The sequence below is a fragment of the Gopherus flavomarginatus genome, chromosome 7 (genome assembly GCF_025201925.1).
Source record: "Gopherus flavomarginatus isolate rGopFla2 chromosome 7, rGopFla2.mat.asm, whole genome shotgun sequence".
Taxonomy (NCBI): Eukaryota; Metazoa; Chordata; order Testudines; family Testudinidae; genus Gopherus; species Gopherus flavomarginatus.
This window is the reverse complement of record NC_066623.1, coordinates 21,774,662-21,825,936: the sequence shown is the minus strand read 5'-3', so window position 1 is coordinate 21,825,936 and position 51,275 is coordinate 21,774,662. Positions and strand designations below refer to the sequence as shown.

The window sequence follows — 51,275 nt, the reverse complement described above, 5'->3', positions numbered from 1 at the left end:
GGCAGCATGTTGTACTGAGGATGATGGTATCAGGACTTTGTGAGCCAAATTCTTGGCTCTGGTTAGCACTGCTTATGGCTGATGGAAACCATAAATCACCGGGAGCTGGTGTTTGTTTTCCTCTGCTCTAGCAGCAGTAAAGTCTCCTAGGGACCATTCCATAATCTAAGAACTGCTGGAGCGCAAGATGTTCTTGTAAGACACAGGGGTAGAAGAAAGGGGCGGGGCAGAGCTGGCATAGAGCGGGCTACATGTATTTTATGCCACCTGGGGATTCCCCTACATCAGCTTCCATGAGCAAAGCCAAGCTGCTAGATTGGGGTCTAAGAATTGGTCCCCTATATATCCAGGAGCCCTATATAACCAAGAGAGGGCACATGATCAGTAATAGTGACTTATAGCATAGGGAAGGTGTTCATGTTATTTCCCTTCCATGATTAGCCACATGGAATTATGGGCCTGATTCGGAACTGAGTTATCCTGGGGTATAAAACAACCAAGTGAGTAATGGTGCTTAGGAATCATAGTGATCCTCACCTCAGAAGTACCCTGGATAGATAGCCAACCTCTGTGAAGACATGCTGTTATCATTCTTCCTCCCACCTTGTTGGGTATTTCACCCATCTCTTGTGCCTTGTCTGCAAGCTCTCGGAGCAGGGACTGTCTTTTGCTGTGGCTCTGGTACAATACCCAGCACAATGGAGCCCTCTGAGGGTGACCAGATGTCCGATTTTATAGGGACAGTCCTGATTTTTGGGTCTTTTTCTTATATAGGCTCCTATTACCCCCCACCCTCTGTCCTGATTTTCCACACTTGCTGTCTGGTTACCCTAGGCCCTCACCACTGTGAGCCTCTGGGCTCTACCAGAGTCCAAAGAATAAATGACACATTTTCTTAGAAACAACAGAACTGAATGTAAAAAGCAGAACCTCCGAGATGGGAAACTCCAGGTAGCATGTAGAACTAATCCTCACAACCACGTTATTATGGTGCAATGGGAAACGCTCTCACTTCCTTCTTCCTACTGCTTATCTGTGGTCTTCACTTTTGTCCCAGATTAGTCCGGGAACTCTTCTAGGCAGTGACTTGTGTCTTTCTGTTTGAATCACCAGGGACTCTCACAGTGTTAAATACAATCGACCACAATAATATGAATTAATTAATAAACAAATGCATGTTTTCCCACGGAGCAACAGAGATCTAAGCTGCAGTCTACACTGCTTTCAGTCAGTTCCTAAGCCACCAATGCTCTCAGCCACTCTACTGCATGGCTTTGTCTCCCGACTAATCAATTTGAACACAGCTGCAGCTACACCATTTGTTGCAACAATGTATCTTTTTGTGCGCTGTAAGCAGCTTCTGGCCAATAGAAACATAGCAGACTCACGTGGCCTAATTTTCAAAGGTGCTGAGCATTTCTAGCTCCGACTGAAAACAATGAGAGCCGCACGGGGGGAGGCTAGGTTCAGCATGTGGGAAAATTAGACACATGGAGCACAGCTTAGTCCATTGCATAACTTTGAATTGCTGGACTAATTGAGTAGCACTGTACAAAAGCAGCTTCAGCTGACTGCAGTTCATGCATATGAAAGGAGGTTAAGAAGCACGCATAAGGAAGAAGTGGATCAAGGGTTCTTGATGCTGAGCTACATGTCTGAGATAGGAATGAAAACAGGAGTCCATAAAGGCAGGGCCAGCTGGCTCCATTTCAAGGCGTGGCCAAGGCACAACTGCAGCTATGTAGCTGTAGCACCGTGGTGTAGATGCTCCTTACCTTGACAGAAGGGGTTTTTCCATCGGCACGTGTAATCCATGCCAGAAGATCCCATCCTGCCCAGCCAAACACATGCCCCAGCAAATGGGCTCCTCCCACCCTCCCTCCAGACAAGAAACAGGTTTTCCCCTTTGTTGACTAACGTCCCAGTGCCTTCCTGGCCTTCTAGGTGCACCCAGGAAACCAGACCCACTCCTTACCTCCTTAATGCCTGGTGCAATCAAGAAGCAGGTTCCTCCACCCCCGAGCCACCTGATATACCAGAACTTGTTTGCAGCTTGTGGTGCATCAGAAGTTGCAGGATGGATGTGAACTCTGGGCAGCCATGTTCTTTCTTCCCTTTGGCACTGTGTCACAGTGACTTAGAATGCTAGGCCATAAAGGAAATGACTGGGTCAGCCCATGTATAAAAGTACCTAGCCCTTCTGCGAGAGGAGCTCAGTGCCTTGCTAACCCTGACAGACTCTCCTCACCCCCATTTTATAGAGGAGGATGCTGAGGGCAGAGAGGGGAAGTGATTTGCCCAGGGTCACATCGCAATAGGGCAACCACCCTTGTGGGATGGAAATAAGAGAAAACTGCAAGAAAGATAAGGGACAACCCGTTTTTTTTGAAGGGACATTTTAAAGAAACTCCATTCCTCTTTCCACTGCACGTATTTTTCTCTCCTGTTCATTTCTACTGCCTGCAAGTATGTGATGCAATTATGAGCTTCAATTTAATGTTTAAAATGGTCAAGGGATGACCTTTAAAATAAGGGACGGGTGGTCACCCTGAGGGACAAATGAGTGAACTATGGGATGGGTGGTCACCCTACATAGCAAGTCAATGGCAGAATTAGGAACTGCAGTCAGATCGCCTGACCGTTGTGCTGTGCATAAAACCTCTAGATTATGAGAAACCCCCATTGTGCTGTCCCAGCATTAGAATCCTCTCCCCTACCCTCATGGCAGCTCTCAGACTGGGGCCTGAGTCTCTCCTCATTTCCTTCTAGTCCAAGCCATCTTGCCTGGGGTTGTCTCTGTTTCCTCACCCTTGTTGCCGCCTGCTCTAGGGCCTGATGACAGAGCAGAGCTTTTCCACTTGGAGCTGATGTTTAACCAGCATTAAAACGTCTAAACCTCAAGGGCACAGAGGGGAGTTGGAGGCAGGAGAGCAGGGCAGGTAGCCAGGCCGGAATAGCTTGTTTAGTCAAAACAACAGCTCAAGAACAAGACGGATAGGCTGTTGGTCTAGCCTGGACCGATGCTAATCTGGCTCAAAACAACGCCAACCTGTTTTCCCAGCCCCTTGTGGATTTACTCTCTGGAAACCAAGCTCCGAGGTAGCTTTGGTGCTTCCCTTCTGTGAGCCAGGAATCTGAAAGCACTGAGCTGTTTACAGCACAGCTCCTGGGTAACTCATTGACCTCAGCATTCAGCTGCACTGCTGGGAAACAGAGGTCCCCTGGATGATAAGCTGCTCTCGCAAGAAATTCTTTTCCTTGTGCGAGGGAGTGGCTGTGTTGTGCCTGCTTGCCTGGCTCGTAAACACACACAGCAGTGCTGCTATCCTCAGGCACAAGGGTGCCCACACAGTCCCTCTGGGGCACTTCCTGAAGGTTCTGACCTGCGGAGACACCTAAGGAGAATGCTGGGGAGCAGTGCGACCTTGTGCCAATGAAGAATCAGGTCAGTACAGCCGCTCGCTCTGTTGGGCAGTTGCGTTTGCCTTCTGTGGCAATCTGCCTGTCCCGCTGCTATGCCTCTTGCCTACCTGTGAGATTTCTCAGCTGAGTAAACATAGCTGGGAGGCAGGGTTTGCAGGCATTTCAATCAGCCCTGTGAATGGTACGCAGCCACATGCAGCCCGGCGGAGGTGCTGGGGAAATGGAGCTGAGATTTTCAGTCCCAACTGAGTTAGGTGCTCAGATACCTTGGTGATGGGCACGGCCTAAGGCCAGGTCCACACTACAGCGTTAAATCGATTTAAACAGCGTTAAATCGATTTAACACTGTACCCGTCCACACTACAAGGCACTTAAAATCGATTTTAAGGGGTCTTAAAATCGATTTCTGCACTCCAGCTAAACGAAAGGAGTAACCCTAAAATCAATATTACTATATCGATTTAGGGTTAGTGTGGACGGAAATCGAAGTTATTGGTCCCATTCTTTTACTGAGCTACCCAGAGTGCACCGCTCCGGAAATCGATGGTAGCCTGGGACCATGGACGCACACCACCGAAGTAATGTGCCCTAGTGTGGACGCGTAAAATCGATTTTATAAAACCTGTTTTATAAAATCGATTTTATTAATTTCGATTTTACTCTGTAGTGTGGACATGGCCTAAGAGCTGGAGCGAATAGAGTAGTTTGGCTTCCTAGGGGACTCAGAGTTCAGAGGTCTAATGAGCAGGGAAACACAGAACAGAGCTGGCAGCCTTTCAGGTTTTACTGAAGTGAATTTAGTGTTGGTGAAAGGTGCTATTGTGATAGCCTTGGAGAACGAAGCCTGCTGTGTTACTACCACAGTACAGGCAAAGCCTGGGCAATTGGCAATTTCAGGGCAAGGTCCCGACCCCATGGCTTAGTGTGCCCCACTGATGCTGACCTGGAGGATAGCCCTGAGGGAGGGCTTGGAAGTGAGCTCAGAACTTGGGTTCCTTGCAGAGACTACCAAGCAGGGGCCAGCTAGTGCCAGTTGTGCGTTCAGATAGGGACCCCTCTCCCAGGAGAAGTTGGGAATGGAGACCGCTCACGCCTTTCATAGGGCTGGCTGTTCACCTAAACCAGGTGAGGCTCCTCCTCAAACCAGTGGTGCCCAAAGCCAGGGACTGCATGTGAAACTGTTTACTTAGTCACTAGGACAAGGCTTTTTAACTGAGCTTGGGGCCAGATTTCTAAGTGCTCAGCACCCAGAGCTCAGTGCAGGGCTGGAGAGGTAGGAAATGGGGGAAGTGCTCTGCTGGGTGCCACGCTCTTTGGAAAATTTGTTCCCAGAACAGCAGCACCTGTCTGGTAGGGATGTATGTGAATTACCCCTCTCGCCTCAGTCCCTAACCCCCTGCTTTCGCAGGAACAGTTGAAATCCACAACTGAATCTGAATTTCACCACTGGCTCCTGGATCTTTATACTGGGAGGTCAAATAACCCCTAACTTTGGGGTTTTCAAAATCTGAAGCTAAACTTTGTGACCTGAGCCCATTTCCAGCGTCTGTTATGTTACAGCCAGGAACGTGCTCCTTTGGTCTGGAGGGATCAATGGGGCAATACTAGGGAATCCAGCATGGTTGCTTTCCAGCCCACTTTCTGTCTGCTCCCCTCAGCTGCACAGCTTTGCAAAGAGACCGGGAAAACGGGGCTCGTTTGTCCTGTACAAACAAAACCAGGAAGAGGAAGTTGCAGCATGTCTGGAGGGTTGCAAAGAAGGCGAGTCACAACAAGATGTTGGTGAGAGTGGGGCCTGGGGCAGGGAGGGCTAAACCGAAGCTCGGCAGAGTCCAGGCACTGGTAGAGGACAGGAGTAGAACTGGGCAGAGAAAGAGAATTGCATGTGGCAGGGGATTTTGATAGTTCAAAATTTGGGTTTTGTTCTGAATAGGAATGAAAACATTGAAATTCTCCCCCAAAGGGCCTGGAACCCTGGCTCCCCTCGGGGCCGCTGACCTTGGAAGCCCTGGGGTCCCTGGCTTTGAATAGATCTTGATAGTGGCCTGCCCTGGTGTGCTGGAGTCTCTGATGCTGGAGTCTCTGACTCTCAGGCAGATTGCCTGGCGGGCTGTCCCTGAAAGCCTGGAGTCCCCAGCAGCTCTCCAGATGGGCTGCCATGGAGCTGGGTGGGTGAGCTGGCAAGATGCTCGGGGGCCTATCCGAACTTTGTCAAAATCAAACTGTCTCCGCAAAGACGATTCAGTTTTGCTGAATCAGCAAATTCCAGTGGCTACAATGTTTCACAGGAATTGGTTGGACCAGCTCTAGTTAGGAGTACTCTGCGCTGGGGGATAACTAGGCTAAATGCACTGGTACCCAAGGCGGCAGTACCAACTTGGCCAAGGAGCAATTCCCTGTAGGATACAGACACTGCCAGGCATGCTTAAATGGAGCAGGCTGAGTTACACTGCCTCCTTCTGTCCCAGTCATTAGTATTATTTATATTATTGTCGTCCCTAGGAGGCGCAGTCATGGCCCGGGCGGACTACATCATTCTAGGTGCTGTCCATCACGATGTCATGCTGCTGCTTTTTGGGGAGAAATACAAGCCACTGGCTGGCCTGGCTTAGTAGTGTTCTAAGTTGAGGAAACACTTTCTAAATCAGCACTTGTCCTATTAATTCTCTCTTCGGCCCATTGTTCCCTTGGGCCGTGCCCTGCTCCGACACAGCAGGAAGGGTGTGATATACACAGTTACTTTGGGTAGGCACAGCACTGCTAATTTAGACTAGTCATGTCCTCAGCCAATGATGCTCCAGATGAAAACAAAAGCAAGTTATCCTGGGTAGGTTTATGACCATTCAGTTCCTGGTTTAACCCCGCTATCCCTAACAAGAGCACTGTCCATGCCATCTTTCCATCCTGTGGGCACTTTTGGAGGTTGTCCGATAGGCTGAGGCTAAATTGCACCCTTGCTATAGAGATTCTGCTGGCATCTGCCACCCTGAATGTGCCTACCTATTGGGGGGAACGCCATGGAGCTTGCAGTGACACTGGCACTCTGAGTCTGGGGGTGGGAAAGAATCTTTCAGGCCAATGTGTTGCTCTTCAGTGACCTGAGCCATGAGTTTAAAACCTCTCCCTGAGCAATTAGGTTGTGTTTGCTTTTATAGTGCATCTCAAAGATAGGCCTGTGACAAGAGTTAAGGACTGGGCAATAAGAGTTTAATGCCTGGCTCTGCCATGAACTCTGTGTGATCTTGAGAGAGTCATTTCCCTCTTTGGGCCTCAGTTTCCCCATCTGTGGAATGGGGAGAATAATACTTTCCTAATCCACACGGTGGTTGTGAGGCTTAACTCATCAAAGGTTGCAAAGTGATCCCCAGATGGAGGATGCTAGAGAAGCCACAGCAATATTATTACTGCAGGTGAAAGGTGCTTGTGAAAGAATTTGATGCAGGGTTGGCTTTTGCAGGCAGAGATGGAGGGGGATTCGGTGTCAATGCAGAGAGGGTATGTGTCTAAGATGAGGCAGGACAGCAGAAGAGGGGGGTCCAGATTGCTTCCAGGAGAACTCCAACCAAAGCCTACATGTGGATTTCCTCCATGAAGGAATCCTGAAGCCTGGAATGCCAGGAATGTACTGCGTGGCATTCAAGATATGATCTGAAAAGACAGAGAGAGAAACGAACCCACTGGAATCACAGAGCTGACACTGGGCAGCCGCAGCCGCACCGGCCTGGGAGACGGGCCCAGCCCCAGCCCCCGCCTCGCAGATGCCCAGCAGCCATCAAAAGATGCATTGTGCATTGAGAGTCCGAGCCTCAGTGCCAGTGGGACGGAGCGCCATTGCAGGGCTGGGTAGCACCGGACTCACCCCAAGGCCGTGAGAAGGGACGACCTGCCGGCCTCGGGCCTGGGTGGGATGGTGGACACATGGGCTGCTGCTTTGGTGCCCCTTTGCAAAGGGATCTTTCATTATGGTGCACAGGTAAGCTGTCTGTAAGGATATCAGCCCCCTGCATTCTCCTAGCTTCTGTACAATGCTGAGCTGTGAGTCCTTTAGCCTTATATCTCCCAGCTGTGCTAGACTTGCCTGGAAATTCAGGTCTGGCTCTGTCAGACTGCTCCTCCACGCACAGATATAGCTGCTCTTCTCTCTCTTTCCCTCCCTTTCCCTTACCACTGGCTTGCCGCTGCCCTCTGCCTTTGACATGCAGTGAGGGCATTCTGCAAAAACCAGCTGTGTCATCAGGGAGGGGAAGGAATGAGTCATTCAGTTTGCTTGTGCGGAACTTTCTTCCAGGTTTCCCTGGGAAACCTGCAGCAACCCTCTACCTCCACTTCTGCCTCCTGACCGACAGCAATAGTAGGGCTTGCAGGCAGCATCACCTGATGGTGTTTGCCTTTTTAGGTCTGAATGCACATGGCCGGCCCCTTTGTCTTGGTGCTGTCAGGCCTGGTGACCTTATCTGGCAGAGCTAACATTCTAGAGAATGTACTGTAGAGAGGAGTACTGAGGTGGCATGAAGACTGACTGGATGATCTAATAGGGATGGTTTCCCCCTGGGCTGTAACTTCTCTGATTCACTGGGTTCTCTCTCTCTGGGAAAGAGAGGGGGACCCGATCCTGATGTCAGCTACTCTGGCGTAAATCTGGAGTGAGTCCGCAGCAGCAGAATCCCTGTGAACTTGCACTGCAGTAGCTGAGTTACAAACCTGGCCCATTGTTCTCCTGCACCTATTGCTGGAGAAGGCGTTCAGCCTGGGGTTGGGATTCGCTCAGGAGACCTGCTATTAGACGTTACAAAACATCATCTCAGCGAAGGGGGAGTGAATGAGTCACTGTCGGGAATTGCCACGAAACCAGACAACCAGTTTCAATTCATGTACCAAAGCACTCCTAGTTCCCTTTCCGAGGCAGCAGGAACAAAAATGAACACTGGTGAGGCAAGCCTGTCCCCCAGTCATCCATGCTCCGCTGCTGAGCCTCTCTGAGACAAATGTCCCCAGCGATGTCCCGCCAGGGCTGTTTGGCAAACCCGCGGCAGCAGCAGTGTGAGTAGGGTCAACACTCTGGAAGCCCTGCCCTTCATTTTTGTTGATGTACCTACCATTCCAGCTGGGTCCCATGGCCAAGAATACCCTACTCTGTGTCTGATCTGCTCTGTCTGCACCATGTGTTCTTCAGGTGAAGAGCCGGATTCCTGTTCTCCCACCTCAGCCGTTCTTCTGCCAACTTGGTCCAGTCTGCAGAACTACACAGCTGAGCCTCAAGAAAAATGTTTCCTGGAGGAGACCATGGCATCAGGTACCTGAACACTGGAAAAGGGGAACATCCCACTGGTTCACAGTGAGATGGACACTGCAATATTGGTACAAATCAGCCTCCTGCAGGGCTACTGGCCACACTGGGTTGGAGATAAGGCTGTCCTTGTTATAGCAGCAATAAGAGCATTAAGCGTGGAGAAAGGAAAGAAAAAGTGACATGGGGGAGGGACTTGTGAAATGAACCCTAGTCAAGCCTTAGTCTTTGAGACAGTGTGGTCTAGCAGATAGGGCATTATGTAGGAGTCAGGAGACTGAATCTATTTCAGGATCTGCCACTGACTCATTTCCTGGCATTGGGCAAGTCACTTCACCCGTGCCTCAGTTTCCGCATCTGGGGAATGGGGATATTGCTACTTACACTCCTTTGTAAAGTGCTTTGTGTTCCTCAGATGTAAAGTGAAATATAAACATTTAGATAGGGGCTTCTGCGTGTAAGCAAAGCTCACTAAATGAGCAGCCAGGGGCTGCCGTTTCTACTGCTAACTATAAATACAGTTTATAATTCCATGTGCAAATGGCAGTTTATTTTACAAACTGGCAAAGCTGACTAAATAAAAAGAAGATTAGAGAACAGTTCCGGTCAGAAAAGTGACTTACAAAAGCAGCTGCATTGTTACAGTCTCTCATCTCTTGGTGCACAGACATCTTACAAGTCATATCGGTTTACTGACAAAAATTGGGTTTTAATCCCGTTATCCCTGCAGACCCAATGCAGCTGTGGAAGAACAAGCTGGATTTTAATGCACTTCAGGCATCATGACTGTAATTGCCTGCTAAAGTTCCAGTTCCAGAATCTTTATGGCGATGGTTGATGATGTGTGAAGCAGAAAGAATGAGGCTTGATTTTCAGATGCCGGCCTGAGCCAGCAGTTAGGAAAATCTCATTTTGACTGGCAAGATGATGAAAAAGGAATTATGCAAATTACTGAGCCTCCTGCATTGAAGAAAAGTAATAACTACAGGATCCCCCAAGATGTGGCTTTTACAGAGTCATGTTACTGCCCAGATCAGCATGCTAAGGGTCTGACTTGAAAGCAAGAAGGGAAAAGCACCACAGCTCAGTGCTACTCCTGTACTGCGGCAAAACCAGACAGTCATTAAGGGGTGTTCCATGGTGAGGGTTGTTAAGAACACAATAATCCCACTAATCTTTCTCTCTCTTTCATTTGTGAGTCAGGGTGATAGAAGAGACAGTGTGTAACCCACTAAATTTGTTTTAAGAGCGTTTTATAAGGCAGAATTTACCGTATCTCCTCTGTGAAAACTGGCAACCGCCCTTCTGTCTCCGTGATGTCTTGTTAGGTAACCCCAGGCAGCTGGATCCAGGCGATCAGCCTGCACAGGTAGCAGAGAGCCCTCTGGAGACTGAGTCCGTGTCATTGGCTGTAGGGGAAGGATTTCCAACTGGTAAGACATTGTCTTGTCTAGGGTCAGTGTTTCTAATGATAGTATGTTGCATAGACTGACTCACTGACTCACCCCCAAATGGATCTTCCCAGCCCACCAGTTTCTCCTCTTTAATATTAGCATCCAGAGAAACTACTTGGGGTGAGCACTGGTCTGACCTGTGTTATTTAAGCAATGTAGCAAATTGAGGTCCAAAGCATGGGTGGGGGATGGGAGAGCAAAGTCTGTGCCAGGCAGCTTTACTGCCAGGTGTCATAGTAGGACACAGCTAGGCTGGTCAGATGTCTTTATGTCCCATACCTTAATACCTTCCTCTTTCTTTACAGTGCGTAATCACCCTTATAGGCTGTAGGTAATCCCCATTAGGGTTAAGGGAAGTTCATAAAAGTGACAGAGCAGCAGATGGAGCAATGCCAGTGCAGGCAGACAATGTGCAAGGTTCTCCCACACAGCTTGGCCAGCAAGCCCAGTGTAGGGTCCGCAGCTCTGTAACTGCACCTCTTGCTATTCCACACAGCTAAGCCAATGCATCTCAGTCCTGAGCTGCAGTGCCCTGATGTTTCAGTCCTGGAACCCGTCCTCTGCAGCAGGGGCGGCTCTATGTATTTTGCCGCCCCAAGCACGGCAGTCAGGTGGCTTTCAGCAGCATGCCTGCGGGAAGTCTGCCGGTAACATGGATTCGGCAGCATGCCTGCCGGTCCTGCGCCTTCAGCGTACCCGCCGCCGAATTGTCTAACTGCCACCCTCACGGCAACCAGCAGGCCGCCCTCCGTGGCTTGCTGCACCAGGCACTCACTTGCTGTGCTGGTGCCTGGAGCCACCCCTGCTCTGCAGAGTCAGCCAGTCAGACTGTGTAACACACAGTCATGTGTTGGTTTTGCATGTGGATGACAGTCCATGAGGATGGGCCTTCCAGACTCATCTGGCTTGTCATCTAACCCAACCCCACTAGGCTAATGTTCAGTCTAAGGATGAGGTCAGTGCCCAACATGGCCAGGTGGGGTGCTGGTGCTTGGGTTATTGTCTTTTATTTTTTTATATGTAACAGTTGCTCTTCTTTAATCAACCGTGTTTCATTTTAGAGGTTGTGCTCGCGTTCTCTGTTGAGAGTCGTGCTTCTCGGTGTGTCAACTCCCAGCTGCAGGAGGCAGCAAGGAAGAAGCTGTGGGCCCTGGAAAATGATGACAAGGATGTCTCTGATCTTTTCAAGGTGAGAGTCCAGGTGTGTGCATGCAAGAGCAAGAGACGGTGGAAGGGGAACTGCTCACATGTGCCTTGACTGGCTGGGAAACACATGGTGATAGGAGAGTGGTGGGTGCTAGAGGCAGCCAAAGAGTTGTGAGGTTTCCAAAGGTGTCTGAGGGAATTGGAGGCCAAAACCCCACTGAACGTTAAGCCTATGCAGACAGATGGATGATAGCCACTTTAGAGATAGCGCAATTCCCTTTCATTTTGTGTCAGCCGAGGTTCACAGAAGATGTCAGGATGTTGTAAGACTAAATTTAAGAAGATGTTATGTATTAATGTTCCTTGGCCTGATCTAGCCTTCTGCCTCAGTTCTTCAAGTCCCATAGTAGTACCACCATGCTCTTTGCCAATATCTCTTTAGTGGTATTAGCTGCTCAGAGGCTGGAAGTGAGGAAGAAGAAGTGAGTACAACCGCTGGTGGCAAGGGAAAGTTTCTTTACCTCTAGAGGCAGATCTACAGCTCTCAGAATCAGATGGTGCCTTGGATCAAGTCGCAGGAGGGAAGGATTTCTTACACCCTTAAATCCAGCTGAGCAGTAGTTTGGGAGGTACCTCTGTCTTGATTAAACACTGCCCCTCCACCTCCATTGAACACTACTGATATCTGCATTTCAGAAGCAGAAGTGCACTGGTATGTGCAATAAGGTTAGGAAAGGCTTTTGTGGGAAGAGAGTTAATTCCCTCCCACTCATTCTGCTGCATCAAAGAGCATCAGCGATGATAAGGAGGGAAAAACTGAAGAGATTCAGTCCTTCCTTTTGGAAGGACCCAACTGGCACAGCCTCCAGCAGGCAGCAAAGCCCTGCCTGTAACCCTGGCCATGAAGTCAGAGTCCCAGAGCTCCAGGTTGGAGCACATCAGAATCCTGATTCTGTACCACAGTTCTAGGCCCTTCTGTTATTAGTAAACATGAAATGTACCATGGTCACCCCTTTTGTCTTTCCCTCATAGCATGGCTGCTAGGGCAGAAGTTCCAGCTGAACCCCAGGGCCTTCTCACATTCTTGCCCTATCTTCTCTCTGTAGGAGCTGTCAGCCAGGCTGGTCTGTATCCAGGCCCAGAAGGATCAGTTCCTCCTCACATTCAAGACCATAGAAGAAATCTGGAAGTTTTCTACATATTTGGCTTTAGGTAGAGCACTCATCACACCAAGCAGGGAGAGGGGGTAGTCAGAAAGTGTGGAGGTTGTATCAGATCCTCAACTGCCCCATGCCACAGAAAGCCTGTGAGTAGGCATTAAGCCATGCCAGGGATGCCATTGGCTAACAGGGTGGAAAGCTTAATGAACAAGGATGGTGCAGGAGAAATATATAGCCTGGTACGCAGCTACAGATTTATGAAGCCACTGTCCAGCTAAGTGCAAGAAACACTGAGTCCGTATCTGCTAACCCCTTCATTGCATACAATGGAACTGGGAATCACTGATAAGGATGGACTATATCGTCACCAAAGAGGCTGTTGCCACACTGATTGCAAACAGCTGCTCTAATGGATGGCAGAAACAGGACTTTGTCCTTTTACAGATGAGGAGTATATGGAAAAGGAGTGTGTTTAGACTGTTTTCTTTTTTCGGTTTATAAGGCTACGTGGCATGCTGTTTGGAGCATCTTCTCTTCGACCATGGGTACTGGCTGAACTGTTCTTTGGTGGAAGACACTGAGATCAGAATTACTGTAGATGAAGATCACTTGGCCACCATGTACCTAGGTCTGCTACTCCAGGAAGGTGAGAAGCAACTGCCCATCTGGGGACATGCATCCCAGCAGGATTGTGGTTTAGAGGGTGCAGAGCCATTCTGGGTTCCAGATATATAAGGAACACTGCTAATTGCTTCTGTGCTTCTGTTTGCAGGTCACTTCTTTTCCAGAGCAGTACTCAATGTTCTTCAACCCATGGAGGAGGGAGAGGAAAGCTTAAAGCTCATTGAGAACGAGCTAGTCCATGTGAAGGACATTGGGAAAGAATCGAAATGGGAAGGGATGTCCTTATCGACAGGTCAACGAGGCCTGGTGGCTGTGGCAGCCATACAGCCATTGTCCCACCCATTTTATCAGTAAGTACACTGGCTGTGATGTTCTGCCCAAAGGGCTGTGCTGCCCACCCAACGTTTGTTCCTGATCATGGCACATTCAAGGTCCCTATTGCCAGGGCAGCATCAAATCCAGGGTACGGGAGCACTCATCGCTGAGTGTGATGGGGCAGCCCTTTGTGCCTGAACAGTAGTGGTCTAGAATTTCAGCACATTTGTAAGATCAAGGGTTTAATTCTGGTCTCACTCTGCTTTTATACTGATGTTGGTTCTTTGACTTCAGTGGACTTACTCTTGATTTAAGCTGGTGTAACTGGGAGGAAAAGCACAGCCCAAGGTTTACGTAAAGTTGGCTGAAGTTGAAGGCTGCCCCAGTGGCTGGCTGTTGAGGAATTACTGTTAATATTATGGTCCCTCATGACAGATACCTGGCTAAGCCGTCGTGACATGGGCATCACTCTCAGCAACCATTGTAGTTGCTCAATGAAACTCCACTCCACAGCCTGTGAAATTCATCATGCTTTTAAGTGGGTGGCATTTTATGTTCTACACAAGGTCACTCAGATGCCTGTACCTGCGCTTCTTACATACTACCCCCTAGCAATATGGCATGCCCAGGGTTAGTGGATTGGCAGCACTGGACATGTGCCATGTGAGCTTCTGCTACCTAAGGGTCCCAGATCACTTTTGGTACCCATCTGACCTTCTCCTTGACAATATGGCTGGTGGCCTATGAACACTAACATTTATCAAGTGAACTATTCTCAGAGAGAATTGATGTGTTTACCCAGGATTTCCTCTGTTTAGGTGGTTTCTGAAGAACAATCCAATGAGCTGCGGCATCTCCAAGGAGATCAGCGGGTCAACCTCTCAGCCAATTGGTGTGTACACCTTTTTAATAATGCAATCTTCCCAACATGAGGCCACCATGGCCCTTACAACGCTGGGTTCAGCTATAGAAGGGTCTCTCCCACAGATGCACAAGGCACATCTCTCTTGCTCCAGGAGTGACACTTGAGTTACAAGAAGCAACGGAGGAGAGAAAAGCAGCATCTTCAGGTTCTCCAGTATTCTGCATGGGGCATTGAGACAGTATGTGCTTTGAAAGGCAGACAAAGAGCTGCCAACAGCCTGCAGCATCCTCTTATATTCTTTCCTCCCTTTTCCACCTTTCTTTTATTCTCTTTTCTCTCTAGTGTCTCTGTTTCTTTTGGTCCTGTAGGGCCTGAATTTTAAACAATTAGACACACAGATGTGCACACGACATAGCACACCAAACTTGTCCCTGCAATACCATACAGCAACTGAGTTAGCGCGTTTGCACACAGTCAGTTCTGGGCATTTGCCACCTCTTGGGTATGGTAACTGCATATACAAATTAGACACATAACTGGGTGCAAGTACATGCCTACCTGCAAGTCAGACCATGAAACATTCACAGACAACTCTGGCAAACTCTGTTCTATGCAGCGTCAGTTCTGCTGTGAGCAGTGTGATGCAAAGCACCATGCATTTAATTTCCCCCACCAATCTTCATTATTGGGGTTATTTGCAAGGATTTTGGTCTTTGTCCCTCAGGTGTCTGATCTGCTTTTATTGCTTAATCCTCCCTCTTCCTGATATTACAAGCATCTTCGCAGAAACCACAAAGAGGAGCAAATCAATCAGGAACAACAGGATCCTGTTTTCATCCACTGCATAAGCATGATCTCTTATTGGCCACCCCACTTCCAATGAGGGAAGGTCCAAATATGCTTGGCAATTTGGCCAACCCACTGAAATCAAATTGTTTCCCTTTGTTTCTCAGGCAAGGGGCATTGCACAGCCACAGAGGATCACAGAGGGAGAGGATGGGACGAACTGAGTTTCTCCAAGGGAGACAGCATAGACATTGTTGGTTTTCTTATACCAGGACTGCAGTGGTTTGTGGGGAAATCCACAAGCAGTGGGACCATTGGCTTTGTCCAGAGCAAACACATAGCAGCAGACACTTGTGAACCTCTGTAAGTATGTTGCTACATTCCAGACAAACTCCTGGGGAAGGAGGGAGGGCAAGGCTGACTTAGAGCCATTCCAGGTATGTGCAGAAATCCCGGTTTTCTTGCAGGGGCCACATCTAGATTCCATCCCAGGTGTGCTCAGAAACCAGGTTCTCTCTCCAAACAATAAATGGACTGAAGCAGTCTCTACTTAGAACAGACTTAGCTCAGACCTACTCACAGTCCTGGGTTTCACGGGACTGTCCTGCTTTGAGCCCCCTCAAGCCCCTGGTCCCAGTTGAAGGGAACATTTCCCCATTCAGGACCACCCTGGGTGAGGGGGGAAGGGACCTGGTAACCCTATTTGAGAGGACCCCAAACTGAGTGGTGTTGCAGCCTTGTGCATGGGGTCACAGCACTGCCCAGCTGCCCTTCCACCTCCAGAGGGGCAGACAGACCAAACCTGAGTGGTACTGCATCCCACATTAGCCACCTGAAATGTGGCAAGGTATGTCAGCTGTTGCTTTTCCCTTGTCTCAGGTAGTTCTCAGACTAGCACTTTGTGCCTGCTAAGAACAGGTACTATTCTAGGCTCCGGTTTGTTTTATAGGTTTGTGCTGCTCCTCCTCCCCATCTCAGTGTCACACAACAATTGGCTCCTTTCCCCCCTTTTATATCAGTTGTAAATGTTTATTGGCCACATAGCTTTGTCAAAGAGGCTGCAGGTTCCTCTTATGGCAATACACAATGAGCCCGAAGGAGGCAGAAGAGAGCGCTCAAGAGAGTTCTTTTCTCCGGCCTTCTTCCTGTGCCCACCTGCAGGAGAATGTAGCCACTTTGTCACAGCTCCATGCTGAGTGACATTAAACACCCGCTCCAACACCATCAAAAGGAAAAGGCAAGAGCCACCAGACGAGGCAGGCAGCAACCCCCTTACTCGGTACAGCCCTTGGCAGTGGGCTCTGTGGGACGTAGGCTCCAACTAGAGATACTGCTACAGGGGCTGCAGGCTCACAGAATTAGCATTTGGGTCTGTTTTTCACAGGCTTTCCAATGCCTCAGGCAGCCATTTCTGGGGCTGGGATAATGCAAGATCTTGTCTCCTTGTGGCTTTCTTTGCCTAGTTGGTGGAAGCCCTGTGAGGAAACCAGACTGCATGTTTTTTTCTACTCCAGAAGTGGCTCCCAGAGGCAAATAATAAAAGCCCTATTAAAAACATACATAAAAGTGCTAAATGGAGTGCCTCATACCATGGGTGTAGATTCGGGAGAGGGCAGGGGGTGGTGTTGCCCCCCCCAAACTGCAAGCATCGGGCAGAGAATTTGTCCTCCACATGCGGCCCCATTGGCCTGACTGGGTATGATGCCTGTGCCTCATACCCCTAATTGCCCCGTACATGAGACAGGAAGATTGCACAAACAAAGCCTTGGGCTTCTGCAGCTGTGTTTAGTCGTGCAGCCAAGGGGTGCCACTGTTGTTCTGTCTGAGATCCCAGGTACCTTCGCTGGTGGCTAGCCCCTCCCGCCACGCCTCCACCAACATTTCTAGCAAGCTAGCTCAGTCAAAGTGAGTGCATGGACCTCTACCTGAGCTGGAAATTACACCTCCAGTGTAGGCATACGCTCCAGGCTTGCTGATTGCTTATATTCTGCAAAGGTTCTTGTCTCACTTTGGGCAGATTTTTCTTCCTCTGTAAAGGGCCATGCTCCTGTTAAAAACCAGATCCTTCCCTTTGCTCCTGCTCTCGCTCTTAGCTGGTGAAAGCATTCTTACAGTGGAGCTTCCTTTTCTCTATAAGGCTTTGTACACCCCACCCTGGGTATGTGTTGGGAGTGGGGAGGAGTCTGCCTATGCACCCCAGCACAGCATTCCTGGATGTGGGCAGGGCAGAGGGAGCCTATCTCCTTCCGTGATCCCAGTCCTGCTGCATAGCCAGACTGGCATTCCCTACCTCCACTCCACCTGGGACGTGGTGCAATAAGGTGTGGTTATTCAGAGCCTGGCCTCCTCTCCTGGATGCTGCTGAGGACCAAGGCTCCCTGCCACCAGTTTGTGGTGGAGCACTGCTGGAGGTGGGCTTAGCAGCCCTGCCTCAGCTCCAGGACACAGCTCCACTGGCAGGATTTGCCTAGGGATGGGATGCAGGGTGTGGGAGACAAGTAAGGCCGAGAGCCCCATTGTGTTCCCATGGCAGCGTTCTGATGGGGGAGGGGAGCTGGGCTCCTGAATCCAGCCATGACAGAGCTCTGACGGTGGTGGAGGGGTTGGGAGCCCTATCTCTGCCCCGTGATAGAGGCTGTGGCGGGAGGTGGGGGGATAAAGAGCGAGTGGCATGGGAAACCTGCACTGGCTGATTCCCACTGGTTTGTGCCCCAAACACAGGGGAAAATGTTCAGTGTTTCTAAGTGAAGAAGAGAAATCCTTCCTTCTCCTCCTCCCGGGCAATGGCAGCGAGCAGCACTACGCCAGCCTCCTTGAGGACCTGGCCCGCACAGACATCACCTCTGTGTACAGGTTTGGTGAGTGCCCCCAGATGCCTCCTTGGTGCTGCAGCCCTGTCTCTTCTTACATGGGGGCCAATCTGGTAGTCTCTAGCAAGCTCCCTGTCTTATACCCACATTCAGACCTTCAAGGGGAAAATGAGGTGCTAAGTGCATGCAGGAGGGTCTGTGTCTTGGTCAAATCCTAGGGGTTATAGGGAGGTCTCCATCCAGACCTACCAGCTTCAGGACCTCTGAGAGCTGGGCCTTGCTAACACAACCTGTAACTTGGGAGAATGCTTCCCTCATCTGATTCTAGGACTGGTTCAGGTAGGGTCATCCTAGCCCTAAACTGAAACTCCCCAGTAGAGGCTGCTACACTTAACTGGTCCCGGCCTTGGGTAACTTGCGTGTAGGTGCTAATGCTGCACCGTAGCCCGCAGTAAATGACCTTCTCATGGTTTGAGGCAGCTCCTTCGGGAGATGGGCCCAGCCTGCCAGGATTGGATGAATTAGTGAAGCCCTTTCAAAAGGACTAAATGTTGAGAGGCAAAAAGATTCAAAGGATTTTCTTGTCAAGTGAGAAACACAATGTATGTGAGCAGAGATGCCGCCACTTCTGCTCTCTAGCCCAGCATTTCTGGGCTTGTGGTGGGATTCTGAGATGGTTAAATGGCTAAAGTGAACAGAAGTGACATCTTGCTAGGGCAGGGGGCTGGGAGGCAGGATTTCCAGGTTCTATTCCCAGTGCTTGGTGGGTGATCTTTTGGAAAGATACCTAACCTTGCAGCCTCAGTCCCCCCACCTGACAAACGGAGATAAGAATATTTAGCTACCTCTACCATGGTTTGGGAAATTTAATCCATTAATGTCTGTAAAGCACTTCAGATGGGAGGCAAGAGAGCTGCAGCATTATAAACTCTTGCCTTCTAGCTTTGTGCTTTAAAGGACACTTTTCTGCACGCACAAGGCAATTACCCTTAAATGCACCACCTGCCATGTCCAGAGTATGCGAAAAGGAGTGTGAAAGTCAAAGCATGTGTGTCCCCTAATAGCAAGCCTCTAGGAGTAAGGGTGTTACACACATAATGAGAGTGAAGACAGGTTTGATCCCCAGAAAATACATTAGCCCCTGCCCCCTCCACTAGCAATTTGCTCCCTGGAGTGCCTCATTGTCAGTGAGAGATGGCATTGATAAAATCTTGAGCCACAAAAGATGAGACCCTCTTGTTTCCTGCGTGTTGCCAATACCCAATCAAAAAAACTCTGCTACCATCCAGCATTTGGGAACTGTTCTCCATGTTCTTGCTTTGATTCCAGCCCTTCAGGATGTGGGGCAGGGAATTCAAATTCTAGCTGAATGTGGAGTATGAATATAGAAGTAAATCCACTCCCTCGAGTCAGAACACCATAGTTTAGCTAAGATTCAGCATCCTGGAGAGAGGGCAGCGGAACCCTTTCAGGACAGGTTTTGCAGTTACAGCACTTGCCTCTGGCTGCTAGCACTGACCATGTTTTATTTCTGTTGGCCATGTAGCTGGTTTCGAACCCACAGCCACATTCTCAGGAGGGCCATCTGGTGAGTAAATGTGAATGGGGAGATGTACTCTGTTCCGCTGGATTTAGAGGAGGAATCTCCATGTGTGGAAACATTTCTCGTGGTCTATATGTCCCTTTCAGAGGCTGCTCTCCAGGGGTGTAAGGATGTCCAGCTGTTCAAGACGTTTGGGGAAGCTGTTGCAGATGGCCTGTCCACACCTAGCAACTCAGAGCAGTCTAGCCCAGAAGGCGAAGCATCCCCCACTTCCCTGGAAGAATTTCTTCTGCGGGAGCCATATGACCTCGATGACCCCAAGTTCTTTATTGACCTGAACGCTAGGCACATGGAGGACTCTGAAGTCTTTGACCCCATAATGACCTTCCTTAACCAAGGATGCTATGTGGCCCCTTTCCAAAGCCTCTATGACCTCTCCTTCTCCTTCCTCCGCTCCACTTTTTATGGCTTCTCCGATGAGGAGAAACTGGTCTTGTACCTTGAGACCTCCAGAAACTGTGCCAAGAGGACTCACCTAGGCTGGGCTCACATCAGGCTCTGTTTCCTTCTGGGCAGAATGTGCATCAAGAGGGTAAAGTTCTCCCAAGCCCGAGTCTATTTTGAAGAAGCCATGAGTGTCATGGACAAGGGATTTGATGACCTGCCCCTACTGGCTGCACTGCATGTGAACCTTGCTGCCATCTACCTGAAGCAGAAGATGAGGCACAAGTTCTCCTCCATGCTGGGGAAAGCAGTGGCCCTGCTGACCTGCTTGCCTGGACACTGTTTCAGCTCCGAGAACGAGTTGGAGGTTGTGAAGTATGTCCTGAGGGAAGCCATCATTGTGGGCAATGCCCCCTTGGAGGCCCGGGCCTGCTTTCTTGTTGTCAAGCTTTTCCTGCAGCTGGGCAAATATGACGAGGTCCTGCCCTTTGTGGAGCGTCTTCAGTTCCTCTCTACCTGCTTCTCCAGCCAGGACTCCAGTGCCACATGCTTGGACACCACCCCTATCCTGAGCTACCTCTATGACAAGAAGTACTTGCCGCACATCACGTTGGCTTCCACCAGGCTGTTTGTTCCCAGTGGTATAAAGGGGGCATCGACACCCATATGGAGAGCTGGCTTAGTCCTCCAAAATACCTCCAAGCTCTTGGGAAGCCAGCTGGGCAGGAGCAGCATCCCAGCAATTGCTTGCCTATATCTCAGGCATGCATTGACCTTCTCCCATGAGAGTGGAGCTGTGTCCATGCAGAAGACCTTGTGTTCTGTCTTGTCCAAAATGTACCTCCAGCATGGCATGTTAGATGGAGCACTTTATTACTCGGCCAGAGCTGTAGCCCTTGGCAGGCTGATGAGTGAGGAAGAGGCCTTTGAATCTTCCCTCTCCTTGGGGTGGATGTATGTTCTGGCCAGCCAGCCGGCTAAGGCTAGGGAGATCATGTTGCGGCTCCTGCCTTCTTTGCGTGAGACAGACAGTGTTACTCAGGACGGGGCAGTTCACAACCTCTTGGCCGTTGCCCTCAAAGAAGAAGGACAGGTGAAGAAGGCAGCAGAGAATTACCTATGGGCCTTAAACAAAGCCAAGGAGACTGGGAACAGGCGGAACCAGGCTATTGCCCTGGCCAACCTTGGACATCTGACTCTTTCGTGCAGGGCGACTCAGCTGGCAGAGAGCTACTTCCTTCAGTCTGTTCAACTGTACTTTGAACTTCAGGGTGGGGAAGATGCAGAGATAGAGCTGGTGCAGGTCCTGCTGTGGCTGGCACAGGCCATGGTGAGCAGGCACAGGATAGAAGACAGCAAACTCTGTTATGAGGTGGCACTGGTGTTTGCCCTGAAGTCACACAATGTGAAGAGTGAGTATATTAATTAGGGGTTTTGTTGGGGGAGGAGGGTATACAGAGAAAGTACATGCCTGCCTTTCTGCTGCAGCTTCTTAGATCTCTAATGTACCCCATTTAATCGTACCCCCTCCCCATACCATACAGGTCAGCTTCATATCACTGAGTCCCTCTGCCATTTCTACAGCAAAGTATCCCCAAATCTTGGGGCCTGCATTACCTACCATGAGCACTGGGTATTCCTGGCACAGCAGCTCCGGGACAGAGAAATAGAAGGGAAAGTCCTGCAGACCCTCAGCCAGCTCTACCAGACTCTAGGCATGCCCAAGTAAGTCAGTCCCATGGCCATAACCATTGCAGAGGTTGCTGATTGGGAGTCTCTGCTTAAGACCAACAGCTTCCTCTCAGATGTACAGGGCAGGGTCTCCAGTGGACCATGAACAATGAGCAATTATATGGTGTCACAGCACTTTGTGCCTCACACTCTATCAGCAAAAGTCATGGAAAAGGCAACATTTGCCAGCTTTTACTACACCATCTCTGCTGATATCTCATATTGTAAGTAAAGGAGGAAATGGTTTAATTACAGATACAACCATATGGTAACTTGGCAAATGTTGAAATTTTAATGGTGACCGCTATGTGATAGGATTTAAAACAGGTAGTGGTTCCTGATATTTGAAGCACATGGAAATGCACACAGTGCCTTATCTTTTGCATACTGCCTGAGATTGTAAGAGCTGGCAGCCTTGCACTGACCTGGCACACAGGCTACAGAGTGAAAATTTTAATAAGCATCTCCTCAAGAGGCTGTGATAGGAGCATCTTATGCAATAAAGAAAGCCTAGTACAAACAGGTGAGTTATAACCAACTGAACTGGCTCTGGGTCAGATCCACCCTTTCTGTAACTCTGCTGACTCCAGTGGACTCATGCTAGGAAGGAATTTGGCTCAATGTCAACCAAAAAGGGTTCCCTAACCAGGGCTTGAGTTGTGCTGGACACTCCGGAACACTGTTCTGGCACTGTTTTTTTTTTCTTTTGGTGCTCCAGTACTTCCATTACTGAGTACAAGAAGTACTGGAAGTGTGTTCCAGCACTCCTTTTTTTAGGACTTAGTTGCTGTCCCTAACCACAGTAGGAATTCAGCCTCTGACACGCTAAATACCGTTCAGCAAAAATCTGATGGGCCTTGAATCGTGCCATAGAGATCAATAGGCTCAGAGCTCTATCAGATCAACTGAGGGTGCAAATTCTAGGGGGAAACACCTCCTTGGGGAAATACCTGGCTTCCAGTGCCCCTCGATGCACAGACAGATTAATAGATTCCCAGGCCAGAAGAGCCCATTGTGATCAGCTAGTCTTGCCTCCTGTGTAACACAGGCCAGAGAACTCCCCACAAATCGTTCCTGATGAACAACAGCATATTTCTTAGGAGAAACATCTAATGTTGAATTAAAAAATTGCCATTGATGGAGAACCCACCACAACCCTTGGTAAGTTGTTCCAATGGTTAATGATCTTAGCTATTAAAAATTTACACTTTATTTCCAGTAAGAATCTGTCAAGATTGTGCTGAAACTTGGCCTGCTAGATCAAAGAGCCCATTATCAAATACTTGTTCCTTGGCTGACTCTGTAGAGGTTCTGTTTCTTGAGGCATATATTTGAAGGCTGTCAAGGACCATTAGATCAGGGCCCATCTGACCTCCTGTGTGTCACAGGCCAGAGAATTTCACCATTACCCCTAGATTGAGCCGAATAACTTGGTGTTGATTAAAACAGAGTTTCCAGAAAGACACCCAGTCTTCATTAGAAGACATCAAGTGATGGAGAATCCACCACTTCCCTTGGTAGTTTGTTCCAATGGTGAATCCTCCTTCCTGTTCAAAATTAGCACCTTATTTCTAATCTGAATTTGTCTGATTTCAGCTTCCAGATATTGGTTCTTGTTGTTTAATCCACTAGATTAAAGAGCCCTTTAATACCCACTGTTTTCTCCCCAGGAAAGTATTATACTCTGTAGTCAAATCACCTCTGAATCTCTTGAACAGTTGAGGCCAGAGGGGATAGAGAGGCGTGTAGAGTTTGCCAGACAACTGTAGTATTTCGTTTTTTAAAGGCAAACGTGTTGAGTATCACTGAGTTAGCACCAATCTCTGTGGAACATTTTATTGGCCAGGCATGTGGTCATGCATTAATCTGGATATTAACTTGCCCATGCGAGATCACAGTGAGCTCAGGGGGAAGGAATGTAGGAAGCATACACCTGTCCTGTGAACTGTTCCCTCCCTGAACTAAAAGGACAGCTGGAATCTGAGAGCCCCAAGGACAGCAAAGAGGCAGAGCCGCCATACTGTGCTAGTACGCCTGCATGCCACAGCCCCCTGCTGGATGAAAAATGACATGCTCAAGTGCTTGTCAGTTTGCCCGCTAGTGGCCTGGAAAGAGGACCTGGGCTCTGTTGCTAGTGGAAGTTCCCCATTAGCTGGAGTGAATGGGAGAGAGATGTGTTTGGGGAACCAAATGTTGCTGACTGCAGGGCTGATGTGCGTAAGTGCTCATGGCTCGTGTAGCTGGATTATGCCACTGCATGCAGCAGCGATTTGCTCTGCACAGGAGTAACCTTTGAGATTAGTGCAAGGGGGCCGAAAGGAAGGTGGTCCACATGGGGCTGTGACAAAGGGGGAAGGAATGCAGGATGTTTTGCCAAGCTGCGGTTTTACAGTTATCCATAATGACTGATCACTTGTTAACCCTACAGGTCCCTGAGACGGTCTCTGGACTGCACCAAACAGAGCTTAAGGATCTTCATCGACCTAGGGGAGACAGCCAAAGCAGCTCAGGCCTGGCTGCAGGCTGGGAGGCTCTATTATCTCCTGCAAGAGGATGAGCTGGTGGAAATGTACTTCCAGGTAGGGTTTGGGTGGCTGGAAGAGTTTGCCATGGCAGCTCTTTGCTATTACAGAATAGGCATGCCTACCGATCATCCAGCCACCCATTTGCTAGGAGTGTCTTTGACAAGATGATCACAACCATGCAGAGGGTCCCCTCACTGTAGGGTGACCAGATGTCCCTATTGTATAGGGACAGTCCCTATATTGGGGGCATTTTCTTCTATAGGAACCTATTACCCCCCACCCCCTGTCTCGATTTTTCACACTTTCTGTCTGGTCACCCTACCTCACTGTTAACCAGCAAACCACCAACTGAAGGAGAAGTGACCACACCGGTGTGTATGGAGTAGCAGTTGTTACATGCACAGCCTCTCCCACCAACCACTGGGGTTTGGTGACCTCCTGAGTGAAAGGCATTGGATTTAGCATGTGAGAATAGAAACTGGGATTTTCAGAGGGATTGTCGGGTTAGGTGCCCAAATCCCATTGAAAGCCATATAGACTAAAGAGCAAAATCCGAAGGGAAGTTGGTGGAAGCCCCATTGTTTAGGATTAAGAACAGGCAGGACAAAGCGTTAGACCACGCAGAACAAGGAATAACTCTATCATGCGAACGGGGTGGACTGGACAGCATGATCTAGTAGGTTCTGTCCATCTCTAATTTCTGTGATTCTAGCATTTGAATAGTAAAGGGGAAAAACAGCCCATAATCTCTGGTGGAAACATTGATTGTGGGAAGCAATCTCCTTTAAAGAGGATGCTTCTTCCATCAGCCCCAGACTAAGGAGAGCAGAAAGTTGCTAATGGTGTGATCTGCTGCTAGGATGTGCAGTAAAGCAACAGCCTGGATGCACAGCATCAGAAACCCTTTAAACTGGTGGGACTGGCTACCACAGGGCTTAGTGCTAGTAACAGAGGAGAGAGACGTTCACCTTTATGTCACCAGCATGAATCTAAACCTAGACAGTAGTGGCTGGAAGTTGTCAGTATCAGATGGCTGCTCATTGACCTATGTGTAACGAGTGGGTGGCCTCAGCCTCAGCCTATTTCCTGGTGGTCAAGTGTTCACAGCAGGCAGATCAATGGCGCCATCATCAATGATAATAATTAATGCCCTGGCTGGTGGTTTCAGCAGGGAGGCCATGGGTTTAATGAGCAGTGGAGAGTGACCTCTCATTAAGGAAGGGGAAGTATAGGCTGAGTGTTAGGCAGCAATTCCCAGCTGTGCAGCTCTCCCAGTCTGAGGGAAGATTATCTATAATACTAAACATACAATAGGGAACAATCCTGCACTGGCTGGGAGATGGCCTAAACGGGGCCTTGTAGCCAAATTCATGAAGCAAGTGGGTGGTGCCCCACTGATGTCAATGTAGCTACACATGCTCTTTCCCCTCACTAGATTTTGATTCCTTCAGGACCCTTCAAGGTGGTTCCACCAAGTCCTGGCTGAAGCCCAGTGGCAGGGCAGCATCTGGGGAAAGCTTGCCTAGTCACTGGCTGCACTGCTCCACTTCCTATGAATAATATTCAAATGTCTTTGGTTTCCAGAGATGTCAGGCTGGCACATCACCACTGCATGGCAATTTATGTTCCGGTCCTAATGTCAAAACTGCACGCATGTAATTTACATATGCAATTGCCACAGCTAGCTGTGCATGTATAGCAGTAACTGTGCATCCAAATGCAAACAACCAGTTGGTCTCCTAATTGCATGCATAGCTGCTGCAACTGAGAATGCAAATTATGCATATTCTCAGCTCTGAAGACTTGGGCCTACGCTTCTTATTGTTATAGTGAAAAAATCACGCAGAGAGTGTGAATGTGGTGCTCTCACAGGCTTTCTCTTTCAGGCTCTCACCCTGAGTCCTTCTCCTTCCAGGCAGCCATACAGACTGCACTGAAACCAGGGGAGTTGTTCTTGGCCATGGACCTGTATGAAGAGGCTGGGGATATCTTTTTCAATGGCAACCGAAACAGGCACCAAGCAATGGAATATTACAGGGTACCTACCCCACAGAGCATTGGCATCAGTGTGACCCTACTGTGCAAATGGCCACAGCGAGATCTCCAGCAAAGCGGCATGTTTTGTGAAGTCATTCAGAAAGGGCAACAGAGAAGCTGAAAGGGGAAAATGTTGGTGGGGAGGAGGGATGTGTCCGAGCATGAGAGAGCAAAGACGAACATTGCACCCTGCTGGGCATGGCTAGAGGCACAGTTCACCAGGTAACCTGGCTCTGAAGCCCAGACACCTCTGGCAATAGTTGCTGCCTCAGTAAGAGCTCAGCTGCGAGATGGGACAGGGTTTCCTGGGAAGCCTGAGCCGCTGCTTTCCTGGAAGCTCACAGGATATACTGAGCAACCGTGGCTGTCTTTACACAGAATTACAATGTACCCAGGAGAACTGAGTTCTGAGGCTTGCAGGACAGCGGCTGGTGGAAAGTGCGTAGGCTGTAGGGATGCTTCATGGCAGGGCAAACAGCCAAGGACAGAACGTGCCAAGTATGTTGGGCTGAGGGCACAAACCATTTATGGTTATTACACAGCTCCTGCCACTATAGCGTCTGCAAGGGCTTTCCCCTGAGAGGTAAGCAAGTGTTATTAACTCATGTTCGTAAGGGCTGAGGCAGAGAGACGTAGCAACTTGTCCAGGTCACACCAGGTCTCTGTGGCAGAGCAGGGAAATGAACCGGGCTTTCTGTAGTCCCAGGCTCATGCCCTGACCCCCGCACCATCCTTCCTGTCTAGCTGGCACCTTGGGGCTACTCTGTGCAGGGCAGGGTTTGAACTGGAACTGTCCAAGATGGCTGTAGGCTATTCTCTCCTCTCTCCCCAGGGAGGTGCTGTACCTTTGGCTAGGAAATTGAAGGCCACCAGGACAGAGCTGCGCCTGTTGAATAAGCTGGCAGAGCTGCACATTGGGCTGCAGGGCTACGAGAGGGCCCTAGAATTTGCCACGCTGGCAGCCAGGCTCAGTAGCAGCGTAGGTGAGTGGTTCAGTCCCCAGGCGTCAGAAGAAGTTGCCTGTCTGCATGTCTTTTCCAGATTGAGTGGGTTGGGGGGAAGAGAGAAAAGTTTATCTGAATGTATTGGCCAGGAAGGTAAGCTCCTGGTTTAATGAAGACTCTGGATGGTCTTCTCCTGTCTCGGGGTGAAGTTGTCTTTAAGCACATGGAATGCCTGGCTTTCCCACACTATTGTGGGGGAGACAGTTGTTTTGCCAGAGCCTGGGATATTCAGGGTGGTTGTAATGTGGTGATGCCTCACTGCCCTGGTTCTTCTTTCCCCAATGGGACTCCTCATCACCCTGCCTGGAAGTAGCTTATCTGGGCAAGAATTGCTTCTGTCAATGTCAATATACAGCTCTTAGCTGCAGCCTGTGTTGAAAAAGCCCATGCAGTCCTGGCATACCCAGAGAAGTATATAGTGAATTATATACACAGAGGCATTAATCCTCTGTTAACCTGTGCCGATGGTGACAATGATCCTGTTGATGGCCATGTCCCCACTGGACCATCTTCATGTCCATTCTCACCCATCCCCTCATTCACAGATATCCACCCTTCCTCTGACTGGGAAGCACAGAATTCCTCAGGGTCTGTGGGCTCCATGCTCAGTTGTCCGGGAATGGGCGTGATTTATAGCTGGCTGCAGTATCATTATATCTTTTTCCAGGAGATCAGTTGCAAGAGCTGGTTGCATTTCACCGCCTGGCTACGGTATACTATTTCCTGCAGATGTATGAGATGGCAGAGGACTGCTACCTGAAGACACTTGCCCTGTGCTCTCCAGTGCTGCAATGTGCAGAAGAGGCCATGTATTATTCCAAGGTTTACTGCCGCCTTGGCAACCTGACCCTGCACAAACTGAAGGTAAGAAGTGTCTTTCCAGGGTGTGTGCAGTGCTGAATATAGTGGTCTTGCTGGACTATCTGCTAGAGTATCCCTATGTCTATCCTGGAATTCAGCTGCTAGAACAGGGGGGTCCCACGTCAATGCAGTCAGAGATCCAGGGACTGGGCCCTGGTCCAGTTCCAGCACTAGGCACTTCAGTTCAAACCAGTCCCTCATGTTTTCCATTGTCCTTTGTGGTTAGGATGAACATGATGCTGCTGCCTACTTCCTGTTGGCCTTGGCTGCTGCCACTGAGCTGGGAGACCAGAAGCTCCAAGGCGCCATTCATGCCAAGCTGGCTCTCATATATAATGCTCCCCTGTGGCACAAGGGCCCAGACTGGTGTGCTACATATCGGGCTAAGTGGCTGAGTGAAGGAGGACATGTCATCTAAGAAGCCACCTCATGGGACCCACATGCTCCAAAACAGGAAACAGCCAAACCAAGTTATCTTCTTACCTCATTGCTGAAGGGTGGCCATGTGCCTTCAGAGCAACAGCAAACAGCACACATATAGTCCTGTGTCCCGGCCTGTTCCCGAACCAGGTTATCCTCATACGTCAAACATTCAGACGGAAAGACCAGCTGTTTGGGACGAGACACCTTCTGCTGAGCTCACTCGCAGGCTTTGCTCTTGGGTCACCTGGAAACCAGACGAAATCATCATCCCAGCCTGGTCAGTTAGCATTAACAGCAAAGCAGGAGACACCCCCACCTCCGTACCATTTATACCCGCTTCCAGACCAGACTCACTGCATGTGCTTTACTACGTGAGTAGAGCATATGCAATATGCGTGGGTATAAGTGGCAACACAGTTATCAGCCTGAGCTAGGATGGAACCAAAGTCCATTGTTTGGGAATGCACATGATGGAGGTTATGGAAGTGGCCACTAGATGGCACTCCAAGAACACGGCTGATCTGAGAGGCGGCGTGCTGAAACTGATCCCAATGGTGGGAAATGTTGTGTATGGTCATCAGTCTGGTGCTCATTCATCTCAGAGAATACTCCCTTCCCACCTGTAGCCCTACAGAGTTGGGCTGAGCAAATGGCCTTTGTGGCCATCGGTGGGAACTTTGGCTCTAATCCAGGGGTATTTTCACTTGTCCAATAGCGGTTGTATTATTTATTTCTGTATTTTCTGTTCAGTATTTCTCCTGTGAGGGGACAGATGAGTTGCATAGATGTCACAAGCACACAGGGTTAATTATAAGGCATCCCTCCTACAAAGCACCACCAACTCCTTCTAGTGAGAGGAAGGCAAGATGTATGTTCCAACAGCTAGTCCAGCCCCTGTCTGGGGACAGTAAATAGGTGGCATTTTCCCATGCAGGAGGGAGGAACTGTCCTCCCGAAAGCCACAGGCAAAGGGTAGGACAGGATTCTGGCTTTGCAGCAAGAATGAGAAGAGGGAGGAGCCCATACGTCGGCCTTCTGCCTGCACAGGTAAGGAGATTGCTACGTTGCAGCCTTGCTGTCACTTTGTGCAAAGCTGCAACATGCATCCCCAGTCATACCCCAGCAGGTGCACAGCGATGATGAGCCAGGGCCATCCCCTCAGCCACATTGCCCTTGCCTCCTAGGGGCTGTGCTGCACTGATGTGTCAGATGGAAACCCAGACTAGCTCCCAAGAGACTGCACTAGGTCGGTCTTAATATTGGTGTCTACTGGGAAGAGGGGGTGGAAGAGGCTCTTCTCTCTGCCCAGCTCTTTCTCCCTGTCCTCAGCCCCTCTGCACAGGGACAGGCAGATTTTGGCCTGGATGTTGCTGAAAAGTAACTAGCGTCGCATTGCACAAGGAGCAGCAGCAGCAGTAACTGTTGCCTGTAGTAGCAGTTATCCCCTCTGTATGTTGTTAGGTCAGGAGGACAGGGCTCACTGTGATGCTTTGAGGTGCACTGGGTGCTGGAGATGTAGAAAGACACTTTAGAGAGTGGCAACGGAACAAGCAGGTAGGCAAGTGCCAAGTACGCACAGTGCTACTGAAAACCTAGCACCTGGCAATACAGTAACTCCCTGCTTAACGTTGTGTTATGTTCCTGAAAAATGTGACTTTAAGCAAAACGAAGTTAAGCGAATCCAAGTTCCCCATAAGAATGAATGTAAATGGGGCCGGGGGGGGGGGGGGTTAGGTTCCAGGGAATTTTTTTTCATCAGACAAAAGACCCCCCCACACACACACTATAAGTTTTAAACAAACAATTTAATACTATACACCGCAATGATGATTGTTGAAGTGGTGAAGTCAGAGGGTAGAAGAGAGTGGGATATTTCCCAGGGAATGCCTTACTGCTAAATGATGAACTAGCACTCAGCTGAACCTTCAAGGGTTAACACATTATTATTAATGTAGCCTCACACTCGACAAGGCAGCACAAATGGAGAGAGGTGAGACAGCATGGCGGACCTAGACAGAGACACACACCGTGTGTGTGAGAGAGATGTGCATTGCCCCTTTAAGTATGCTGACCCCTCTCTAAGTACATTGCCTTTTTAAGTAGATCAGCAAGTTGAGACAGCAGCTGCGGTCAGCAAGCTCCCTCTGTCCTGAGCCCTGTTGTATCCTCGCTGCCCCGCTCTGTTGAGATGGGGTAAGCGGGGTGCAGGAGCAGGGAGGAGGAGGACACCCTGACATTAGCCCCCCTTTTTCCCGCCCTCCCCTACCCCGCACAGCAAGCAGGAGGCTCCTGGGAGCAGCTCCAAGGCAGAGGGCAGAAGCAGCACATGGCAGTGTGGGGAGGGACAACTGAATTGCTGGCAACTGATAGCCTGCTGAGCGACTGCCACACAGGGAACCTAGGGCAGTGGGGAGCTGATAGTGGGTCTGCAGGTCCACCCTGGTTCCAAGCCCCCACCAGCTAGCTCCAACGGGTTGCTCTTTCTGCAAGCAGTGGACAAAGCAGACAGCTGCCAAACAATGTTATAAGGGAGCATTGCACAACTTTAAACAAACGTTCTCTAATTGATCAGCAGCCTAACGACAAAACAATGTTAACCGGGCCGACTTTAAGTGAGGAGTTACTGTAGATGATTTGGCTGTCTTCTTACCATGTCTCACCGCTAGAGGGCAATAAATCATAGTTCTTCCATCTTGACACTTCTGAGTCCTGATTGAAAACAAACAAGGAAGGTTTTCATTTTTAATTGATATGGGTTTAGGAACTGCTGTGTGTGTGGTCGGGGAGGGAGCAGGGTTAAGATGCTGAGGCCCAGTGCTTCAGGAATACCTGTGGAGGGCTCCATGTTTGGACAACTAGAGGCTTATGCGTCCAGCCTGTCTTCATCAAGGGACACGGTCGAGAGCATTTTCATACCTAACAAATGACATTTATTGCCCTAATGCCTTTTGCAAACACTGACTTCATTCCTCACTGAGTTGTATGGAGCATCTGTCAACATGGCAAATGGATTGTTTGCTGCTTGTTTACCTGAGTGTGACCAGTGAAAAATGCCACCAGCCTGTCAACCCTGCCCTGGGGATAGCTTGGGGATGGTAAATCCTAATCTCATCCAAAGTACTGCAGGCTCTTAGGGTATGGCTACATCTGGAATTTCAAAGCGCTGCCCCGGCAGCGCTGCGGGAGCGCTGCCGCGGCAGCGCTTTGAAGTGTGAGTGTAGTCAGAGCAGCAGCGCTGGGAGAGAGCTCTCCCAGCGCTGCATGTAAACCACATCCCTTACGGGTGTAGCGTGCAGCGCTGGGAGCCGCGCTCCCAGCGCTGCTGCCCTGATTACACTGACGCTTTACAGCGCTGTATCTTGCAGCGCCCAGGGGGGTGTTTTTTCACACCCCAGTTGCAGCGCTGTAAAGTGTGAGTGTAGCCAAGGCCTTAGAAGAGCCATTAGCAGACTGCTGCCCTCTCGCTACTTTTTACTCTCTCGTCTCAAATTTCAGTGGAGTTTGCCCAGCCTGAGCCAGCAACCTCCTGAGATATTTGAGGTTGAGTTCCAGCCTCTTTTGCTGTCCGAAATATAGGGATGAAAGAAGTTTCTTTTTCATTCATGAGCTCAGACCAGCTGAGTGGGGCATGGACCCTGCCTTAGTTTTTGGCTCTGAGGGTCACAGAGTATGGATACGGTAAGGGTAACGGAATGCTGTGCCCTGGGATGGGAGGCCAAGCACTAGTATTGCTTCAGTCTGGCAATGCCTAAAAGTGACTATAGGTGCACTACAAAGATTCACGAGACTAGTGAGGGAGGAAAATGTTTTTTTATTCAGGTGTCTGTTCATGGTAAGGAAATTCTAGCAGTCGACATCACTTGGACGACAGAGGATGTTCCAGAGCTTTCCCATGATGTTACACAGAAAATATAGGACTTGAGGATCTGTGCAATGGTATCTGGATTTTAGCTTTGGTTCCTCATTGAGTTCTTCATAGATCTTCTAGCTGAAAGTGGAGGGAAATGCAGGGCTTCCTGGGTCAGGGCTCAAGATGATCGAGTCTTCCAGCCTTGGGGCTGGCTGGAGGTTAGAGCATCTTGAAAAACGCAATGAAGGAGTCTGATTCTCATTCACACTGACATCCCTTCACACCACTCTGGTTGGGTAAGCGTAGTGGAGCTTGCAAGCACTTTAAGCCTCATTGGTATTTCCAGAGAGTTGTAAAGGGGGCCTTCTCTTCCAGGACACACTCTGTCATGCCTCTCAGCTGGCTAAAGGACACAGAGTGCAACAAAGATCCAAAATGAGGGACATAGAAAAATCACTTATGCAGGAACGTCAAATGCTGTCAGATTCCTTTCATTAGAGACAATAACTCTTCCTACAGCCTCAGCAACAGGGTTTTGCATTTCTGATTTTAACCGCTTTCAACAATGGAAATGAGAGCGCCTCAGGTGTGGGTGCAATGGTGGGGCTAAGACGAGTGATGTCCCTCAAAAGAAGGGACCCGAGAGAGCTCTGCCCATGGTTTAATCCTGGCTAGATTTCATCTGGCGTTCAAAATGGCTACTTTCAGATCGGGTGTCATCTAGTCTGAGGCACTTTCACTTATCAGCTCGTGCTTGTCTTTATTTGCATCTTTTATTATTACTGATTAATATTTGTATGATAGTAGTGTCCAGACGCTACTGTTAGGCCCTGTATTGCTAAGTGCTGCCACAAACACAGGCAGATATCATTCCAGCTCCAGAGATTACAGTCTCACTATCTTAGTTTGCATTTATTCTTATAGAAATTAAATAAACCTCATAATTGGTGCAAAGTAAATTCCCCTTTAAAAAAAAATTCCTTTCCGTGTTAATTATCTAAGGTCTTATTTCTAACATAGGTGAGAAAATTGGCCAGGTCGGCAGCTGGTGTGAATCAATGTAGCTCCACTGAAGTCAATGGAGACATGCCAATTTGTGCTACCTGACAATCTGGTCCATGATTTGCAACCTGACATGGCCCCTTTAAATCACAGTGAATGATTCTGTGCTGCCTGGGAAAAACAAATAACAGAAAGAATCTCTTCTTGGGAATGTCCCATGTAGCACCAGTTCCCTTATCCACTACCCTGTCAAATCTGGGCTGCTTTCCTAGCGGGATGTGAGGTCATGATAGCCAGAGATAATTCAACAGAATAATAATGCTTGGAAATAAAATATCAGAGTGGTAGCCGTGTTAGTCTGTATCCACAAAAACAATGAGTCCGGTGGCACCTTAAAGACTAACAGATTTATTAGGGCCTAAGTTTCCATGGGTAAGAAGTGGGGTTTTTTACCCACGAAAGCTTAGGCCTAAATAAATCTGTTAAGTCTTTAAGGTGCCACCAGACTCCTCATTGTTTTTGTGGAAATAAAATGAAACTTGGAGAGTTCAGTCACTCCCTAGATACAACATGGATGCCTGCTACCATGCCAGAGGCTATGCCTGTGCCCTAGGGATTGTGAAGACATGGTGTTCCTCCAGCCATTAACACTGTAGCATGGGAAAAGAGCAAGCAAATAGATGCTTTGTGACTTCACAGCATTGGAAGGTGGAGGTGGCCCATGTTCCAGCTCAGAGGAGACTCTGTTCCATCCCCGGAAGAGGCAGACACTGCGAAGAAAGGACAGGAAATCCCACCTGAATAGGACAAGTGAGATGCCCGATGCCACACGCGAGTTGGCGGATGAGTGAGGAACAGAATCCAAATCTATTGTCCTCCCAGGAGTCCTCAAAGTTCCCCCTCCTAATGGGAGGTTCTGGTGGGGCGACGACTCACTGGCATGGCACCTCTTGCTCTTTTTCAGCTTCTGGAGCGCCCTCTGCCAGCTGATGCCTCACCTGCTGTTGGCCCCTGTGTCCCTCCCGGACCCCGGGGTCCTTGTATATCAGGGTTCTGCCCACAGCAGTAACCTCTCTGTCTCTGGGTTTCCCCTCCCAGGGGAGCCTCCAACCCCCTACCCCCTACCCCCATCTTGCCTCAGTGGCTACTGCCAGTCATCATCTAGCCCCCACTCACTGCGGCAGACAGCAGTCTATAAACCACTCATCATTGGCAAGGGGGGGTTGGACGAGCTGCCTCTGCCTATTCCTGGGCTGTCCCTCTGCAGCCCTAATACCTTTGTGGGCCCTTAACTCAGCCTGCAGCCTGGGGCTTAGCTAGGTTGGAGCTCCCCAGCTCCCTCTGCCCTTCCCCAGCACTGCTCCACGTCAGGTACCCTGCTCAGCTCCCAGGCAGCCAGGTCCTTCTCTCTTAGAGAGCTAGAGTGTCAGCCCTTCTGGCCCACCACCCTCTTATAAGGGCCAGCTGGGCCCTGATTGCACTAGCTACAGCTGTGGCTGCTTTCCCAATCAGCTCAGTTTTTCTCCGCCGCAGCCCTCTCTACAGGGGCGGCTCCAGGCACCAGCACAGCAAGCGCGTGCCTGGGGCTGAAAGCCATAGTGGGTGGCCTGCCGGTTGCTGAGAGGGCAGCAGTCAGGCAGCCTTCAGCAGCACGCCTGTGGGAGGTCCCAGGGCTGCCCAGAGGATTCAGGGGGCCTAGGGCAAAGCAAATTCAGGGACCCCTTCCATAAAAAAAAGTTGCAATACTATAGATTAGTATATTCTTATGGGGGCCCCTGCAGGGCCCAGGGTCTGGGGCAAATTGCCCCACTTGCCCCCCTGGGCAGCCCTGGGAGGTCCACCGGTCCCACAGCTTCGCAATTTGGAAGCAGGGATGCCAAAGGCGCGGCACTGGTGGACCTCCCTCAGGCATGCTGCCGAATCTGCACGACCAGCAGACCACCCGCAGACACGCCACCGAAAGCTGCCTGCCTGCTGTGCTTGGGGCAGCAAAAAACGTAGAGCCGCCCCTGCCTCTGTAGGGCTGCTTTAACCCCCTCAGGGCAGGAGTGGGGTGACCATCCCACTACAGAGATGCTTGGGAATACTTGTCCTTTGGAATGTGCACTGGGTCTGTTCCCATGCTGTGGCATCTGTGTGTTTGTTACCCTTACTGTCCGTGGGGGAACAGGGCGAGGGAGGGGGACCAAGGAATGGAGAAGCAAGACGTGCTGCAAACCAAGACTCAGGTGCATTGGCAGAGCTGGTGTCTGTGTGCACAGGCCTGGAATAGCAGAAGCAGCGGCAGGTCAGGATTGTGGTGCATAGGCAGAGCTGTGATGAGGCAGCCCCATCCCATAGGACATGGACAAAAGGCTGGACCATAGGGAAAATCCTATCTTGGCAAGGCGGACAGACTGAGAGGGCTAACAGGTCTTTCTCCAACATTAGTCTCTATGATTTAAAGCATCTATCCACCCTGCACCTGGTGTTAGCCACCACTATCCACCCGCCTTTCTCATGAACCCTGAATTCACCCCAAAGGGTTAAAGAAGCAGAGGAAAAGAAAGTTTGGATCAAGTCTCTTCTCACAATAGTTAGCCATCAAATTATGCTGCTCCAATCTGGGACCCTCACCCTGGGCAGCACATGGCTCTGTCTGATTCTATACACTGGACCAAGCTGGGACTTGGTCACTGCTCATGGCGATTGTTTAATTCACCTTTCGGCAAAGGAGGCTAAAAATGGCACAAGAGGGGAAATGGTGTGTATGGGAATGTGCTTGCCTGTGAGAACTTAAAACAACAGTCCTAGTCACTGTGCCTGCTAAAGAGTGTGGTAGAAATCTCCCTGCTATGGGAATTACTAGAGATGAACATGGGTTCTAGCACATGCATTTCCAGCAGTTGGGTCTGAGTCTGCTCTCACTCACGCAGAGTTTGCACCAGTCTAACTCCACTGGCTTTAGCAGTCACTCCTGATTTACACCAGCGGTGAGAGCACAAGCTGGCCCTCCGTGTTCATATTCTGTTAATGCCTCAGGGGCCCTGTTATGGGCCTGAAAGAAAGGGAGATCGGATTTCAGTTCTTGGACAGTGGAAATACCATGAGAAGGACAGCTTTTGTGTTTCAGAGCCCCATAAATGGCTTCCCAAGGCACACAAAAAAAACAAACCAAGCCAAGAAAACCCTCTGAAAAATGTATCTCGAGATAAAGACAGAAATGTCAAGCATGCTGGTTGCATTTGGTTTAACATGGCTACCCGTTTCCTGAGGAAGATGGATGCCCAACAATAATAACAATTATAAGATTTTGTACAATACTAAGATGTCAAACAACAGCCCTCTGAACCTCAGAGGAAAATACCTTAGTTACCCAGCAAGTTGAGTTAGCCTCCCAAAAGGTGTCAAGTGGTGTGAAAGTCTGTATCATCATACATATAAATGTAAGGGAGTATAACAGAATGTTAAACATATAAGTAGATTATGGCTGTCATGTTTAATTTTGCTATCTCAAATAAATGTGACGGAAGGGATGTTGTGACGGTAGCTTCCAAGTAGGAGATAGTATGCTTCTCTATAGGATAATGTCTGGGAATGTAGAGAACTCTACTTTCAGAAAGTGCGTGATAAGAAAGGATATGTGGAAGATACGGTTGCCACCTGCCTAGGTGGTCCCAGGATTCTCCCTTTTTTGAATAGCTGTCCTGGGAGATCCGTGAAGGTACACAGTACCTCAGTACACAGTGCCAGTTTTCCATTCTTATGGATCGTCCTGGATGTCCCAGCTTTTTGTACCTCAAAATTGGCAACCCTAGTAGAGGAAGGCCTAAAACCTGAATATTGCACAGCCTTAGCTCTTTTGTCTTATCCTTTAATATTGAACAGAAGTATCAAGTTGGTACAAACTAACTGTTGTGTTTTTATTAAGAAAATGAAAATATAACTCTGAAATGTTGCAATATAACTTGTGCTGCCTGGTGCCACAAGGTCTGTGCACTAAATGAAAAAGGAAGGAAAGAAAGAGAGAGAGCAAGTATTGAGTTCTGTTCTATCTTCTGTCTTTGACTCATGGCATGACTAGGGACACTCAGTTTGCTCATCTGTAAAATGGAGCTTATCCCACTTTGGGAAGGTGCCTGGAGATCCCCAAATGAGACATGCTGTAGAATAGCAAAGCTTTAGTGTCAAATCACTAATTTCCAAAGGAATGCCCTGGCCCGCTAACATCCTGCACCAACATTTCTTAATTGTTTTATAACTAGATTGTTACACAAGTTACTTCCATAATGCAAATATCCAGGATTGTCCAACAACCCCCCGCCCACCCACAATAAAACCAGACAAAAACCCCTTTCATGTAATAAGAGATCATAAGACTCAGGGTGTATCATCACAGCAAACAAATGTGTTCTGCATTTGGGTTTGTTAACGGCTTAAAATAGCAATGAAGACAGGGCAACTCGGCTTTAACTCAGGTTATCAGCTCAACTTTAAGCCTATAAGGGAGTGGGAATAAACTCAAGCTGAGTTAACTGGAGTTAAAAGCCGACTTGCCGTGTCTTCCCTGCTGTTTTAGCCCAAATTAGATAACCTGAGTTAAGAACCTTTTATTTGCGGCATAGATGTATCCCAAGGGTAAGATATTCAGAGCTGCTCAATGGCCCTAACTGTATGCCCATTGAGGTTAATGGGGAGCTTTAGAAAATCCCACTCTCAGTGTAAGGGATCTTTTTTTCCTCGTATAATCGTGCTGACATTTGGAGCTACGCTGTGGCTGGAAGCTTCAGCCTGCACTGCTTAGGGGTACAGAAGGGTTGTGCTGCTGTGAAAGCCCGTTTGAGGAGTTCTAGCTGCTCCAACCAGAATTTGGTTTGGGTAGAGTGAGCTAGATAGGGAAATACACACTGCCCAGGATACTCACCATGCAAATATGCTCTTATTCGGTCCCATGACCATAGAGTCAGAGCACCTGCCTTGTGTTTAATTCTAGAAATAACTACAGCTGGTTGTAAAATGAAAACAATATGCCAGGGGTTAGGTAGGAAGGCACTTAGTGCTCTTGTTATGTAGAATTTGTTCTTCCTCTTTCGAAGGCTCTCTGGTGATCAGGGGCCAGTTTCTTTGTTTTCGTTCTGATTTCTGGATTGTGTCACGACAGCCCTCATAGTGCTTGAGCATTGAGCCTTTTCTTTTTATCCGGTTTAACATAATTAAGCAGCGTGACAGGAATCATTGGCACTTGGGCTGTTTCCTATGCTAGTGGCAGTTGCTCACATGAAGTGAGATGGCTGCTGCCAGATTTCTTATGCACGTTTCCCTCTCAGTGATGGCAGGAGCCATCCGGACCTCATGGTGTCGTGCATGAGCTGGGAAAGCTACCAGGCAGGCAGATTGTTCAGGACTTCATCAGTGTCCTGCATCTCAGTCTAAGCCCACCATGGCACCATGATCCATCCCTTCCTCCCTGGAGCCAAGGCAGAATGAGGAAGAATTAACAGGGTAGCAGGATGGAAGGCATGCCTACAATTAAAAAGCAGCCTACAAATTAAAATACTTCCCATCCAGTCATCATTTGATACCACAGTGTCACTGCCACCCGTCTGCAGGTTTCCATCCCAACAGCATAAACGATCTGCCAATCGTCTCTATTTGGAGGGGACTGTATTTGAAGCCAAATATTTACCCTGTTCCCTACTCTGTCCTTTTCTAGTCCAAATAGATTTCAGAAAGAGAGTGTCTATTTGTCATTGTTTCCCTGTCTGGCTTTCAAATGCTAGCAGGGCTGTCTATGCCCCAGGGCTCCCTTGTGGGTGTGACACACCAAGGGCTCTATGAAAGGTAACCTAGAAACTACACACTCCTTACTTTGGTCTTCCAGACATAAATAGCACACCCGAAACCTAATCTTTTAGCCTGGGAGATGTGGTTAGTTGCCGGTGGCCATTTGTGGACGGTAAATGGGCAACCCATTATATTATGATACAGATTGTTGTGTACTGTAGCTTTGTAGTTCAAATTTTAAAAGGTGCCTACAGCATGGGTAATGTGCTTGCTATCAATCCGGTCTCAAATTTGGGAATACTTGGCGGTACAGTGTAACCAAACTGCAGTCTTCTGTTCCAGAATCTCAGCTCCCATTTTAAAAATGTTTTTATCCCTTTGTTGTGAAGCTGTGAAGAAACCCTTTGAAACATAGCATGAGGGTAAATGGAACAAAAGCTAAGAGAAGTGTGACTTGCCCCATTCATCTCAGTGAGGTGTTAACTCAGAAGCTTTGCAAGGATAATTTAAATGTCAGCATTGTTACCTATTTCATTAATGATGAAAGCATAGAAGAAAAGAGAAGGACAATTGTATCATGAAGAGCTGCACCATCTATTCTGTGTGGCATCTAATTCTGGCAGCTAAGTGGGCAGAGCTCCCGAGAGCACCACTACTTTTTTGCAGTTTGACCCATACTTTACATCTCACTCAACTAATGAAATCAAATAAATGTTTTAAGCATCATGTCTCAGTGGCAGCTGGCTATCTTATCCTTTATCTTATCTTTGCTTCAGCTTCCCAATCAGCTCTTACATGTTATCGAGCTGTTGGCCCCCTTCTCTGCTCTGCCAGCACTGCCAGCTTTCATTGCCCATTAGTGCAAAGGCGTTTGAGGGGATGATGAATTTTCTCCCACATCATCCTTTGCATTAGGGAGGGTCTCTGTCTAAAATTCCATAAAGCCACTACTTTTTCTTCCTTCAAGTCCCTTTTTAAAACTCAAATCAGGTACACTGGTAGAGCTGTTCACTATCCCCAGCTCTGTCGTTTCCATGTTCCCCATCCTTCATCCCACTGAACTGCTTTTGTCCACGTGTTGTATCATTGTATGCTTGGATTGTAAACTTTTCGAGGCAGGGGCTGTCTTTTTAATTTCATATGTGCACAGCTCCTAACACACTGAGGTCCCAGTCCCTTCCTGTAGGAGTGCTACCACAGTTCAAATCAATAATAACTCTTCAGTCACTCTGCCCATACTGCATACCAGATCTCTACCATTCAAAAGCTTGGTACTGCATTCTTAATGTGTTGAGTCGTCCAGCCATTTCTCCCCCACTCTTTTAATGCACACTAACAGGTTGTAGTCAAGAGGCCCACTGCATTGTATACAATGCACTGTGTGTGAAGGGTCGGTTTAGTTTAAGCAAGTTATGTTATGTTCAGTGCCTCTTGGCTCTAGCTGGGGCTCCTACCATTCATCTCTTATAGGCTGCCGACCATGCATGTTTATGATCTCAATTATAGTTGAAACAAAACCCGTGCTGCTGGGAAAATAATTTAATTTTAATTTAAATTGCCCACTTTATATACTTCATGCACCTCTGTGTGGCTGAACAGCTGGGGTTTACCAGTCTCCTCATTACCTTCCCATGGCAACTCAGGGAGATGCTGATCGAAGGCTATCATGCCCCCCTTAGATAACGCTCACTGGGATTCTTCCCAAGAGCCAGTCTGCCCTTCAGATCTACCCAAAAGTTCAGCCAACCAAGAAAGAAACCAAAGCATAATGTTAATGAAAATGGAGAACTAAAGGTACACTCACGGGCTGTCTCCAGCTGTGAAACACGTGGGGCTGTGTATGAGAGTATGGCTACACTTACATTTGTACAGCACTGGGAGTTACAGCTGTCTTCATACAACTGTGTAGGGAAAGTGGTGCAGTGTGGCCACACTGACAGCTACCAGTGCTGCAGTGTGGCCACATTTGCAGCATTTGCAGCGCTGTTGGGAGTGGTGCATTGTGGGCAGCTATCCCATAGAGCACCTCATCCCATTTTGGCGCTGTGGGTTGTGGGAAGGGGACAGAAGGGTGCGGGTCATTCCGCTTCCTGTCCCAACGCCCCGTGGTGCATTGCTACACACCCCAGCAGTTTGACGCCATTGTGAGTCTGCAGCACGATTTCTGTTAGAAATGGAGCCCAAGCTGCTGAGGACTTTGCTGATGAATGTCGCCAGCACATCACGTTTGGCAGTTGAGCTATTTCTTCAATTTCAAAGTGACAATGAGGAGTCTGACGATGATATCGATTTGCCTGATACGTGTGAGAATAAATTGCTTGTGGCAGTAACGGACATGCTCAGCACCGTGGAATGCCGCCTTTGGGCTCGGGAAACAAGCACTGAGTGGTGGGATCACATCGTCCTGCAAGTCTGGGATGAGCAGTGGCTGCAGAACTTTCGGATGAGAAAAGCCACTTTCATGGGACTGTGTGCTGAGCTTGCCCCAACCCTGCGGCGCAAGGACACGAGATTGAGAGCTGCCCTGTCAGTGGAGAAGCGGGTGGCTATTGCAATCTGGAAGATGGCAACGCCAGACAGCTACCAATCGTCGCGAACCAGTTTGGAGTGGGAAACTTGTGTTGATGCAAGTTTGCAGGGCCATTAATCGCATCCTGCTAAGAAGAACTGTGACTCTGGGGAACGTGCAGGACATTCTGGATGGCTTTGCACAAATGGGTTTCCCTAACTGTGGAGAGGCGATAGATGGGACGCATATTCCTATTCTGGCACCACCCCACCTGGCATCCGAGTACATTAATCGGAAGGAGTATTTCTCTGTGGTTATCCAAGCGCTTGTGGATCACCGTGGGCGTTTCATTGACATTTACACAGGATGGCCTGGAAAGGTGCATGATGCACTCATCTTTCGGAACAGTGCCCTGTTCAGGAAGCTGTGGGCCGGGACTTTTTTCCCAGACCGCAAGATCATAGTAGGGGACATCGAAATGCCCATTGTGATCCTTGGAGACCCTGCTTACCCGTTAATGCCATGGCTCATGAAACCGTATACAGGGAAGCTTGACAGGAGCAAGGACCGGTTCAACTACAGGCTGAGCTGGTGCAGAATGACTTGGAGTGTGCTTTTGGCCATTTAAAAGGGCACTGGTGATCTCTGTACGGGAAGCTAGATCTGGGGGAAAGCAGCATCCCTGCGGTTATATCCGTGTGCTGTACCCTCCATAATATTTGTGAAGGGAAGGGTGAAACATTCAGCGAGAAATGGACCTCCGAGGTTCAACGCCTGGAGGCTGAATTTGCACAGCCAGAGAGCAGGGCTACTAGAGAGGCCCAGCACAGGGCTACAAGGATTAGGGATGCCTTAAGGGAGCAATCTGAGGCTGAAAGCCAACAGTAATGTTTGGTACCTTGCACGGGAATGAAGTGCAGTGGTTACAATGATTTACGGTGCCTGTTTTTCCCTTGGGGTACATATGTTTCACTTTCTGCAATAATAAAAACTGTTTTAAAAGCCAAGAAATCATTTATTCATAATACAGAATATAAAAAGGCAGGTGGTAGGGTGCCGAACTGTACAGTCAGAGGTTTGAATATGTCCTGCCTGGATTGCTGTGCAATGCCTGCTGCACTTCAGGATTAATATGCTGCATGGTGATGGGGGTTGAGTGCATAGGGTAAGGGTTGTAGTTCTCAGGGCTGGTAGGTGAACATACAGGTGTTGGGGGCAGCTGGTGGTGGTAAGAACCAGGATGCTGGAGAAGGGGGTTTTGAGCAAACAATGGGGCACAAGGGAGAGAGCTTTGGAATGGGGGGGTGGTTATCACGGTAGTGATCTGCCTGCATGACTACGAGTGACTGCATACAGTCCGTTTGGCGCGCCAGGAGGCTTATCAGCTGCTTTGTGCTTTTCTTGGTAGCCAATTCCTTTCTCCTGCTTTGTGTTTCCCTCCACTGATGCATTTTCTCTCTCCAGTCCTGCAGCCTCTTATTCTCTCTGGCATACTGATTCATAACTGTTTTCACCAAATCTTCTTTGCTTTTCCTTGATTTCCTCCTCAAGTTCTGTAGTCTTTCAGCAGGCGGTGATAGGGCCGGAGGATTCAAGGACACTTAAAAAAAACAGAAATAGAAACATTTATTACAGAGGCTGCATTGTTTATAATCACAGTGAAGGAGTTTGTAGACTATTTGTAGCATCATTTACACATAGCAAACATAGCACAGAGAGGCCACAGCAGCGAAGACATGGTGAGTAGTGGGGAATGAGTGATTAATGAATCCATGTTTCTGCTGCGACTCACCTGGGAAGGGGAGCTGCTTGAGTCAGGGCTCACTGGGGTTTCTGTGCACTGGGGAAAGCAGAGAGCAGCTGGAGGGAACTGCACTGAACACTATCCCTACATTTTCCACAGGATTTTATCCTGCCAGATATCTCACTGCTGCGGGTTACCTGGGAAGAGCGAGAGGGTCTTCTACAGCAATGTGGATTCTGCCCTGGTCCCTATGCAGCTTGCCTGTGTGCAGCAATGGTCCCCTCACAGCGCAGTGGCAAGGACGCATTAGCCTGACTGGGACAAGGACCACAGTAAAAGCAACAAAGAGTCCTGTGGCACCTTATAGACTAACAGACGTTTTGGAGCATGAGCTTTCGTGGGTGAATACCCACTTCGTCGGATGCATGCATCTGACGAAGTGGGTATTCACCCACGAAAGCTCATGCTCCAAAACGTCTGTTAGTCTATAAGGTGCCACAGGACTTTTTGCTGCTTTTACAGACCCAGGCTAACACGGCTACCCCTCTGATACAAGGACCACAGTGGCTTTCCCTATAAACTTGCGCAAGTGCATTGCCCACGCTCTGGCTGAAACTTTTGAAGAGATTACAGAGGCCGATTACCGCAATGTGATAGACCAAATCAATGGGCTATTCCACATCTAGGCATGCATGCATGCAGCCATAACCCCCCCCTCCTCTCCCAAAACATTTCCATCCTTAAAATAAAAGCTGCTTACCGGGAACCCGCTCCTCTGCTTCTTCTTCACCAACAAGTTCCAGCTGCTGCAACTGGCTAGCCTCCTCCTGGCTTGAGAAGAGCTCCTAGCTACATGCCTCCTGGGACTCTGGGGTGTCTCCCAACACCTCAGTAGCCTCTATACCCTCTATACCTCGGTTTCCTCCATACCCTCCACCTCCTCTCCCTGCTTTGAACTGTCCATCGTGGTCCTCGGATTGGCAGTGGGGTCACACCCAAGTATCGCTCCAGCTCCTTGTAAAAATGGCAAGTCGTGGGGGCAGCACCTGATCTGCGGTTTCCCTCATGGGCTTTGCAATAGGCACCCTGCAGCTCCTTTACTCTAACCCTGCACTGCACCACATCCCGTTCATGACCCCTTTCCAGCATGGACGTTGATATCTGGTCATAGGTATCATAATTTCTACAGCTGGAGCGCAGCTGTGATTGCACAGCTTCCTCACCCCAAACACTGATGAGGTCCTGCAGCTCGCAAGTGTTCCATGCTGGGGCTCATTTGGGGCATGGAGGCACGGTCACTGATTGATTGCACTCCACACCTGGCTGAGCAAACAGGAAGGGGATTTTTAAAATTCCTGGGGCATTTAAAGGGCAGGTCACCTGAGCCCAGGGCAGTGGAGTGCGAAATGCTGAGCAGAGTGGCTGAAAAGGTATGCTGGGATACCTCCTAATACCCTGGAGGCCAATAAATGCGTGTTTGCTGGCCACACTTGATGAGCAGCACTGCATCACCAGCGCTGGAATCATTACACCCCAAGCAGACCAGGTGTACAGCCAGCGCTGCAGCCAGGGAGTTGCAGCACTGGCTGTGCTTTGCAAGTGTGGACACAAAGTGAGTTGCAGCGCAGTAACCCCATCACCAGCGCTGCAACTCTCAAGTGTAGCCAAGCCCTGAGTCTCTTTGGGCAGAGTATAATGCTACAGTAGACCTCAGTTACGAACACCTTTGGAATGGAGGTTGTTCATAACTCTGAAATGTTCAGCACTCTGAACAAAACATTGCGGGTGTTCTTTCAAATGTTTACACTGAACATTGACTTAATACTTAATTGAAACTTTACTCTGCAGAAGAAAAATGCTGCTTTTTAACTAGCTTAATTTAAATGAAACAATCACAGAAATAGTTTCCTTGCCCTTGTCAAGTCTTTTTTTTTTAACTTCTACCTTCACTTATTTTAGTAGTTTACATTTAACACAGCACTGTACTGTATTTGCTTTTTCTTTTCTCTTCTTTTTTTGGCCCTGCTGTTGCCTGACTGCGTACTTCCAGTTCCAAATGAGATGTGTGGTTGACCAGTCAGTTCATAACTCTGAGGTTCTACTATACAATTCAAAGGTGTCAGTTGTACTAGAAAAACCCTTGTTCACTGGGCTCAGGAGTCATAGATTCAAGCATGCACTATCTCAGTTTATTTCCATCCTACAAGCCAGCGGTCGGCAATCTTTCAGGAGTGCTGTGCCGAGTCTTCACTTATTCACTTTAACTTAAGGTTTCGCATGCCGGTAATACATTTTAACATTTTTTAGAAGGTCTCTCTCTCTCTAAGTCTATATTATATAACTAAACTATTGTTGTACGTAAAGTAAACAAGGTTTTCAAAATGTTTAAGAAGCCTTAATTTAAAATTAAATTAAAATGCTTCTGGCCCACTCAGCCTGCTGCCAGCCTGGAGTTCTGTTCACCTAGTTCAGCAGTGGGCTGAGCATGGCTTGTGGGGCCCCAGCTGTCAAGGGGCCAGCAGCTGGGACCCCAGACCGGCAGTGGGCTGAGTGGGGCTGGCGGCCGGAACCCCAGACTGGAGATGCAGGTGGGAATTTTTCTGGGGGGGGTGGAGGTGCAGAAGCTCCCATTTGGTGCTCAGGGTGGGGGTGGGGATGTGGGGGGTGCTCCTCTCCAGAGCAGTGAGCACGCTGCAGCTCCACTCTCCCTCCCCCTCGGAAGGGCGATCAGCTAATCGGCGCAGGTGCAGGAAGGCAGCACGCTGGGAGAAGAAGTAGGAGAGAGGGGAGCTTGGCTGCCAGCGGGACCAAGCTTCTGCTTCCTGCCCCCGCAGGAGAGAGTGGTTGGCAGGGGGGCTGAGTGGGGCCGGGACCCTGGCAGGCAGCAGGTAGCGTGCCATTAAAAATCGGCACATGTGCCGCAGGTTGCCGACCTCTGCTTTAAGCCCTTCTGTGGCCTCAGAATCCCTTGTGTTCCAAGAGGCCCCAGAATTTTTACATAGTCATACCTCTTCTTAAAGAGCTGGAATTGATTTGATTTTGGGATGGTGGTTTCGAGTGGTAGAGGGCGGAGTCTACAGTTATCTCCCAGGAATGTGGCTGCATGGGTGAGAAGAGCCTCAAACTGTACAGTGTGTATATCACCTTGTTCCACGAACCAGATTCCAGGCTGTGTGATGCTCTATGTTAGAGATTAACAGGTCCAGCACCCAGACTCAACCAGACACTTCCTTCATCCAGGTTTCCATGCTCCTGACCACTGTGCTGAATGGACTGAGAGCAGTTCATTAGAAAGATTTTCTAGTTCAAAACTACATAGTATTTACACCAAGATGAATACATATCTATCTATGAGCCAGAGATTCCTGGGGATCCCACCCAAGCACCGAAGCTGCAGGGCAGTGGCTAGTAGCTGTGCAGTGTTAGAGGTATCATCCTTCATTTGATCTGTAAACCTCAGCTCAGCCTAGCTCCAAGGAGCTATGAGGGTGGAAAGCAAAGACCTCAAGGTACATTTCAAGAGGCGCTTAATAATAGCGTCATTGTCCTGGCCTACATTCCTTGCTTGGTGGCCTGTTCCAACACTTCATGAGGTCAATGGAAGAGCACTAGACAGGATCCTGGCAGGGTCTCAGATATCTCAGGTTGTTAGTGAGCTAGTAGTAAGAACAAAATGTCTCCCTGTATTTGTCCATAGAGCCCAACTTCTTTATGAAAGAGATGGTCCCAACCCTAGCCCTAGCTCTGCACATCATGGCCTCTCATTTCTATAATGGGCTAAATCAAAACCTCCCATCTGAACACTCCCACATGTATGTGAAATCTGGATTCGGTTCTAGATGCACGTGGGCCCTGTCTCTGTTTCCTAGATACTGAGTGTCTGGAGTGTGGAAGGCTGCAGTGAAACCAACTTTCTGCAAGGATTCCAGAGGGCCAGAGAGTGTCTTAAAGACTGATCCTTGTTTCCTGAGTCACGGAGTGGTGCAGTGACTTGCCCATGGTAAATGGTCAAGTGGGAAGTAGAATGCAGCCCTCCTGATGTCCAGCCCTGTGCCCTCTCCAGTAGAGCACACTGGGTCATTGTGCTGATGACTGTGTGCAGGGCAGTGAGCTGAAGGAATGCACAAGGATGTTTGCTTGTGTATACCTTGCGTTGCAGGCAGTTTGATGTTGGAGTGAATGCAAGTTTTTCTTATGATAACAGGAGATAGGCTTGCACATAGGTCTTCTGGTGATGTGGTGTATTGAGAGGCTATTCTGGTATGTATTGGTCACTCACTGGCCTGTTCCAGCTGATTAAGTCTCAACAGAGTGCATAGTTTACTGTCTGTGGTTTTTATCTTGTGTTCACAATGCAGCTTTGTTGAACCATATGCTGACCCACTGCTATGTTATATGAACAAGGATTTATCTTTTCACCACACCTAGCTTGCTTCCAAAGGAGACAATATGATCTTGACAGGATCTTTGGGCTGTCTAGGAGGATTTTAGCTTGTCAGTCATCGTTTTTACATGTCTCTCTCTTCCTTTTTGTCTGTTACTCCTTCCACCACTGCTGGTGGTAGTAATGCTGGTACCATTATTAATGGTACCAAGGTATGTGCTCATCTTGACATCAAGTGTGGAACCAGACTGCTATTAGTGCCTTCGGTAAGAGTGTTTCTCCATTCAAGAATGGCTTGCCATATATTTTCTTTGCTTTTTGCAGCTCTCTTTAACGGAGACTTAGCAATTTTGACTGCCAATCAGCTTTGCCATTTGACTGGCTGTGGTATGATGATGATGTGGTGTGACTGGATTCCCATTCCCAAGTAAATTGCACAAAATCACTGCAGATAAACTGGGATCACTTTTCTGAAACTACATCGTATGGGATACCATGCCTACTGAAATGCTTCCTAGCTTTGTCTATGATGGTTCCTGTGGTAGTATCTGACAGCTCATCTAGCTCCTAGAAACCTGAATAATTATGTACAATGAGGTAGTTTGGGTAGTGAAAAGGTCCGTTCTCTCTGTACTCCAAGGTCTGTTGAGGATGCTGTGGCTTTCCAGATTTTCTATTCCAGAATGGCTATTACATGTTCTTGAGAAAGTTTCTGTTCTCAGTGATCACAGCTTGTATATATGATGCTATCTTGGATGCTCATCTCATCTCATTAGTTCTAGTATTCTTTTTTTTTTTCAGTTTATGATTTATTTTGTACATCTGTTTTATGAATTCAGCCCACCAGAACAATACCGCTTGTGAAAGTGACCCAGAAGCAAGTTCACACATTTGTGCAGCCAGTATGTTAAATTAAATTTCATTGTTCATAACTGTTCAGTAGAAGATAAAGTAACATCACAGCCTCTCCTGAAGTCCACAATGAACATTTCAAATTTGAGAGACAGGTAGACTTCTCCCCTGGTCCTGACAGAATGACCAATATGAGCACTTGTAAATCTTTGATTGCATAGCTTGTCCTCAGACTCTTTCCAACATCTATTTTGAAACTGGCACAGAGTTGACCTGGTTGATGCATTCTATGTTTTTCATGTGTTTCAATCAGCTTGAGGATCTCGCATTCTTCTTCAGTTGCCATATTTTCCTGCTGCAATGCTGCTTTTAGTAAGAAGTACATCTCAGTCCCTTTCCTGTAATGTGCATCTCAGTTCTTTGTTGACATCCAGCGTTGAAAATGGATAATAAAATTATTTTTAAAAACCCACTCGCCTTTCTCCTCTCTGCCGCTAGAGCCTGGGTCATTCTGAGGGGCACTGCTATCGCCTTTATGACAATGAGGTATGAGTCATCTAGATGGGGGGTGTCTGTTTGCCATTGTCTCCATTCCCCATAGGCCCGTATGGTCAGACAGACAAAGAGAAAGGTGCCATTTCTGAGGTTCCAGTTCCTGACAGCAGCCCCCCAGTGCATGCGTGAGAATCTCAGGAAAGATTAGCAGCTCGTTAGTATTTCCTGACACACAGGCTAGCATCTGTCATATTGGGCGGCCACACAGACTCGGCTCTGGCTCTCGCAAGCATCCTGAAACGCTCCCTCTGCCAAACCGCAGCTGCCGTTTCTGTGTGATTGGGGGAAACAAGCCCTTTCCTTCCCCGCCTTCGACAGGGGTGAGGGGCCTTGGGTGGTATGAAAATAAATGTGAACCATGGTCAGAACAAAAGCGAGTCCCAGAGCCAGATACTATTGTAAACAGTGTCTTTCCTTCCCCTCCCCCAGGCCCTGAACATTCCTGGTGGTTCCCCTCCTGCCCCTGACAGCAAGGCTGCTGTCTCAGGGTTTGGCTTAGCATGATGACTTGGTTGTTTTTGGCACACTTTTCAGAGAAACACGTGCCCTGTAATTATGCAAGCACCTCTAAGGAAGTGGAGGAGGGTAGGCTGGGGAGGAGGGTGGGGGAAGGAGTATCAGAGGGATGGTAGAAGAACTAGCTACTGGTTTTACTTCTAATGTTCTAGTAGTTCAGAGTAAGGGTGGTGGTGCTTGATTTCATTCACGTGCTACCATTCCAAATCAGCAAGGAAAGGGAATTTACCCCAGCTCCCTCTCTTCCTTGGAAAGTCAGCACGTGTGTCCGTATCAATGGGATGATGACCCTCCCAGTTGGACGTGAGCTCCCCTCGGGACATAACAGAGGGTGTTTTGGTTAGTTTGCAATGGATATGGAGCAGATCTCTCTCTCCTTCTCCTTCCTTCATTTTCTAAGCAGCAGGAGTTTAGGGCAGGAGGAAATAGCCTCGAGTGAACAAGATGGAGGTGCTGGTGTGAAAACCAAGTAAAGGCATGTTACCCTGAGTTCCCTTGAGTGGAGGGAGCTAGGGTGTAGAAATAGAGACTAGACGCGTGGCCCATCAGTTCCACAAACTCAGGACCGTATTAGACCCTAGCGCAGAGGAAGAACACCCTTAATTGGCACTAGTAGAAGTTCTTTTATCATTTCTATAGACTAGCCACTGGGGCGATATTTTTCTCTCTCTCTCTCTCAGTCTCACACACACACAATTACACAGCAATCAGTGTGGGCACACAAACAGTTGGACAAAAGACAACACGGGTCTCGGTCACTATTGATTACCCGCAGCCCTGTGGTGGCTTCTCCACTCTGGGCTAACTCCATGGAGGCCAGTGTTCCCACCTCAGAGGAAGGTGAAGGCTCAGTGACCAAGACCAAGCTCAATGCCCAAGAAAACACACTAAGTGACTGCAACCAGGTCCGCTTACATTCTCTGTAAAAGGGGAAGCATAACACCAATCTACCTGTGAGCATCTCAGGCCCAGGGTGCTCAGAGACAATAACTCCTTGATGGCTACAGCACTGGAGCTGAGACTCAGGAGAGTTCCCCACAAAGGAAAAAGTTAATCTCCTGTGTTACCAATTTTTTGACTGGGCACGTCGGCTCTTCCTGATCTTGTCAAGACAACCATGCTCCAGTGTTCTCCTGGTACAGAGAACCAAGTTAATTTAAAAGATATGACAGCTTTTAACTGAACAAGTGTGGAAGGAGCAGGTCCCGAAGGAAAAGGCTGAAGATATCTGGAGTGGAGAAATCTTCACAAAGGACAGCTGGAAGGCTTGACTGGAGCCCTTCTCTGGAGTGAATGAGACAGTGTGGCAATTTCCTGCAATACCTCTGGGAGATCTCAGTGACTTAAGTTTAAATAACTTGGGATTCAATTATATTATGAATACAAAATTTATGTATCATGGTGGGATTGTGTGTAACTTCTCTCGAGGGGAGTCATGGCCAGTGTAAACCCTGGGAAGTGTTGGGAACTTCAAAGGACTATTTTAAACAATGTGTCAGATTAGAAAACACTTTTTGGATGAACAAAGTTAAGTGGATTTCATAGGAGGAGTGGGGAATGCAAATTCCCACCTCCAGACCCAATCTTTTGAAATTGCGCCCTGAGAAGAGAACCAGTTGATGAGCTGTTTACCTGTTCACAGTCTCTGTAGCTCAAAGATCT

General features: G+C 48.7%; 1 protein-coding gene across 5 annotated transcripts; it reads left to right on the top strand.

The window, feature by feature from the left end:
• The first annotated feature begins 3,093 nt into the window (after positions 1-3,093).
• SH3TC2 (SH3 domain and tetratricopeptide repeats 2) lies at positions 3,094-31,558 on the top strand. Of its 5 annotated transcripts, XM_050962523.1 has the most exons (19): positions 3,094-3,445; positions 5,082-5,205; positions 8,597-8,716; positions 10,039-10,143; positions 11,226-11,353; positions 12,417-12,522; positions 12,973-13,116; positions 13,243-13,444; positions 14,228-14,301; positions 15,228-15,423; positions 17,782-17,918; positions 19,417-19,458; positions 19,560-21,269; positions 21,402-21,582; positions 24,017-24,167; positions 26,029-26,151; positions 26,983-27,133; positions 27,822-28,018; positions 28,242-31,558. In XM_050962523.1, exons 1-19 carry the CDS (start codon positions 3,434-3,436, stop codon positions 28,431-28,433), a joined length of 4,095 nt encoding a protein of 1,364 aa, XP_050818480.1. In that variant the 5' UTR covers positions 3,094-3,433; the 3' UTR covers positions 28,434-31,558. The 5 variants fall into 5 exon arrangements, 4 of the variants coding, with proteins under 4 accessions (XP_050818480.1, XP_050818483.1, XP_050818484.1 ...); XM_050962526.1 differs by lacking the exon at positions 5,082-5,205; XM_050962527.1 differs by lacking the exon at positions 28,242-31,558 and having other exon boundaries at positions 27,884-27,976.
• Positions 31,559-51,275: the final 19,717 nt, after the last annotated feature.

Coding starts and splice junctions, on each gene's coding strand:
- SH3TC2 (XM_050962523.1), top strand. Junction 14,302..15,227: donor GTCAACCTCTCAGCCAATTG/GTGTGTACACCT, acceptor TTTGTTTCTCAG/GCAAGGGGCATTGCACAGCC. Junction 15,424..17,781: donor GCAGACACTTGTGAACCTCT/GTAAGTATGTTG, acceptor CCCCAAACACAG/GGGAAAATGTTCAGTGTTTC.